Genomic DNA, 72,089 nt, shown 5'->3' on the forward strand with positions numbered 1-72,089 from the left:
GACAACATATCTGGGAAGCGACGAGATAATCGCGACGATGTGGGCAACGATCGGGAAGGAACCGACTCTGAGCAGAAACAGCGACAAATTGAACGCAAGAAACGGCGCGTTTTTCTACTCAACGACGACGATGACGACGACGACAACAACGAGGAAGAAAACGACAACGAGGAACAAAATGGCAACGAGAAACGAAAACGGCAACGAACGTGGCCGAAAGTCCTATCATCGCCCATCTGTTTCGTACAAACGAGCTGTTGTTGACAATAGCGACGACTATGGCGATAATGACGATACGATCGACGATCGCAATGACAAGAAAATTGAAAAACGTCGGCGCTCACCGCCGGTACGCATCCCCAACAAGCGTGGCGATCGAACGGAACGCGATCGGTCTCCTGTGAGAAACATACGCGGACGCGCTACTACTGAACGCATTGTTGAAAAGTCAGAACGTACTATGGAACGGCTCGAACGCGTTCGACCTGTTGGCAATAGCGTCGACAATGACGGCGGCGTCGGCGGCAGTAACGACGGCGCCGCTGCCGCCGATGATCAACGTGGTGGTGGTGGTGGTGGTGAGAAGTTGGACACTTTGTCAGGCGATGCCGCCGCAGATATCAGACGAATTTGGAATAATTTGGGCAATATGTGGAACTCGATGAGCATGAAACACAAGAGTAACGAGTGTACAATGGAGTTTTTCGACGGAAAAAATTTGGAGTCATTGAGCACATATCGCGCGATTGAGGCAATGGACAACACGTTGAATTTGACCTGTTGGTCTTTACTGTCTCGCCTCGATGCAGACTTATGCATTCGAGAGACTGGTGTGACCAATGAAAACTATGTGCGATATGTACGAGAGATAGTGCACTCGATCAAGGGAACCGTCTTGGAAGTGTACGATCACGCCAAACGGCATTCGCGCAAGTGTAACATCTCCATTTCCATGATGGAACAGCTACGCAAGCAATTCAACGATGTTAACGATGAAAACAACTGGGACGACGTAGCGAACGACGCCGATGGCAACAGTAGCGAAACAGCAACACACCGCAACAAAAGTGATGCTCTTGTCGACGACATGGATCTGATCATTGACGATAATATTGTCGCGGCAGATATCGTCGAAGAAGGTCAACGAATTGTCTTTCTCCTTTCCATCTGAGAATGATTCTCTAACTGAACAGCGCAAATGGCACAGACTGATCGGACGTTTGGACTCACATATGCAGATATTTTTACAATTTTTAGCCATGATGCGCAAGGGCTTCTTCGACGGTATTCGCGAATCTGGTAGATTCGCTACTGTGAATGGTATTTTTGACTAATCCCATAGAGATTATTTGCGCTCGCGTTTGACGTACAAGTACCAACAAAAAGATGCGAGCATGACCCATCGGGTTCATGTTGATTTCCGCCATGAAGCGAAAGTTTAAATTCGAGGCATTTGTCGATCGCAGCGGAATTCTCGATGAAATCGTACGTGATTTCGTACGTAACGATGTGTTCCCCGGGCAAGATCCCATGACCAAACTGCGCGTATTTCTCAATTTGTCTCTAACGCGTAAAACACAACGTCTCAACTTGCTTGGTACAGATCATCCGGCGGCGACGGCGGCGACGGCGGCAGCGGCGGCGGCGACGGCAGCGGCGGAGGCACCGGTATTAATCAGCGCCGCTATCACGGGTGGTGGTGGTGGTGGTGGTAGTATTGGTAAATTTGGCGCCTCTGCAACTTTCGCTGCGCCGTTTGGCACCTCATCTGTTCAATGCGATTCAGACGATTGCGCCGAACTCGCTCTGATCGAACTCTCACAACTCAAGCTTGATATCGAAAAATATATTATCGTTGTAAAAGGTTACATCGTACTTTTGATTAATTAATTTGTACATTTTGCAGGGAGAGGTGGTTGTACAATAAAAAGACATAATTTGGTTGATATAAATAAATACGTCGTGTTTCTTGTTAAAATATTAACGTTGATACATTACATTATGTGCGTCTTCGCGCCGCTGCGCGCTTCTGTACAATTGCGTTGACGACGAATAACTTTATCGCATTCCAAACACATCAGAAACACGGTGGCTTCTTCGTCATTGGCTCGAGTTTGTCTCCGCTCTACTCGTACTCTGCCCGTATGCTGGCAACCCAATGATCCTGCCCAACGTAGGAATGCAACGTACGAATCAAAAAGACGCTGCAACGCCTGTTGTTCCACCGCCCTCGATTTGGACCGAAATGCAGCGCGCATTTCTGGTCCAAACATTAAGTGATTTTCCAATGAGACGAAGCGCCGCAATAAGTCATCATTTTGTTTCACCGTTTCTTTTCCTCGAATATTGCTGTTCTTGCGCATATCGCAACAGCGTTCAAAATGCGATCGATGTGCCAACGGGCGAATCAAAGCGTGCGTCCACGTCCCGCCAGAGTCGCGCCAATAAACGTTGACCAGTTATTTTGCGCGCTGTGTCGAACATCCGTAATCGTAAAACCGTTGTTGTTGCGTCCACGCCACCGTCGTTACTCTCAGGTAAGATCGTGTGTTGTACTGTGTGTCTGTCGTGATGCACAGACGATGCGTCCGGAGTGCTCATGAGCGTTTCATCATTGGCTCGATACAGAGGTCGCAATAAATTATTGGTTGTCGCCTCAGCTAGAAAACGATCATACTCGAACGGTAAATTCGCCGAGGTTAAGGTAATAGATTTGTCGCGTCCGTAACCACGTCTTCGATTGTACGGTTTTCGTTCGCGTTGGAGGACGAAGCGTTCGGCAAACTCCCGATAGTCGATGACCAGTTGAGCTAAAGTCCAAGAAGAAAATGTTCGCGCGATTCCTCGCCATCCGACATTGATCGAATTGTGACATCTGAGTAAGAGAATGTCGATGGGTAAACGAAGAAGTGTGTTGCGCGATAGCGAGGAAGTGTAAGCAAAATACTCGCTTCCGCCGATACGAAGCCAATAAGCGTTACATTCGACGCATCCTATGAAGGAGGATAGATTCTTCAATATCGTTACGAAACGCATAATGTACAATTGTCCACGACTCGTTACCAGTGCAGCGATGGTGTGTAACACGATTCAGAGTAATTGCGAAGTACCGTGTTGCCACACACCGCCAGCTGGTAAATACAGTGGCTCGATTCGAATGTTTCGGTTAACGCGTATCGAATCGACCAACGACTCGAGCGAACGGTAACGAATGTGCACTGGAGCGTAACGACCGTACGCCTTCAATACGCTAAACTCGTCATTGAACGCATGGCGATCGTCACCACTATTCGGTTTACGATTGTGATCAACACACGAACGATCAAACGAGGGGATCGCGCTCGTTCTTTCAGGCACCATGTCGAATTTGGAGGTAAATTCTGAAAACGACAAGTTCGTAGCGAGTGGCAATTGTGTGGCGGCGTTCACTTCAACCAATAATTTTTCGACCTCGTGCGAATCTTCCATCGCATGTATCTTGCTCGTCTCCTTGGCATTCGGCACGTTGGTAGTAGTGGTGGTGGTGCCACCGTTTGTAGTCGCCGCTGACGCTACATCGGTATCGTGACGCTCGATCAATTCAAATATACGTCGCATTTCTCGTATGTATTGATCGTTGGCTCTAGCGAACATGTTCATGTCGAAACATCGAGAACGTTCGAGTTCTGATCTGTTCAAAGAGTCCGTGTCTCTCACGAGATCGTCCAACAGGTCAAACAGTTCGCGAGCCGCCCCGAAAGAGCTAATTGACGGTTGCGCCGATGTCTCGGTTGATAATCCGTATGTTGGGATAAAACTCTGCGCAAATACAAATGAATACAGCGCGTCGCGCGGTCTGTTTCGCAGAAATCGAAAGAGTGCGTCGCGCCACTCGTTCGGCACTCGATGCGAAAGACGTATCGATTGCGCGAACGCTTCACCGTCTATTATTATAGCGTTGTTGCTCATGTTGTTCGTGTGTTCTTAGCACATACGCTATTATTTGTGTTTCACAATTTTTTTACTATTTCTTCGCAATGTCGTCGCAAGGAGACAATGGTGATGCACCGGTAGGTATGACCGCGTTCGAATAGTTTTAGCTAGCGCTAATATCTCGTACTCTTCTCAACAGCGGCGTGAGCGCGATGCGCCGATAACCAGGGGAATTGGTGTGGACGGAGTATACATTTCTTCCGACGATGCCGTACAGTATCAGCCGATCATTTCGCGCGATGCGTATGTTTTGCTCAAGACGAAAACGCACCAAGCGAGTTTGTGCTTGGTCTGAATTCTCGTACGCGAGCTGTCCGCGGTATCGAATCGTTCAATCGAATCAACGATGTTGACATCATTACGATCCTCCGATGATTATTCGATCCTCATATCGCGCGTGCCTGTTGAACGTGCGTGAACATGGGTAGCCTATTTTAAAGGATCCACTCAAATATCTCAGAAAATATTAGGCAAATAAAAAATGTTTCAGACAAAAGTTGTATGACCTAAAAGAGGACATAAAGCAGCGATATCATTTTGTTTACAGATAGCGCTACTTTCGAGATATTCACTGATCATTATAATTTTCTTGAATAGAAATCTCAATTTTTTATTATGTTATCCTTTTCTACTACTTAATTTGAACAACTTTTGTTTGACATATTTTTGTATTTGACTAATATTTTTTTAGATATTTATGGATAACTTTTTCAACATTTAACTTATAATATCTTGTTGACTATTCGTCGAAAGAAAAAGTGATATTAGACTTTTTTATTTTATTTAGTCTCTAGAATATATTGCTACAATAGTGCCCTAATTTTTTGTTAATTTGACGATATAGCAATTTCCAAAGGTCGACAAGTTAATAAAAAATTATGGCACTATTGTAGCAATATATTCAAGGGACCAAATGGAATAAAAAAGTCTAATACCACTTTTTCTTCTATTTTCTTTTTAATATTTAAGGAAAACCCTTTCAACATTTAACTTGCGATATATCGCTAACTGTTTGTCGGAAGAAAAAGTGGTATTAGACTTTTTCACACTATTTAGTCTCTAGAATATATTGATAGAATAGTGCCTTAATTTTTTGTTAATTTGACGATATAGAAATTTCCAAAGGTCGACAAGTTAATAAAAAATTATGGCATTATTGTAGCAATATATTCTAGGGACCAAATGGAATAAAAAAGTCTAATACCACTTTTTCTTCCGACAAACAGTTAGCGATATATCGCAAGTTAAATGTTGAAAGCGTTTTCCGTAAATATTTAAGAAAATATTAGGCAAGGAAAAAATGTTTCGCATGAAAGTTGCTCAAATTAAGTGATAAAATAATATAATATAATAAAAAATTGAGATTTGTATTGAAGAAAAGTAATAATCAGTAAATATTTCAAAAGTGTCGCCATCTGTAAACAAAAACAATATCGCTGTCCTATGTGCTCCTTTAAGCCATGCGACTTTTGTCTGAAACATTTTCCGATTTAACGCAGCGTTTCTGATATATTTGAATGGATCGTTGAAAATGGGGCACCCCTGCTGACAGCAATCAAGAGTGCTCGTTTGTACGCGCACATTTGCCTGTTTACTGCGCAATCAGAAGAGTTTCTCGCATAAAAATTCGCGTGTATGCCTAATTAATGTGGACGCCTGGTGCGAAGAAACTCGATGAGAAACGGAGATTTTTTCGGACGTTTTTTCTTATAGTTACTTCGTCAATTTCGCTCTTCGGTATGCGTATTGTCAGCGGCGTAAATGTATCATCGTGTGTGAAAGCTCAAGCTGGCAACGTATCAATTGACAATTATCTCGATCTGCGACCGTTTTTTTTAAGACCGTATACAACGGCAAAAAGTACGAATTTGTATTTGATAATTTGACTTGAACATCAATATTGGCTCGCCGAGCCGGGGCGAGCAAAATGCATCGACAAGTAATAGCGAGTTGCGCAAGCGCGGGTGTGCACATTAACTGCTGCTGATGATCGTTATAAATAAATGTGTTCAATTTTATTCCTTTCATTTGTAATTTGTTAGTCAATCGCACTCCTTTCTTCCTGCAATCCGAATGCAATCCGATGACCGCTCACAACGACGATCTTTATCTGGACATCGAGTTGACCAGCTTGTGTCGTTTGGAGAATGTCTTGAGCGCCACTTGCGCCTTATTGAGCGAAGAGAATCAAAATAACCAAGTTACATTGATATTACGATTGACGAGACGACAGCAGCAGCAGCAGCAGCAGCGGCAGCGGCAGCAACGGTTATGCAGAAAAACATTAGGCACGCAATGGAAGGGACTCGCCGGCGGCGATAATGTTTTACTTTCGAGCATTAACATATCGGTGTCGTCGCAGGCGCGCAATGAGGAAACACACCATTGCAATGTGATTAATCGTTTGGAGCAACGTACGCTGAATGCGATCGCGCGTATTGCGAGCGATGAGCGCAGCGGTGACAGTGAGGGCGGATTGAGCGAACAGATTTCGAGATACATGCGTGAAAAGGCCCATTGGCGTGAGTCGCAGGACGTAGCGAAGCGAGAACGCCACTCTGTATTGAATAGACTTCGCATTCTGATTGACGATGACGCTACAAGTCTGAATGAGTTGAACTACGACGATCACCTGTATGTAGCGTTGTTTATGTTCTTTCAATGGTATGTGATGATGTCAGTGCTGCCGATAGAATTTGACCCGAAGACGGTAAATTTTTATCCGGACAATTGCAGCGTGTTGCGCGTACACTCGACCACTGTTCGTTCGCACGAGCAATGTTACGTTGCGTTGCGAACCGCGCAGCTCCTGTTTAGCCACCAAATTATCGCAAACGACGTCGATGTTCGTGTTTGCGATAATGCTGCGTTTTCAAGTGTCGAGCGCGTGGTAAACTTTGCCGTGACGGATGGTATTCGTGTGATAAACGATGATTCGTGATCGCCACGTAAACCAGTATTGCGAACTGGTGAAACGACTGAGCAGGAGTTATATCGTTGCGATTGTGCGATAGCGAGCAACGTCAGTAGGTGTACAATAGTATCAAAGAACAAGAAGACAGCAGCAACTCCAACGAAAGTTGCTCACACGTCTCGTCGCGACCACAAGGAACGCTATACCATATCTAGAGCGACATCGGAACAAACGAGGATATTGATAGCTTTAGAGCGCATATTGGCAAAACCTGGTCTAGCTAGTGACAACGATGACGATGATTTGAGCCGCCTCCGCCGCCAGCTCCGTTCGTCGTCGCAGCAGGAACCAGAAATGTTGGAAAGACGCGTATTGATCGACGGTGTGGCTGGATCGGGAAAAACATTCCTGCTAGGTGTCATGCTGAACAAGTTTAGACGCGTTCGTTATCTAGTGAAGAAGCGCAACTTTGTCGAAGCCACTCTCAAGCGTTTTTGCAATCACGAGAGCCTTGTGGCACAGACAATAGACTCGTATTTGATGAACGTTTTGAAACAAAAGAATTTGCTCGTTTGGTTGCGCATGCGCACCGATAATATGGACGAATTGCGAAAATGGGCGGACGCGTTAGCTCTGCGAAGAATTGGAAAACGGAAAAAATTGAGGAACATTGATGATTTTGTAATCGGTCGCTGCTCGGACATTTGCAACGCAACCAATAACCTAGGCGACGGCGACTTTTGCGACGACGAAGATGACGAATTGACCTTCGTGGACGAATATTCGATGATCGAGGGTTCTCTGGCAGAGCTTCTGAATCGAACACTACGTGGACGGCGTGTTATACTCGTGGGCGATTGCAATCAGCAGCCGGCCATAGGTGAACGAACCGATCAAGCGCTGCGAACCCTGCTAGGTTGCGAACACGTGTGCTTCATGTACGATAATGTGAGAGCCCGCGATGGGGCATTGCTCGATCGACTCGCCGCGTTCAATTCTCGAGACGAATCTACGTGCTATCGAGCGGTTCACGGTCTGCCACTTAACGGAGTCATAGATGCTCGCGGCTATATTATCGCTATACACTCTTTTGCCCAAGCGTCGTGCTTTATTGCCAGCACCACCACCACGACGCTGGCGCAAATGCCGCGAATTATCGTGACGTCAAACGAACGAGTGAACTATTTCAATTGGGTACTCGCCTATCTTGCTTGGTTAAACCTTCCGCCCAGTTTGCACTTCGATTGTTCGCTCGAAGGTGGCTTCGACACCGCGGTGTCGAAGCGCCACAAATCTGTGCTCTGTCTTCGCTACAAACGCGTAATTTTGTTTCACACTAACGGTCACGTTGAGAGAGTACCGCCGGCGCCGCAGGACACGAACGACGATCCGTACGCTGATGAGCATTTCGTGTTGGTGGGCGCGCGTTACCGAATAATTCACGCTCACCGAAGCTGGCCTGTGCAAGTAGGCACCAGAATAATCGTACGTCACATCGAGTCCTCGTCGTCAATCATTGCTCAGGTTGATGACAACGAACGTATGCTTGTGCGCATAACAAAAGCACATATCAAGCCGTACGAATACAATAGCCGCTGGAACGACATGGCTGCTCTATACGGAATATGCGGTGGTGCAACCAAAGACCTATCAGTGCGCCTTTATATGTTTCCTTTCGTCATGGATGCCGCGACTACGGTTTACCAGGTTCAAGGTTTAACTTTAGACGAGAGCACATACGCCCAATGTTATTAGGTGCGCAACTAAGTTCCCGCTGTTTTTCAAGAGATGGCTTCAGTAGTAAGTGCTGGTCGATTGTGACATAACCAAAACGTCATGAACCAAGCTTAGACATATGGTAAACAAACCGCTTTGACACATTAGTGATTTTGTTTTTGCGTCATATACTTTTGGTTGTGTGAAAATGTCTTATTTTGTGCCAAATAATCGTCATTTGCGGGAAGTGTTGCTTTTCTTCTTTCATTCGAAGAAAACGGCGGCTGAAGCGTATCGAGAACTCCAAAAAGTTTACGGAGATGTTGCTCTAAGTGAAACAACGTGCCGTGATTGGTTCCGTCGCTTCAAAGACGGTGATTTCGATGTTGACGACCGTTCGCGTGAAGGAAGGCCAAAAACCTTCGAAGACGCTGAATTGGAGGCATTGCTCGATGAGGATCCGTGCCAAACGCAAAAAGAGCTTACTTCAGCATTAGGAGTTACCCGCCAAGCCATTTCCAAGCGATTGCATGCGTTGGGAATGATTAAAAAACAAGGAACTTTGGTTCCTTATGATTTCAAGCCAAGAGACGTTGAGCGTCGTTTTTCGCCTGTGAACAACTGCTCCAGCGGCAAAAAAGGAAGGGTTTTCTTCATCGCATCGTTACGGGTGATGAAAAATGGATTCATTACAGCAACCCAAAGAGAACAAAATCATGGGGACTGCCCGGTCATGCTTCTACATCGTCGGCTCGGCCGAATATTCACGCTGCGAAGGTTTTGCTGTGTATTTGGTGGGACCAGGGCGGTGTTATTTATTATGAGCTGTTGAAACCGAACGAAACCATCACTGGGGAACGGTATCGAACTCAATTGATGCGATTGAGCCGAGCACTGCGCGAAAAGCGACCACAATACGAGCAGAGGCACGAAAAAGTGATTCTACAGCATGACAACGCTCGGCCTCACGTTGCCAAACCCGTTAAAACCTACTTAGAAACGCTCAAATGGGAAGTCCTACCCCACCCGCCATATTCCCCAGATATTGCGCCGTCCGATTATTACTTGTTCCGTTCGATGGCACATGGTCTGGCTAATCAGCAGTTCCGCTCATATGAAGACATCTCAAAATGGCTTGATTCGTGGATAGCCTCAAAAGACGAACACTTCTACCGTGACGATATTCGAGCTCTGCCAGAAAGATGGGAAAAAGTTGTCGCTAGCGATGGGCAATATTTTGAATGATTCATTTGTAACCATTTTTTTACAATATAGTTGCATTTTCATCAAAAAACAGCGAGAACTTAGTTGCGCACCTAATACATCGATCTGCATGGCATGGATGAAAAGGCACTATACGTGACGTTAACGCGATTCGAAGCCGAACGGCAGATCAAAGGTGTTATCAATTGCCAGTCTTTAAGATCCAATTGACTGATTTTAACGAAACGTCCAATGAAAATTTTTCTCTCTGAGCATTCTGAACCTCTCTGTGTTTCACAATTGTTTGCTATTTTTTCACAATTATCGCCAAATTTCCGATATTTTTGTTGCGTCTGTCGCATCACAGTCGCATCACGGAATGAACACTATGTCGTACGAGAGACCCGAAATAGCGGGTGAAGAAAAAGTAGTTATTTTCGCGACAAAACATTGGACAATGATATCGCCGCGTCGTCAGACGACGAAGAGCCGCGTAATAAACAACGCAAATAATAATGCTGAATAGCGGCAGATTGTATGTATGTATATGTATATGTATAAATATAACAAAGTGAAAAAAATAAAGGGCATCTTTTGTATCAAATAATGTCAACATTTATTGTTTTCCTGTAGCCACAAGAAGAAGAAGAAGAAGAAGAAGAAGAAGAAGAAGAACGCCTTTCGCTTATTGTTTAGTTTAGTGCACAGAGTCATCGCTCATAGGTAAGGAACGACACCATTCCCTGAGTAGATTGACGGGTGCGAGTTTAAACGATTTGTGATACATCATACCGATTCGGTCGATTATGACAAATGATCTTATGTAATACAACAGGCGGCTAAAAAATCGTAGAAGAATAGCGCTTTGGACACCGCATCGGTGGCGCACCGTGTCATTATGGTCCTCGACAAAATGCGCGGCGCAGGAAGTCACGCGTTCGAGGTCTCTGTTATCTTGGTCGTGAGTGAACACCTTTGCCGTCATGTTCGCCGTTAGAGTATCAGCGTCGTCATCGATTTGTCCGCCCTCGTCATTACCTTCCTCGAATACAGGCGAAGCACTGCGACCGTTGCGTGACGATCGATGGTGTTCCTCGTTGTTTTTATCGTCTGAAGTCAGTTTAACAGCATTCTCGTCGTCATCGTCGTCATCTTTGTTGTCGTCGTCGTCGTCGTGGTCGTCGTCGTCTATCAGCTCAGCGATTGCTAAAAGAGATTTGTCTCGTATAATTTCAGAGGTAGAATGGTGGACCTGCAGTTCATTGTTGTTCGAACCACGTAGCCAAGTGAGCGATAATACAAGTACACCGTGTCGTTCGGCCAGGCCGCGAGCGTATGACAAATATGACAATGATCGGTCGTTTGCACTGGTCAGCACTATTACTCGGCACAATATGTTTCGAAGATCCTGCAAATGAACGGATTGTGCAGTAGCCAATGATTCATCGCCACCGTATGCGTAAACAATGTCCCGGCTGGTAGCGTCATACACCCGTTGAACTTCGAGCCACACATCACCTATCGTCGTGACTGCACCATCGACGCGTTCCAATTTCATTCGCTTTGAGTCGCTGCTGATTGTTGCAACGGTGGGGACTACAGTGGCGATGTGTACATTGCTATCGCTCGTTCGTTTCGTCGTACCTCCATCACCGCCGCGAAGGTATCGAATCATTGTGCGCGGAAGGCTGAACGCTTAGAGTGATTGAATTTTGGCCGGAAAGAGACGCGGTTCCACGATTGCCCACCGAGCATACGCGTGCAGGAGCTTGCGTCGTATGAAGTTGGCCACTGATCGTTGGCCGCTCATCGAGTCGTATGATCCGTCGCTCGTCGCTACATCGTCATATATACTTCGTTTTGTCACAGTTGATAAATATGTCCGCATGACAGATGGATCGTATCGAGATACCGTTCGCAGAATGTGTAAACATCGGCGATCATCGTCGTGTATATCATTGTCAATGCACACGAGAGCGCGATCGTGCGCCGCCGCGCTCTTGGCATATGCACGCGCGACTTCGCTACTGATAACCGTAACGAATCACTTGTCTTTCGGCGGCGGCGAACGAGTACCGAGGACGATTGTCGTTGTTGCAGCAGCATCAACGATCAATCTGGTGATCGGTTTGCGCACATACGAGTCGAGAATCGAGCGTTTGTCTCGACTGAGATCAATCGCGCCGCGAAAGCATACGTTGCTCTTCAATGCAATGCACAAGTCCACTATATGCTGAAGCGTCGTCGAGTTACACCCACGTCGATACACACCAATAGTTCGCGTATGCAAGAGTTCGCATACATCCATGCGCATAATGTCATACAACAGAGCCATTTCTGAGTCGCTGAGCTCGGAAGCGTATATCCGCGAATATAGTCGTTGTAATATGCAACCGAGCGTCGACTTCCTGCTCGTGCATGATCGCTCGTGTCGTTCAGTAGTAGCAGTAGCAGTAGCGGCAGCGGGTTCCGTCTGCTGAATCATAATTTCAACGAGCAAACATTGTGCGAAATTGATCACTCGCTCGTAGTCTATAGTACGCTCCTCGGTCGTCGAATGATACTCATCGAAATGATTGCGCGTTAGCTGCTGCTGCTGTTCCCGTCGTCGAGGATTCGTTCGACGAAAAACATCGTCTATGGAAGTGTTTGCATTCGTTCGCATCTGAGAGTCGAGATATGCACTCGCACGCGATATGTCACTTTGCTCGATGCAGTCTTCTCCTCCGTCAACCGCCACTCGCGTCGTCGACGCCTCGCTATTCATCATGACGCGAGTACCTTCTTACTGCGCGCCTACTCTTTACCGCACATGTTCGTTCTGTTATCGTCCAATACGTTCTAATCGCAACGTTTCCGTTTATTCAATCGTCCACTGAAGCGTTCTACGATAACGCGGTCGTGCAAAAGTAACATCTCGTACACTTTGTCGATTTCGTCGTCTCGCATGAGACGCAGCAGTTGAATCAGATCATTGTGAAAAAACATCGATGTACTACAACCGATGACTCGCGACGGCAGCGGCAGCGGCGGTGGCGAAAAGTCGCTCGCATCGTAGCAGCACAATTCGCCTAATGCTATATCAATGTATTTTTCATATGTAAAGTTCTCCATGATTGCGACAGCTGCACTGTGGTAGGCTGCACTGTGACGGTGCTACAATTCGAAAAGCTTGCGCGCAAGTCGAATCACATGCGCGCGTAAAATACTCGTCTTCGCACCACCTATTCGCTGCGGATTTTCATCTTTGGCCGGTTCTTCAAGTAGAGCGCGACGAATATGCTTTGTTGGATTCAGAGCAGCCTCGATACCCAGTTCGCCGCTATTACTTGTGCTGTCGTACGAACGACTGGCAATTGTTTTCAATGACATATCATCGATCAACACTGCAGACCACGGAGTGTCCTGGCCGTCCAAAGATCGAACTTTCCACAGGGTGTCGCTGACGCGAGCATATCGCTCTGCTGTCGTAGTAGCAGAAGCGACGTCGCTCGCGTTGTTACCGATCGAAAAGAGGAGCAAGTTATCATTTGACAAAAGAGTGCCCGTGGTTGAACTGTTGTCGAGCAAACGGCATGCCTGATCGAATAGAACAATGTGAAACAAGCGTACGCATATGATCACGCAAAGAGCCACTAAAAACGTAAAAATAAATAGTCCCATTGCCCAGGAAAGAATCTCACGACTGAGGGAAATAATTTGAACCCACATGTTCGTTTCGAAACCATTTTTTTATTTACGACCAGAACAGGAACCATACAATTCACGCACTATAGAGCAAGACTGATCGAACGGTATCGTGAAGTCGTTTCATAGAGATTGACAGGAAAGCATGTCTCGAAACGAATGGCTTTTCGAATGACGAATTTATGCGCAAGTTTGGACAGTTGCGAAACCATTGGTTGCTCGAAAACTCGCTGGGCATCTCTATTATGTACAAGAAGCTCCACGGTTGCCGGGCAATCCACAAGCGCAGAATGTCGTCACTGATAGTATCAGCAGCAGCAGGTTCGCCGCAATTGTTATCTGTGAAAAGTGACACAGATGTAGCAGCAGCAGCAGCAGCAGCAGCAGCAGCATCGTCATTCGTAGTGATGATGCCAGTACGCCATGACGCACGCCACGAGAGCGACTGATCTCTCTTGCATCGATTGTTGCTCGAGCTGAGGAGCGAACCGTTCTCACGAAGAATTCGTTGGAGTTCGCTGATTGCCATGGTTAATACATCCTCGCTGTGGCTTCGACGCGACCATGGTGACGAGATTGTACGCGATGATCTGTCACCATCTCTGCAATCGTCTTTTTGTAATGACTTTAGGCACTTGTTCATTCCGTAAATTTCAGTTCTGCTATCGCCGCCGTTGCCGCCGCCGCCACTACCGTTTTTGCTGCCGCCACTTTCCTTTCGTCGTTTGGAACGACAAACAAGGATAAATTCATCATCAACAACGGCATCGTCAACATCGTCGGCGTCGTGGTAGCTCTTGTTTGTACAACGAGTGCTCGGTGCGAACAAATCATGCCGAATCTCCTCGGTGCTGGAGGACACGTTTAAGGAGGACGCGTTTAAACTCTCGTTCCAGTACAGCATAATAATGGTTCATAACTGAAGATGACTTGTCCAGGAGTCCATGTGTGAAATCATTACCAAAGCACATGCTGAACCTAATAACAATAGCCAACATTTGTCAAAGTACAGAGACAAATGCCAGCAGTGCAACACGCTATCGCTGCTCTCATGGTAGACTAGGAAACGACCCAGCCCGATGTTTTCCTTCTTTTCACAGCACGATGCATTGTGTAGCTTGGATAGAATGTAAATGTACACGTCGTTATCACGCGATATGATCAAACGGTCGCATTTCTCGAAACGAGATAGCCAATTGATCGCTTTGATCTCTCCTTCACCCTCGTTGTAATCGAATTCGATCGAACCATTCGTACTATCAACGCTGACGTTCTTCCATTCGGCATTCAGATCATCAGCCAATGCGTTCTCGTCGTTGCGAAACGCATTGCTGCTACTGTTGCTGCTGCTGCTGCTACTGCCGCTGCTGCGATTGCGTAGGCTACGCTTGGTCAACGAGTCGAATGCTCGCGACTCGTACGGAAATACGGGAGGCTGTTGCTTGAAATAGGTCGCATAGTGCCGCTCCTTGTTCGTAGAGCTAACGTACAGTCCAATCGACGGACATGCGATTCGCTTGCGCTGCTTGCCGATGCTTGAGCTTGCGGCGGCCAAAACGTACTCATTTGTCAAAATGTTACGAATATGGTGCATCACTTGTGAAATTTTGATGCTACGTTGCTCAATGACGCTGCCAGCATCGTTGTTGCCGCTCACCTCGTTCGCCTCGGTCACTGTTACATCCGTGGTCGCATCCGTGAGCATCGTATCCGCAGCCTCATCGTCACCGAGGTTGCTGTTTGCGCGCGAAACATGATCGCTACTATCGAGTCCGCCACCGCCATGATCAATTCGTTCAATTTACTCAAATTATTCGTGTTATTTCTTTCGTTCTCTTCTGGTTCAGGTTCTTCTCTCGAATTGCCTCCGACGTTCATCCGATTTACAGTCACGTATTGAGCGATTGCGGTGTTTACTCTTGTCAGCACCGAGCGCGATTCGACCAGTCGTTGCAATTGAGTCTACCGTTTGGTATGAAGCGCTCTGTTATCCAAAGTATAACAAAGCGCCAGCGGTGGATTTGATCTTAGATATCGAATTTCTCGACATGTTTCCAAACGTAGTCGGAACATTCGGACAAATTCCTCTTCATCGCGACTATGGCGCAAAGTATAAACGACTATCGGCGTAATGTCTAAACATGCGACGTAGTCATTAATTGTGTGCTTGAGTGGACTCGAAAAGCGATCACGAAACAAACCAAATCCGAATATCCCCATGACCAAAAACGATTGATCGAAGAGAGCGCACGGAGCAACATGTTTGTACTACTACTACTGCTGCTATAGACGTACATATGCGAATGCGAGAAAAATCATATCGCACATCTGAGTAAACGCAAAGTTTCTTTTTATTTTCCCAAATCTCTCTCGCGGCGGCAGCGTCCAAGTATTTGTTCAATCTTTTGAGAGCACTTGGCGCAAGGAAACGATCGTTTTCATCAATCCGGCGCGACGTGCAACAGCTCGATCCAATGCGTCGTAACGACGCACGCTATCTTCGATCGCGCTATTATACTCGCTGACCGCATCGATACCGCGCTGTACAGCCCGCTAAATAGTCAACATTACGTCATCATTGAACCAAACGACGGTAGAGTCGAGCGACACATTTCGATTCGAGATGCATCGCTCCTATGGCTCGACCGATCGGACCGCGTACTGTGTGTTAACAGCAGGCTCTAAAGCCCAATCTTGCAGCCAAAAACGAGCAAATATTATCAAGTCTTCGATATCGTAGTCCATCGCACCGATCGCTTATCGTCGATCGCCGGCAGGCGATCGCATTGGCGGGTTTCACCGACGACGACGAAGACTCTGCAGCGTTGGACAACTCGCGTCGTCATTCGGCGGCCGTTCGACGGCTTGCATCGTCGCTCTCGTGTGATGGCGGCAGCGTGTCATCGTTGAGTCTGCGTCGCTTGCCGCCACAGATCGCCGCAATTGAAGCTCCTTCCTTCGTCACAACTCGACGAAGCTTCAGCATACCACGCAGACGTCTGACTTCGAGTAATAATTGGTCGCAATCTCGTAACGTAGTCGAAAGACGAGCATTTAAGCTTTCGCGATCGGCCTTTACTAGATTTATCATTTTACGCATCATGTCTCCGGCAGCGCGCAATCTCTCGCCTGCTCTCATGTTCGGTTCAGTACGTACAGAGGGGGTCCATTTGCGCAACAACTTTACAAACGGTGGATGCCATAAAATAGTATCATCGCTGCTAACACCATCAACCGCTAAATTTGCGTTGGCAGCTTGAGCGCGTCTGCGTATCGCGCGAAACAGATCATCCACCGTGTCGATCGTCGAATCATCATTACTGCTGTACAAGCTTCGCAGGTAACTGTGCAAATGAACGTTTAACAGCCAATACTGCTGCTGTTTGTTACCGCTGCTACTGCTGCTGCTACCACTACCACCACCACCACTACCACCACTACCACCACCACCACTATCACCACCACCACCACCACTACACCACCACCACCACTGCCACTACCGCCGCCTCCGCCGCCGCCCGCCGCCGCCGCCGCCGCCGCCACCACAGTCGTCGTCTTGGTTGTTCATTTTGCGGCGACTTTGACAACGATATAAATCTCATGAAGCGTTATCAGCACGACACGCACAAACTGGTCGAATCTTTACTTCGAGGAATCGACGACTCACGCGAACGACTCGCGGCTCGTAAATTTCTCCGCAATCATGAAGACTCGTCGTTGTCGGCAGTAAACGCGACGGCGGCGGCGGCAGCTGCAACGACAACGACAATTGCAACGCTGTTCCGTTGTTCCGAATATAAACGCGAGGCGGCAGAGAAATTACGGTATGAGTCAATCGCACTTGGCGCGATACTCACGACAACTGCGATTGTTACAGCAGTGTTCAAACAGCCAGCTTGCGTATTTGACCTCGCAGCAGCACTAGCCTCATTAGCTAAACGACGACGCAAAACGCAGTCGTCAATGCAGCAGCAGCAGCAGCAGCAACAACAGCAGCAGCAGCAATCGCGATCGATCGAGCAACGAGATGTTCTTTACGCGATCGCGTGTACAGCAAGCAGCGCGAGTGCGACCACTGATGTCGTCGCTCTAGAATTAGCAGTTGGCGATACGTTAAAGCGTGCAAAAAACAACTTTTCGCGCAAAATTAACAATATTGTCTCACATTGGAGCCCAGAACATCGGTCGAAATGGTGTGTTCTGAGACAAAAGCGACAGTGTAGAAACACGAAACACCGCAACGACGATTGTCCACACTGCGAATCGATTGCTTCTTGGTTACATTTGTTTCTCATCGATCATCGCTTCATGCATGCTTACGCTCGAATGGCAATCGTCGGTAACGTTGTTGCAGCATCGTACGAATCCGCGATATTGTCACATCTTTCAGCCAACCAACGAACGATATTTGCGCGTCATATTCGTGTAGCTGTGCGTGAATGGAATCAAAATATGCAAGAGTATAATTTCTTTAGTAGCGATATGTCACGTTTACGGCAACATCAACAATGGCACACGATCGCGTCGTACGAAAGGGGACTACTGTACACAACGATATTCGTACCTCGCGGCGATCGTCGAGACTCGGCGGCGGCGGCAGCGGCGGCGGCGGTGGACTCTAACGGAGCAGTGACAAGGACACGACGGCGTTCGATTGCCGCCACGTTTTCTACCGCTGCAACTTCGAGCAACAATCGACAATTGTTGTACGACGAAATCAACGACAAGCTTGACCAAAAGTCGTTATCCTTCAATAATTTCGAATAACGTGTAGTGTGCACCGCGTAATGATCAAAATTATAACACGTTCGTCACATATGTGCTCGAAAAGTAGGTGGTTATCAAAGTTCCAGTGAGAGCGATCGATCCGGACCAAATCATTCGTTTACTCGAACTACTCATGCATTCCGAGCATTCTGCGTATTTGGTAAACACAAAGTACAAAAAACCAGCTAACACAAATTGCGCGAACGCAAAGATCCACACGAATACTAGTTTTATCGCAATGAACGTTTGCAACGACGGGGGTGAAGATTCCTCCTCCGTTGTCGCCGCTGATCGCCGAATTCGACGCGAAACATGACGATGATCATTGTGTTGTTCATTCGCCATGTCGGATGCTATGTCGATGAAAAACCGAGTCATGCGATCGTCCGCAGATTCATCGAGATCGTTCGATCCGACATCATCGGGTGATGTTGTCACCGTTGTGCGCACTTCACGTGCGCCTTGAAACAATTGATCCACTTTGAGCGCAATCGTTTCGTCAACGCTTCGAGAACCCATTCTGCTGCTGTTACCCAACTGTTGCGCTAACGCGCTTACCAGAGTGAAACTCTATAAATAGCTCCCGAAGGAAACGTGGTCAGTGTAGTCTGATCAGTAGTAGACACGCATGATTATGTCCGGTGTGCGAAAGAAGAAAAACAATGGCGGCGATAAACGCGGCGGCAGCGGCGGCGGCGGAGCGCCCACTCTCAGTGGTGCACTGGCTCGCGCGATAACGTCTTCGTCGTCGTCCGATACTTCGGCAGCGATGGCGTCAGGCAGAAAATCGTTACCATCGAAACGAAATGGTGCTAAATGGCGACACACCAATCCGCAATACCGTGATTACTTCACCTACGTGCGCACCATTGAACGAGGAACGCCCCCGTCCGCTGTCGTTTTTCCTTCTGTACGCGAAGAAAAAATCTATCTAGAGATCGAAGCCAACGAGTTTGGTGCATTCGATAAGAATGCGTTCGATGACACGTTCCTTCGCGCATTGCACACGTCCTTTCGCATCAACAGTCGCGTCTCCCTCAATCGTTTGAGCGCTCACGTGCGCCAACAATTGGCCGGTTCGGGTCTTCAGCGCAAGTGGTGCGAATCGTACAAGCATGATCATCGCTTGGGTCTGTTCGACGGACGGGTGCCACTGTTGTTGCGCGTGTGCATAAACGCAAAGGAGGACAATGGCAGGGGCGCAGCCATGACCGCCGTTGAAAAAATGACGACGACGACGACGACGACGACGACGAGCAGCTATAATCGCTTTCTGCAAGATCGTCACGCAAGACCCGCAGTTTTAGAATTAGGACCGATATTGTTTGCACGGGAGCGAATCGCAGTTTCGGCTCCTAGCGTGCCTCTATCGAGTCGCAAAGTAGAATCGCACGAAGGAGAATTCGACTTGGCTACGGACTCGTTGCGACCAGCGGCCCTTCGACACCTCGGCCAACGTTCAATGTACTATCGCCGCATATACATGGCGCATATGGTACTATTCGCTGCGTGTGATACACGTGAGTACGATTACAGAAAGACGTTGTCGGACGACTCAACAAACTGATCTGATTCATGGACCCCATCTGTTTTTTTTTATTTCAGTTTTGCGGGATAACGATCGAAAGTTGATGGTACTAGTTTCGCCCAAACTGCGCACTCTGCTACGCTTGCCAACGTCGCTAAGTGTGATGCTGCATTCCAATTCGAGCGTGGCGTTTCACTATTTGTAACACAGCGACACAGGATCTAACTCTCGTTACGTGCATCATGGAACGCTGGTCCGCTCATTGCGAGCTCGAAACAACGCTTGGATATTCGCTTGCGGTCAGCGTGGGTCAAGGTGCGTTATTTGACGAATTCTGGTCGCTCGATTGTAATCTCGAGTCTTTCGTACATCGCAAATCGCGAATCGGAGCATCAACATGGAGACTCGGTACGATATCCATAACATCGTATCAAGACCGTTGTCACACTGACTTCACGCCTCAAGCGCCTGACAGATTATCGGCTCTGCGATCGCTTACTCGTTGCAACGATCAGGATCGACTGATATCTCAGCTCAAAATTCCGTTGGCATACAGTAGGTACGCAAGATACGAACGGGCTCACGATCATGCGAAGCGTCAATTGACATACGAGGACAATGCGCGCTATCCGTTGATTCTTCGCGACACATTGAACGCGGAGCTGCAAATGCCATTACGTTACGAACGAGCGCTCACCGATCTCGAGGACGATACGAGCGACTCGAATCTCGGCCTGTGCTTCGAACACCGGCTCTCTTTCTTCGCACTAGCGTGTGCCCATTGCTCCGACGCGAAAACGATTCGTGACGATGACGACAACCTTCCGCGCGACGCTTGTAACCAATGTGTCTCCCCGTTATCGCCGCGTACCGTGCGTGTATCTCTGCGCGCTCGTCTCAACGAATATCACGAGGCATCGTACCATCTGGATCTGGAATGCAAATCATCTCTAACGAGCGCCATCGACACCCCCAGGGAGAGATTCGCTCGTCACAACGCCATCGTGGCGGTGCACAGAGCACTGGTGCTTCCATGGCTACGTAAACACTGGCCCGACGGACTGCTGTTCGACGGCCTGCGCTTCGTGTCGCTGAAAGAAGCGCTTGAAGAACTGTCGCTGACGCGCGCCGTCACGGGACCGAATTGTATAACGAGAACCAACATGATGCAGGAACTGGCGAGTCGCATCGTGCACCATGCCGAATCGTCGCTCGTTGCCAAACTCAAGTACGACGGCGAACGCGTTTTTGGTGTCTTGATAAACGGCGCTTTGCGACTCGATGGACGCGAGATTCGTCAATGGCCATTAACGTGCACAACGACGGAGCCACAGCTCCTTCGGAAGAAGAACGTCGCGATACACCCGTATTATCCGGACAATATGTGTACCAAATTGAAACTATGCGAAATGGAAAATACACATTGTGCCCGATGTTATACAGAGATTGCATGCATTGTAGATCACTAAGCGTTGCTCCGTACTCAAGGCAACGGTGCGCTCGTGCGTCAAGTCGAGTGTATCGAATATGCTGAAGGAGCCAAACAGCGCAAACCCGCTGACAGCGNACAACACTTTACGACGCTTATAACTCCATCCATTGAAACTCCGCACGAACTTTTGTACTCATCCAATAATATGCAACCGAGCGTCGACTTCCTGCTCGCGCTTGATCGCTCGTGTCGTTCAGTAGTAGCAGTAGCAGTAGCAGCAGCGGGTTCCATCTGCTGAATCATAATTTCGGCGAGCAAACATTGTGCGAAATTGATCACTCGCTCGTAGTCTATAGTACGCTCCTCGGTCGTCGAATGATACTCATCGAAACGATTGCGCATTAGCTGCTGCTGCTGTTCCCGTCGTCGAGGATTCGTTCGACGAAAAACATCGTCTATGGAGGTGTTCGTCCGGATCTAAGAGTCGAGATATGCACTCGCACGCGATATGTCACTTTGCTCGATGCAGTCTTCTCCTCCGTCACGCTGTTCATCGTGATGCGAGTGCCTTCTTACTGCGCGCCTACCCTTTACCGCACATGTTCGTTCTGTTATCGTCCAATATGTTGCTAATCGCAACGTTTCCGTTTATTCAATCGTCCACCGAAGCGTTCTACGATAACGCGGTCGTGTAAAAGTAACATCTCGTACACTTTGTCGATTTCGTCGTCTCGCATGAGACGCAGCAGTTGAATCAGATCATTGTGAAAAAACATCCATGTACTACAACCGACGACTCGCGACGGCAGCGCCAGCGGCGGTGGCGAAAAGTCGCTCGCATCGTAGCAGCACAATTCGCCTAATGCTATATCAACGTATTTTTCATATGTAAAGTTCTCCATGATTGCGACAGCTGCACTGTGGTAGGCTGCACTGTGACGGTGCTACCATTCGAAAAGCTTGCGCGCAAGTCAAATCACATGCGCGCGTAAAATACTCGTCTTCGCACCACCTATTCGCTGCGGATTCTCATCTTCAGCCGATTCTTCGAGCAGAGCGCGACGGATACGCTTTGTTGGATTCAGAGCAGCCTCGACACCCAGTTCGCCGCTATTACTTGTGCTGTCGTACAAACGACTGGCAATTGTTTTCAATGACATATCATCGATCAACACTGCAGATCACGGAGTGTCCTGGCCGTCCAAAGGTCGAACTTTCCACATGGTGTCGCTGACGCGAGCATATCGCTCTGCTGTCGTAGTAGCAGAAGCGACGTCGCTCGCGTTGTTACCAATCGAAAAGAGGAGCAAGTTATCATTTGACAAAAGAGTGCCCGTGGTTGAACTGTTGTCGAGTAAACGGCATGTCTGATCGAATAGAACAATGTGAAACAAGCGTACGAATATGACCACGCAAAGAGCTACTAGAGACGTAAACATAAATAGTCCCATTGCCCAGGAAAGAATCTCACGACTGGGGGAAATAATTTGAACCCACATGTTCGTTTCAAAACCGTTTTTTTTATTTACGACCAGAACAGGAACCATACAATTCACGCACCATAGAGCAAGACTGATCGAACGGTATCGTGAAGTCGTTTTATAGAGATTGACAAGAAATCATGTCTGGAAACGGATGGCCTTTCGAATGACGATTTATGTGCAAGTTTGGACAGTTGCGAAACCGTTGGTTGCTCGAAAACTCGCTGGGCATTTCTATTATGTAGAAGAAGCTCCACAGTTGCCGGGCGATTCACAAGCGCAGAATGTTGTCACTGACAGTATCAGCAGCAGCAGCAGCAGGTTCGCCGCAATTGTTACCAGTGAAAGTGACACAGATGAAGCAGCAGCAGCAGCAGCATCGTCATTCATAGTGACAACGCCGCTACGCCATGACGCACGCCACGAGAGCGGCTGATCTCTCTTGTATCGATCGTTGCTCGAGCTGAGGAGCGAACCGTTCTCACGAAGAATTCGTTGGAGTTCGCTGATTGCCATGGTTAATACATCCTCACTGTGGCTTCGACGCGACCACGGTGACGAGATCGTACGCGATGATCTGTCACCATCTCTACAATCGTCTTTCTGTAATGACTTTAGGCACTTGTTCATTTCGTAAATTTCGGTACTGCTGTCGCCGCCGTCGCCGCCGCCGCCACTACCGTTTTTGCCGCCGCCGCTTTCCTTTCGTCGTTCAGAACGATAAACAAGGATAAATTCATCGTCAACAACGGCATCGTCAACATCATCGGCGTCGTGGTAGCTCTTGTTTGTACGACGAGTGCTCGGTGCGAACAAATCATGTCGAATCTCCTCGGTGCTGGAGGACACGCGGTTAAACTCTCGTTCCAGTACAGCATAATAACTGAAGCATAATAACTGAATATGACTTGTCCAGGAGTCCATGTGTGAAATCGTTACCAAAGCACATGCTGAACCATAATAACAATAGCCAACATTTGTCAAAGTACAGAGACAAATGCTGCCAGCAGTGCAACACGCTATCGCTGCTCTCATGGTAGACTAGGAAACGACCCATCCCGATGTTTTCCTTCTTTTCACAGCACGATGCATTGTGTAGCTTGGATAGAATGTAAACGTACACGTCGTTATCACGCGACATGATCAAACGGTTGCAATTCTCGAAACGAGATAGCCAATTGATCGCTTTGATCTCTCCTTCACCCTCGTTGTAATCGAATTCGATCGAACCATTCGTACCATCAACGCCGACGTTCTTCCATTCGGCATTCAGATCATCAGCCAATGTGTTCTCGTCGTGCGAAACGCATTGCTGCTACTGTTGCTGCTGCTGCTGCTACTGCCGCTGCTGCGATTGTGTAGGCTACGCTTGGTGAACGAGTCGAATGCTCGCGAGTCGTACGGAAATAAGGGAGGCTGCTGCTCGAAATAGGTCGCACAGTGCCGCTCCTTGTTCGTAGAGCAAACGTAGAGTCCAATCGACGGACGTGCAATTCGCTTGCGCTACTTGCCGATGCTTGAGCTTGCGGCGGCCAAAACGTACTCATTTGTCAAAATGTTACCAATATAGTGCATCACTTGTGAAATTTTGATGCTACGTTGCTCAATGACGCTGCCAGCATCGTTGTTGCCGCTCACCTCGTTCGCCTCGGTCGCTGTTACATCCGTGGTCGTATCTGTAGGCATGCATCCTCATCGTCACCGAAGTTGCTACTTGCGCGCGAAACATGATCGCTATTATCGAGTCCGCCACCGCCGCTGATCAATTCGTTCAATTTACTCAAATTATTCATGTTATTTCTTTCGTTCTCTTCTGGTTCAGGTTCTTCTCTCGAATTGTCTCCGACGTTCATCCGATTTACAGTCACATATTGAGCGATTGCGGTGTTTACTCTTATCAGCACCGAGCGCGATTCGACCAGTCGTTGCAATTAATTCTGCCGTTTGGTACGAGGCGCTCTGTTATCCAAAGTATAACAAAGCGCCAGCGGTGGATTTGTTCCTAGATATCGAATTTCTCGACATGTTTCCAAACGTAGTCGGAACATTCGGACAAATTCCTCTTCATCGCGACTATGGCGCAGAGTATAAACGACTCGTCGTAATGTCGAAACATGCGACGTAGTCATTAATTGTGTGCTTGAGTGGACTCGAAAAGCGGTTACGCAACGAACCAAATCCGAATATCCCCGTGACCAAAAACGATTGATCGAAGAGAGCGCGCGAAGCAACATGTTCGTACTATTACTGCTGCTATAGTCATACATATGCGAATGCGAGAAAAATCATATCGCACATCTGAATAAACGCGAAGTTTCTTTTTATTTTCCCAAATCTCTCTCGCGGCAGCAGCGTCCAAGTATTTGTTCAATCTTTTGAGAGCATTTGGCGCAAGAAAACGATCGTTTTCATCAATCCGGCGCGACGTGCAACAGCTCGATCCAATGCGTCGTAACGACGCACGCTATCTTCGATCGCGCTATTATACTCGCTGACCGCATTGATACCGCGCTGTACAGCCCGCCAAATAGTTAACATTACGTCATCATTGAACCAAACGACGGTAGAGTCGAGCGACACATTTCGATTCGAGATGCATCGCTCCACTATGGCTCGACCGATCGGACCGCGTACTGTGTTAACAGCAGGCTCTAAAGCCCGATCTTGCAGCCAAAAACGAGCAAATATTATCAAGTCTTCGATATCGTAGTCCATCGCACCGATCGCTTATCGTCGATCGCCGGCCGGCGATCGCATTGACGACGACGACTACGACTCTGCAGCGTTGGACAGCTCGCGTCGTCATTCGGCGGCCGTTCGACGGCTTGCACCGACGCTCTCGTGTAATGGCGGCAGCGTGTCATCGTTGAGTCTGCGTCGCTTGCCGCCACAGATCGCCGCAACTGAAGCTCCTTCGTTCGTTACAACTCGACGAAGCTTCAGCATACTACGCAGACGTCTGACTTTGAGCAGTAATTGGTCGCAATCTCGTAACGTAGTCGAAAGACGAGCATTTACGCTTTCGCGATCGGCCTTTACTAGATTTATCATTTTACGCATCATGTCTCCAGCGCAATCTCTCGCCTGCTCTCATGTTCGGTTCAGTACGTACAGAGGGGGTCCATTTGCGCAACAACCTTACAAACAGTGGATGCCATAAAATAGTATCATCGCTGCTAACACCATCAACCACTAAATTTGCGTTGGCAGCTCGAGCGCGCCTGCGTATCGCGCGAAACAGATCATCCACCGTGTCGATCGTCGAATCACCATTACTGCTGTACAAGCTTCGCAGGTAGCTGTGCAAATGAACGTTTAACAGCCAATTCTGCTGCTGTTTGTTACCGCTGCTACTGCTGCTGCTACCACTACCACCACCACCACTATCACCACCACCACCACCACCACCACCACTGCCACTACCGCCGCCTCCGCCGCCACCGCCGCCGCCGCTGCCACCACAGTCGTCGTCTTGGTGGTTCATTTTGCGACGACTTTGATAACGATATAAATCTCATGAAGCGTTATCAGCACGACACGCACAAACTGGTCGAATATTTACTTCGAGGAATCGACGACTCACGCGAACGACTCGCGGCTCGTAAATTTCTCCGCAATCGTAAAGACTCGTCATTGTCGGCAGTAAACGCGACGGCGGCGGCGGCGGCTGCAACGACAACGACAATTGCAACGCTGTTCCGTTGTTCCGAATATAAAGGCGAGGCGGCAGAGAAATTACGGTACGAGTCAATCGCACTTGGCGCGATACTCACGACAACTGCGATTGTTACAGCAGTGTTCAAACAGCCAGCTTGCGTATTTGACCCCGCAGCAGCATTAGCCACATTAGCTAAACGACGACGCAAAACGCAGTCGTCAATGCAGCAGCAGCAGCAACAGCAGCAGCAGCAATCGCGATCGACCGAGCAACGAGATGTTCTTTACGCGATCGCGTTACAGCAAGCAGCGCGAGTGCGACCACCGATGTCGTCGCTCTAGAATTAGCAGTTGGCGATACGTTAAAGCGTGCAAAAAACAACTTTTCGCGCAAAATTAACAATATTGCCTCACATTGGAGCCCAGAACATCGGTCGAAATGGTGTGTTCTGAGACAAAAGCGACAGTGTAGAAACACGAAACACCGCAACGACGATTGTCCACACTGCGAATCGATTGCTTCTTGGTTACATTTGTTTCTCATCGATCATCGCTTCATGCATGCTTACGCTCGAATGGCAATCGTCGGTACCGTTGTTGCAGCATCGTACGAGTCCGCGATATTGTCACATCTTTCAGCCAACCAACGAACGATATTTGCGCGTCATATTCGTGTAGCTGTGCGTGAATGGAATCAAAATATGCAAGAGTATAATTTTCTTAGTAGCGATATGTCACGTTTACGGCAACATCAACAATGGCATACGATTGCGTCGTACGAAAGGGGACTATTATACACAACGATATTCGTACCTCGCGGCGATCGTCGAGACTCGGCGGCGGCGGCAGCGGCGGCGGCGGTGAACTCTAACGGAACAGTGGCAAGGACACGACGGCGTTCGATTACTGCCACGTTTTCTACCGCTGCAACTTCGAGCAACAATCGACAATTGTACAACGAAATCAACGACAAGTTTGACAAAAAGTCGTTATCCTTCAATAATTTCGAATAACGTGTAGTGTGCACCGCGTAATGATCAAAATTATAACACGTTTGTCACATATGTGCTCGAAAAGTAGGTGGTTATCAAAGTTCCAGTAAGAGCGATCGATTCGGACCAAATCATTCGTTTACTCGAACTACTCATGCATTCCGAGCATCTGCGTATTTGGTAAACACAAAGTACAAAAAACCAGCTAACACGAATTGCGCGAACGCAAAGATCCACACGAATACTAGTTTTATCGCAGCGAACGTTTGCAACGACGAGGTGAAGATTCCTCCTCCGTTGTGGCCGCCGATCGCCGAATTCGACGCGAAACATGATGATCATTATGTTGTTCATTCGCCATGTCGGATGCTATGTCGATGAAAAACCGAGTCATGCGATCGTTCGCAGATTCATCGAGATCGTTCGATCCGACATCATCGGGTGGTGTTGTCACCGTTGTGCGCACTTCACATGCGCCTTGAAACAATTAATCCACTTTGAGCGCAATCGTTTCGTCAACGCTTCGAGAACCCATTCTGCTGCTGTTACCCAGCTGTTGCCGCTAACGCGCTTACCAGAGCGAAACTCTATAAATCCTCCCGAAGGAAACGTGGTCAGTGTAGTCTGATCAGTAGTAGACACGCATGATTATGTCCGGTGTGCGAAAGAAGAAAAACAATGGCGGCGATAAACGCGGCGACAGCGGCGGCGGCGGAGCGCCCACTCTCAGTGGTGCACTGGCTCGCGCGATAACGTCTTCGTCGTCGTCCGATACTTCGGCAGCGATGGCGTCAGGCAGAAAATCGTTACCATCGAAACGACATGGTGCTAAATGGCGATACACCAATCCGCAATACCGTGATTACTTCACCTACGTGCGTACCATTGAACGAGGAACGCCCCCGTCCGCTGTCGTTTTTCCTTCTGTGCGCGAAGAAAAATCTATCTAGAGATCGAAGCCAACGAGTTTGGTGCATTCGATAAAAATGCGTTCGATGACACGTTCCTTTGCGCATTGCACACGTCCTTTCGCATCAACAGTCGCGTCTCCCTCAATCGTTTGAGTGCTCACGCGCACCAACAATTGGCCGGCTCGGGTCTTCAGCGCAAATGGTGCGAATCGTACAAGCATGATCATCGCTTGGGTCTGTTCGACGGACGGGTGCCACTGTTGTTGCGCATGTGCATAAATGCAAAGGAGGACAATGTCAGGGGCGCAGCCATCACCGCCGTTGAAAAAATGACGACGACGACGACGACGACAACGAGCAGCTATAATTGCTTTCTGTAAGATCGTTACGCAAGACCCGCAGTTTTAGAATTAGGACCGATATTGTTTGCGCGGGAGCGAATCGCAGTTTCGGTTCCTAGCGTGCCTCTATCGAGTCGTAAAGTAGAATCGCACGAAGAAGAATTCGACTTGGCTACGGACTCGTTGCGACCAGCGGCCCTTCGACACCTTGGCCAACGTTCGATGTACTATCGCCGCAAATACATGGCGCATATGGTACTATTCGCTGCGTGTGATACACGTGAGTACGATTATAAAAAGACGTTGTCGGACGACTCAACAAACTGATCTGATTAATGGACCCCATCTGTTTTTTTTTATTTCAGTTTTGCGGGATAACGATCGAAAGTTGATGGTACTAGTTTCGCCCAAACTGCGCACTCTGCTACGCTTGCCAACGTCGCTAAGTGTGATGCTGCGTTCCAATTCGAGCATGACGTTTCACTATTTGTAACACAGCGACACAGGATCTAACTCTCGTTACGTGCATCATGGAACGCTTGTCCGCTCATTGCGAGCTCGAAACAACGCTTGGATATTCGCTTCCGGTCAGCGTGGGTCAAGGTGCGTTATTTGACGAATTCTGGTCGCTCGATTGTAATCTCGAGTCTTTCATACATCGCAAGTCGCGAATCGGAGCATCAACATGGAGACTCGGTACGATATCCATAATATCGTATCGAGACCGTCGTCAAACTGACTTCACGCCTCAAGCGCCTGACAGATTATCGGCTCTGCGATCACTTACTCGTTGCAACGATCAGGATTGACTGATCTCTCAGCTCAAAATTCCGTTGGCATATAGTAGATACGTAAGATACGAACGGGCTCACGATCGTGCGAAGCATCAATTGACATACGAGGACAATGCGCGCTATCCGTTGATTCTTCACGACACATTGAACGCGGAGCTGCGAATGCCATTACGCTACGAACGAGCGCTCACCGATCTCGAAGACGATATGAGCGACTCGAATCTCGGCCTGTGCTTCGAACACCGGCTCTCTTTCTTCGCACTAGCGTGTGTCCATTGCTCCGACGCGAAAACGATTCGTAACGACGACGACAACCTTCCGCACGACGCTTGTAACCAATATGTCTCCCCGTTATCGCCACATACCGTGCGTGTATCTCTGCGCACTCGTCTCAACGAATATCACGAAGCATCGTACCATCTGGATCTGGAATGCGAATCATCTCTAACGAGCGCCATCGACACCCCCAGGGAGAGATTCGCTCGTCACAACGCCATCGTGGCGGTGCACAGAGCACTGGTGCTTCCATGGCTACGTAAACACTGGCTCGACGGACTGCTGTTCGACGGCCTGCGCTCCGTGCTGCTGAAAGAAGCGCTTGAAGAACTGTCGCTGACGCGCGCCGTCATGGGACCGAATTGTATAACGAGAACCAACATGATGCAGGAACTGGCAAGTTGCATCGTGCACCATGCCGAATCGTCGCTTGTTGCCAAACTCATGTACGACGGCGAACGCGTTTTTGATGTCTTGATAAACGGCGCTTTGCGACTCGATGGACGCGAGATTCGTCAATGGCCATTAACGTGCACAACGACGGTAGGAGCCACAGCTCCTTCGGAGGAAAAACGTCGCGATACATCCGTATTATCCGGACAATATGTGTACCAAATTGAAACTATGCGAAACGGAGATACACATTGTGCCGATGTTATCACAGAGATTGCATGCATTGTAGATCACGAAGCGTTGTTCCATACTCAAGACAACAGTGCGCTCGTGCGTCAAGTCGGGTGTACTGAATATGCTGAAGGAGCCGAACAGCGCAACCCGCTGACAGCGTATGCGGTAACACCCGAAAATCGCGAAACCGTCAACGAATGGACATTTATTACGGAAGCACTCGTTCAGTGTGGATCGTTGGAGAATCTCGACGCTTTTGTCTCATGTGCAAATATTCTTCGCGAGACCTATGTATCGAACGACACGACAGATGGACTGCAAGCTGCAATCGTGTCGCTGCGTTACGATTCGTCAAATAACAACAATCGTCGTCGCATGAACATGATTCTGCGTCGCGGTACACTGAACCTGTGCAAATGGTGTCAATTGAGCGCGGCCGCAACAACGAACAACAAACAGCCGGTGAACGGTGATGAGTCGCTTCGAAATCAAATGACTCGCCTCTCTGACCTCCGTCGAGCTGTCGCGAGGTCCGTGTTCGACACGTGCCTCGAGAATAGAATGACTTTGTCGCGTCGTGACTATCTCAGTCGAGTTATCATTCCGGTCGATTTGATATACTCTAATGCCATATTGCATGATACGTACGAAATGTGGCAAATGCGCGGTTACACGTCCGCTATCACTGATAACGACGTCGCCGCTATCTTGTTGATCAGTCGACTTTTCAACTACCCCACGAGATTGCACGGCTGCTGAACGAATATGGATTCTCCGCGCGCAAATATTTCGACCGATGGCATTCTGGTAAAGGTGCAAGCACATCACGGTCATCTTTTGTCATGGTGTTTCACATGCGCCAACACGTACGAAAAGATAAAATTGCGGCAGAGCGTCGAGCTAATCGTATCGTGGGACTTGAACGAATTGCGCTCTCGCGAAATCATATTGGCCGTGCGACTACACGCCGCATCAAACGCTGTCGTGACGGACGATCCGAGCATCACAACTTTGCAATACATGGTTCAATCTCGTCGACTGATCACCGCGTGGCAACAACAAAGCTCGTTGCTCATTGTGGAAAATGTCTCGGAGATGATGATTCTCGATACTACTGTCACTGCGAGTGGTGCCATTGATCGATTGGCCGAATTCGAATACGTTGCGCTCGGAACGGTGCGCTTCGTTCGATAGCGTAACGATAAAGACGAAGCCGACTCAACCAACAAAGTCATATCGGTCTTGGCGAATATAAAATTTCCAATATGTGCCGAACGCAAACGCTTGTCCAGGCGCCAAAAGCGACCACCGCTATCTCATGTAAGAAAAAAAGAACAAATAAACTTGCAATAATATGACATCCTTGACTAAGTTTCTCCGTTAGTCCCTATCCCCTGTACGTGTAGTACGGAATCAAAGATTTTGTAGATTCGCACAAAACAACGCGACGCGCAGTTTTTTATTGACTAAACCCTCTGAAACTACGGCGGTCGTATCATCGACTGACATCATAGCTCTCGTTGCTACTGTCGTTGCGCGCCGTTGCTCTCTTTCATTCTCATGCGTACGACAAACCAAACGAAACGCAGTGCGCTTTTGTGTTCGTCCAAGCGAGAATTTTGCACAATTATCACCAAGATGTACAAGGTCGCATCCGGTACTATAGCCGTTGCGCAGCTAGCCGAGTGTGACTTCAGAACTACTCCGTATTATAGGTTAGGTTCCGACATATACTTTTCGCATTGCTCGCGTTCGCATGCGCTTCGTTCGATCGAGTCGAGTCGACCGTACGAAACGCGAGATCGCGCAAAAAACCACCTATTCTATATATGTTACGGAAAATACCGGAGTACAGAACTGTAGCCCCTGGTCCTATTGTACCTCTGACTGCTCTGTACTACGGTACGTACAATAGTACCGGCGAGCGCCCGGCACGGCTAGGTACGTACTGGAAAATTGTACAACTTGCACAGTAGAGGGGGAAGCTTTGCTTGTCTATTGGTCGAAAATCAAAGTGGTAGGGGGAAATTCCTCAAATCAGGTACAATGTACCTCCCCCCACCATAGTGCCAATCGGAAATTTTAACGGAACGCTGCGCGACGTCTTACTGTTGCGACTTGGATCGCAATATTGGCGACTTTTGATGCATTTCACGCATGTAGCAAGGAAAATGAACAATGCGAGAGATGCCCGGCAGCCTTGTCGAAACTTGCTGTTCGTTTTTTCCAAGAGAGGAGAGAAAACAAACGATCCGAAAGATGCCCGTCAGCTTTGCTAAGTCGAGGTGTCCGTTTTCCTTCCATGAGGGGGGAGAAAACGAGCGATGCGAGCGATGCCCAGCAGCTTTGCCGAATCGAGTTGTTCGCTTTCTTCCAAGAGGGGGGAGAAAACGCACGATGCGGGAGATGCCCAGCAGCTTTGCCAAATCGAGGTTTCCGAATTTTTCCCAAGATTCGGGAGAAAACGAACGATGCGAGAAATATCAGGCAGCTTTGCAGAATCGAGCTGTTCTTTTCTAGAGGAGGGAAAAAACGAGCGATGCAAGAGATGTCTAACAGCTTTGCCCAATCGAGTTATTTGTTTTTTTCGAAGAGGGGGGATTAAACGAAAGATGCCAGAGATGCCCGGCAGCTTTGCCGAATCGAGCTATTTATTTTTTTTTCTTATTTCGTTGAGGGGGGGATGAAACTAACGATGCGAGAGATACTCGGCTGCCTTGCTGAATCAAGATGGTCGTTTTTTCCTAGAGGGCGAGAAAACGAACGATGCGAGAGCTGCCCGTCGGCTGTTCCAAAAGCCGCTGTACATTTTCTTTCAGCGAAATTCGCTGAGGGGGAAGAAAATGAACTATGCGAGAGATGCCCGTCTGCCTTGTCGGATCAAGGTTTTCGTATTTTTCCAAGAGGGGGGGACAAAACGAACGATGCGAGAGATGCCCGTCAGTCTTGCCATATCGAGATTTTCATTTTTTTCCGAAGAGGAGGGATGAAGCGAACGTTGCGAGATATGCCCGTCCGCCTTGCTGAGTCAAGGTGTTCGTTTCTTTTTCCTAGAGGAGGGGGGGAGGAAACGAACAATGCGATAGTTGCCCGCCAGCTTTGCTGAGTCGATGTGTTCGTTTTTTTTCCTAGAGGGGGGAGAAAACGAACGAAGCGAAAGATGCCCGTCTGCCTTGCCGAATCGAATTTTTCCAAGATTCGGGAAAAAAACGTACGTTGCCAGAGATGCCAGAGCAGCCTTGCTGAGTCGAGGTTTTCATACTTTTTCAAGAGGGGGGATAAAACGATCGACGCTAGATGTGCCCGGCAGCTTTGCCGAATCGAGCTATTCGTTTTTTTCTTGAAGAGGGTGGATGAAACGAACGATGCGAAAGATGCTCGGCAGCTTTACTGAATCGAGATATTCGTTTTTTTCGAAGAGGGGGGATGAAATGAACGATGTGACAGACGCTCGGCAACTTTGCCGAATCGAGCCATTCGTTTTTTTTCGAAGAGGGGGGATGAAGCGAACGATGCAAAAGACGCCCGGCAGCTTTGCCGAATCGAGCCATTCGTATTTCTCGAAGAGGGAGGATGAAACGAACGATGCGAAAAATGCCCGGCAACTTTGCCGAATCGAGATATTCGTTTTTTTCGAAGAGGGCGGATGAAACGGACGATGCGAAAGATGCCCGTCCGCCTTGCTGACTCGAGGTATTCGTCTTTCTTCCTAGAGGGGGGAGAAAACGAACGATGCGAGTGTTGCCCGTCGGTTGTTCCGAAAGTCGCTGTACGTTTCCTTTCAGCGAGATTCGCTGAGGAGGGAGAAACCAAGCGATGAGAAAGATGCCCGTCTGCCTTGCCGAATCGATCTATTCGTTTTTTTCGAAGAGGGGGGATGAAACGGACGATGCGAAAGATGCCCGGCAGCTTTGCCTCATCGAGCTATTCGTTTTTTTTCGAAGAGGGGGGATGAAACGAACGAAGCGAAAGGTGCCCGGCAGCTTTGCCTCATCGAGCTATTCGTTTTTTCGAAGAGGGGGGATGAAACGGACGATGCGAGTATTGCCCGTCGGCTGTCCCGAAAGTCTCTGTACATTTTCATTGAGCGAGATTCGCTGAGGGGGGGAGAAAACGAACGTAGCGGAAGATGCCCGTCTGCCTTGCCGAATCGAGGTTTTCGAATTTTTTCCAAGATTCAGGAGAAAACGAACGATGCCAGAAATACCCGTCATACTTGCCGGATCGATATATTCGTTTTTTTCCGAGAGGGCGGAGAAAACAAACGAAGCGAAAGATACATGTCAGCCTCGCCGAATCGAGCTATTCGTTTTTTAACGAAGAGGGGGGATAAAACGGACGATGCGAAAGATGCCCGGCAACTTTGCCGAATCGAGATATTCGTTTTTTTCGAAGAGGGGGGATGAAACGAGCGATGCGAAAGATGCCCGGCAGCTTTCCCGAATCAAGCCATCCGTTTTTCTCGGAGAGGGGGATGAAACGAACGATGCGAAAGATGCCCAGCAGCTTTGCCTCAACGAGCTATTCGTTTTTTTCGAAGAGGGGAGATGAAACGGACGATGCGAATGTTGCCCGTCGGCTGTCCCGAAAGTCTCTGTACATTTTCTTTGAGCGAGATATGCTGAAGGGGCGGAGAAAACGAACGTTGCGGAAGATACCCGTCTGCCTTGCCGAATCGAGGTTTTCGAATTTTTTCCAAGATTCGGGAAAAAATTAACAATGCCAGAGATGCCCGTCATACTTACCGAATCGTGTATTCGTTTCCTTTCAAGAGGGTGGTGAAAACGAACGAAGCGAAAGATGTATGTCAGCCTCGCCGAATCGAGCTATTCGTTTTTTATCGAAGATGGGGGATGAAACGGACGATGCGAAAGATGCCCGGCAACTTTGCCGAATCGAGCTCTTCGTTTTTTTCATAATATTTCGTTGAAAGGACAAGAAAACGCACGATACGAGAGATGCCCAGCAGCTTTGCCAAATCGCTCTTTTTCATGATATTTCGTTGAGGGAACGAGAAAACGAACGATGCGAAAGTTGCCCGGCAGCTTTGTTGAATCGAGCTCTTCGTTCTTTTCATAATATTTTGTTGAGGGAACGAGAAAACGAACGATGCGAGAGATGCCCGGCAGCTTTGCCGAATCGAGCTCTTCGTATTTTTTCATGATATTTCGTTGAGGGAGCGAGAAAACGAACGATGCGAGAGATGCCCAGCAGCTTTGCCGAATCGAGCTCTTCCTTTTTTCCATGATATTTCATTGAGGGGGCGCGGGAGAAACGAAAGATGCGAGAGTTACCCGCCAGTTTTACCGAATGGAGCTCTTCGGTTTTTCCTAAAGAGGGGAAGAGAACGAACAATGCGAGAGTTGCCCGCCAGTTTTACCGAATCGAACTGTTTGTTTTTTCCATGAGGCTTCGCAGAAGGGGGGAGAAAACGAACGATGCGAGAGTTGCCCGCTAACTTTGCTGAGTCGAGATGTACGTTTTTTTCCTAGAGGGGGAAGAAAACGAGAGATGCGAGAGAGCCTGGTCAGTTTTACCGAAGCGAGGTGTTCGTTCCTTCCAAGAGACTTCGCTGAAAGGTGGGAGGGGGGAGAACTAACGATACATGCGATGTCCGTCGGCCATTCCGAATGTCGCTGTACATTTTCTCTGGGCGAAATTCGCTGAGTGGGGGAGAAAACGAGCGATGCGAAAGATGCTCGGCGGCTTTACCAAATCGAGGTATTCGTTTTCTTCCACGAGACTTCGCTGAAGGTGAGAGAATACGAAAGATGCGTATGTTGCCCGCCAGCATTGCCGAAACAAGCTCTACGTTTTTTTTCAAGCGATATCGCTGAAGGAGGAAAAACGCACGGTGCGAGAAATGCCCGGCAGCTTTGCCGATCCGAAGTTTTCGTTTTTTTTTCATGATATTTCGTTGAAGGAGCGAGAAAACGTACGATGCGGGAGATGCCCAGCAGCTTTGCCGAATCGTTTTTTTCATGATATATAGTTGAGGGGACGAGAAAATGAACGATGCGAGAGTTGCCCGGCAACTTTGCCGAATCGTTTTCTTTCATGATATTTCGTTGAGGGAACGAGAAAACGAACGATGCGAGAGTTGCCCGGCAGCTTTGCCGAATCGAGCTCTTCGTTTTTTTTCATGATATTTCGTTGAAAGGACGAGAAAACGCACGATGCGAGTGATGTCCAGCAGCTTTGCCGAATCGCTATTTTTCTTGATATTTCGTTGAAGGAACGAGAAAGCGAACGATGCGAGAGTTGCCCGGCAGCTTTGCCGAATCGAGGTTTTCGTTCTTTTTCATGATATTTCGTTGAAAGGGCGAAAAAATGCACGATGTGAGAGATGCCCAACAGCTTTGCCGAATCGAGCTCTTCGTTTTTTGCATGATATTTCATTGAGGGGGGAGGGAGAAACGAAAGAAGCGGGAGTTACCCGCTTCTTTCGTTTTACCGAATCGAGCTCTTCGTTTTTTCCTAAAGGGGGGGAGAAGACGAACGATGCGAGAGTTGCCCGCTAGCTTTGCTGAGTCGAGGTGTACGTTTTTTTCCTAGAGGGGGGAGAAAACGAACGATGCGAGAGCGCCCGGCCAGTTTTACCGAAGCGAGGTGTTCGTTCCTTCCAAGAGACTTCGCTGAAAGGTGGGGGGGGGAGAACTAACGATACATGCGATGTCCGTCGGCCATTCCGAATGTCGCTGTACATTTTCTCTGGGCGAAATTCGCTGAGTGGGGGAGAAAACGAGCGATGCGAAAGATGCTCGGCGGCTTTACCAAATCGAGGTATTCGTTTTCTTCCACGAGACTTCGCTGAAGGTGAGAGAATACGAAAGATGCGTATGTTGCCCGCCAGCATTGCCGAAACAAGCTCTTCGTTTTCTTCCAGGTGATATCGCTGAGGAGGGGGGAAGAAAACGAACGGTGCGTGAAATGACTGGCATCTTTGCCGAATCGAGCTGTTCGTTTTCTTCCAGGTCGAGGTGATCGTTTTTTTCGATGAGGCTTCGCTGAAGTGGGGGGGAGAAAACATACGATGCGAGAGACGCACGTCAGCCTTGCTGACTCGAAATATTCGTTTTTTTCCAGGAAATTTCGCTGTGGGTGGAAAAAAAATGAACGATGCGAGAGATCCCCGTCAACTTTGTCGAATCTAGCTCTGCCTGTTTTTTTTCCATGATAGTTCACGGAAGGAGGAGAAAACGAATGATATGAAAGATGTCCGTCAGCTTTGCTGAGTTGAGCTGTTCATATTTTCGGAGTCATTTCAATTAGGTCGAAGGGGAAGGGGAGTTATCATGGATACGAGAGGTACGGATCAGCCGATCCTGACGGCACTGTACATGTTTTTCTCACCGTTATTGCAATGAGGTGGGTGAAAACGCAGGATTTGGAAAGACACGTTTTATTTTTATTGTGGTGTAAGGTGAGAACGAATGTTTCAAAGAACGTAGGTTAGCCGTGGCGATTGAAGGTTGCCGTCCCCTTTTTTACTTTGACCGAATGCGCTTCGTGAGATCGACAACGAAAGTCAAATTTATTGCATGCCTTCCTGCGTGTCAGACACGACATTCGTTGTCTGAGATGACCAGTTTCTGGGATGAAAAAGAAGGGGAGGAACTCGTGAAATGCCAGTCAGCCGTGCCGAACTGAAACGTGCATGATCTTCGTCGATATTCTGAGGAGTGGGGAGAATACGGAGATTTTGACGAAAGAGCGTTTTACCACGCCGGCTCGTGCCGTGCACGATCCTCGTCGTTATTCTCAGGAGGGGGGGGGGCGTGAAAACGAAGGACTTGGTCAAGGCGGGTCAGCCGTGGCGAACCACGTTGTACATTTCTTTCAGCGTTATTTCGATGAAGGACGAAAAACTGACGATTCGAGAAATATGAATCAGCCGTGCCGAACGGCGCGGTACCTTTCTCAGTGTAATTTCGATGAAGTGAGGGGGGGAGGAAACAAACATTTCGACAGATGCCTGTCGGTCGTTTCGCACGTCGCTGTACATTTTTCTTTCAGAGAGATTTCGATAAGGGGGGAAACATCGATTCCTCGGAGAATATTGAATGTAGAGGTTGTAACGGTCGCGCCTCCGGGCTCGGTTTTTCGGGTTGATCCGGCCCTGTGGGTCGGATCGTTGTTTGCGATCCGACCACAGGAGATATTTTTGGGTGAAGGTGTGTGTGTACGTGTCAATAAAAGCAAGCGAATATGTCTAACACAATAGGTCTTTATTTAGTCGCACGCTACGATCGCGTGTTGCGACGTGACAATCCAATGTTTGGGTATTTTGGTTGCTTGTGCGAGTTATTTTCGCGGTTGCCGCGGCCTATGCGCGTTCGCCGTCGCGGCGCGGGATGCGCTCGTTGCCGGATTAATAAACGTCACGCCCGTCGCTGATTCATACAATAGGTGAAATACGGGGTCACCAATTAGCTAGCGTGCGGTACGCACTGAGAAAATCGCGACGCGCGGTGTCGGGTGTCTTCGCCGAGAATTAAAGCTCGGGCGATTCGACACGCGACTCGACGACGGGCCGCAAAAACCCGGGCAAAAACGCGTCGCGCTTGTTCTTATCCTCGGCTGCTGTGTTGGCTGTCGTGGTGGTCGAGGGGTGCGGGCGGTCCGCATGGCTGGTATGCGAAATCTTATGGGGTCGGCCCTTGCCTTCCCAGGGTCCTATTTTATGAAATAGAGAAACAAAAGAAATTACGAGATCGCTCCGGAGAACTCACCGGAGGGACGGCAAACTCGCCGTACGATCCCTATATTACAAAAAGATGACACAATAACGGGAGATCGTTCCGGAAAACTCACCGGAGTAACGGCAAACTCGCCGCGCGATCTCCCTATCGCAAAAGACGGCACAATAACGTGCGATCGTTCCGGAAAACTCACCGGAGTGGCGGCAAACTCGCCGCGCGATCGCACTATCGCAACGAGACGGCACAATAACATGCGATCGTTCCGGAAAATTCACCGGAGTGGCGGCAAACTCGCCGCACGATCTCACTATCGCAAAGAGACGGCACAATAAGGTACGATCGTTCCGGAAAACTCACCGGAGTGACGGCAAACTCGCCGCGCGATCGCACTATCGCAAAGAGACGGCACAATAACGCACGATCGTTCCGGAAAACTCACCGGAGTGACGGCAAACTCGCCGCGCGATCGCACTGTCGCAAAGAGACGGCACAATAACGTGAGATCGTTCCGGAAAACTCACCGGAGTGGCGGCAAACTCGCCGTCCGATCTCTAGATCAGAGAACAGGTAAGTGTAATCAACGCCGTGGACGGCCTGGTAAATAACTTACGGATTCTGTAGGAGCTTCTCGGTGGATCCTCTCTCTCGGAAAGAACTATCCTCTGAGGCGGAACTCTGGAGACTTTTCTCCGTCAAGATCTGCCAGAATTATATATCCGAGATTTCTGAACTTCGGTTTCCTTCGGCGCTTAATCGGCGATAATTCCGATTTTAATCGGCGCTTGTCGAAGATGTCTTCGGCGGTGCCGCGAGCTCGGCTCGGCGGTCGACCGTTCCCGAGCGTCGCTGCCTGGTGGTCGGGCAACTTCGGCTGAGCGCGACGTTAGGCGCAGTGACAGCGCGGGTCGGGGGGTGTGTGCTCAGCTGACTGCCGCGTGCTGTTAGGCGGCAGTCAGCGTAAAGGCGTAAAGATTTTTATGTCGTTACAAGGTCTGAAGTTTTCGCCAAATATTTTTTTGATGTTCGCAAACAGAAATTTTTGCAGTAGTTTTTAGTAGATTAAATTTTTGTACAAATAAATGTTTGTACAAAAAACGGCCGAAATTTGATTTTTTTGCTCCATTTTCCTAGTTTTTTCTATATGTCCATCTTAAACGTACTATCAATATTATTTTATTCAAAAGATTTGTAATCAGCGATTTGAAAAACTCATATATCATCAATAAAAATCGGAAATTTTATCAATTTATTATGTATATTATGGTTATCATATTGAATCCGCTATTTTAAATTTTGCAAATCTGACTTCAGATTCGTAATCAGCGACCCGGAAAACGTAGGCTACCAAATATTTTAATAATTTTCTCAAGGGAAGTTAATTCAGCAATGAAAGGGTTAAACATTGCTTTTCCATATCCCTGCCAGTGATGCCAGAAACGCAATCCGATAGCACAGCACAGCATGCGAGAGGTAGCGCACACAAATGAGCGACTCCATGTCCATGAGCACTCGGAGCTTCGGCCGAGCGGAAGACAAGAGCAGACGACGTCTGTTGTCTCTGTCTTCGCCGAGCGACACATATAGATAATAAAGGCGTGCAATTTGCTGTTTTGCTCCCGACTCGTTCCCGACTGCTCACGCTTGCGACTCCCGACGAGGCTGTCGTTGCTCCACGATGAGTGGAAAGGATGGAAGAGACAGGAGCTCATCGGGAATGAATTTGATCTGTTTCGGTCGAGACTGCCGAGTTTCTAGATTCCCGACTACTCTCGACTATTCCCGAAACCAACGAAATGTAGCTAAAAAATTTTCTCCTAATTGGACTTAAGGAGGGAATTTTTTTTTAAGAACTGTGAATTTTTTTAGAGTTCTGATTGCCAGCCGAAGAGTCTTATCGGTTTTCCTTATGACTTGAATCGATTCGAGCAAAAGTGAAAGAGTTCTAGCTCATCAAAGTATCGCAGATGCCGAATTTTCTAAGTCCAATTAAGAGAAATTTTTTCGAAAAACGGTTAATTTCTTTAGAGTTCTGGTTGCATCTCCGAAAAGTTCTATTCCTCCGATAAGTTCGATTATTGTTAAGAATCGTTGAGTCGCGATCGAAGATAAAAAAGTTGCAGTCGTTTGAAGTTTCGAAGTGCTAAATTTTCCAATTCCCTCAAAGGTGAACAAATTTTTTTCATAATCTCGGCATTTCGTTAAGAGTTCTGATAGCCCACTCCCGCCCCCCAAGAGTTCTATCGATTTTCCTCAAGCATCAAAGTGCTAAAGTTTAAGGTAAAAAAGTTATGGCCTTTTAAGTTTAACTTATATTATTTCAAGATTAGAAGGAAATAAGGGTTCGGAAAAGAAATACATACGTTTTATATTATTTTATATTATAAAAATTTCTTTTTCGTTTTACTACTCTTCTTCGATCTTCTCTTTTACATTTGGATAATTATCAAAAAGTTCATTTAGATTAAATATATCATGTATATCTGTATTATGTAATTGAAATAAATATTCGTCGGCTCCCTCACACCATAAATCATTTAAATCTTTTTCGTTTCTTTGCCTTTCACCTAGTCGATAATATTTGGCTCTGCATTTAATTATATCGACGTATCCCGGCAGTTTTATGCTTGTTTTAAACTGCACATCTCCTTGGCACATGCACTGAAAAAATTAATATTATTAATATCATTAATAATTATTATACACAAAGTTATTATATACAAGAATACTACTTACTACAATTGCCGGCACAATGGCTTGGTGCTGGGCAGCTAGTTTCCCCAGCTCTTTATATTTAATTCCGTGCCTCTGCGCCCGGACTTTTTGTCTTTCAGTTATAGAAAAATGGCTGACTGGCTGTCTAACGGTTGACTCTCTGCGGTACATTGTTTCAGAGTTATTGCTGAATCGACGTGGTCGTTTATTTCCAAGAGATTTCGCTGGGGGGGGAGCGAACGATACGAGAGTTGCCCGTCGGCTGTTCCGAAAGTCGCTGTACATTTTCTTTCAGGGTGATTCGTTAAGGAGGGGAGGGAGACGAACGATTCGAAAGATGACCGTCAGCCGTCCCGAACGGCGCAGTACATATTTTTCAGAGTGGCTGATTGCATTACGGGCCCTTGTAATGAGATATCCGCAGGCCGGAACCTCGTTTCACGCGTACGTTCGAGTTCAAGATTGCACTTTTTGTCGAGGCATTCCGTCTTTCTACCTACTTTGACCGAATGCGTTGCTGGAGGCCAACAATAAGAACCAAATTTTTTGCCTGCCTGCGTACCAAACATGCTGTTCACCGTCTCTGGCGTTCAGTTGAAAATAGGGGTTGAAAGTGCGAACAAATGGCCAAATGATAATATACAGAACCATGGAATATATAATGTGTCTTTATTTTTGTGATTTCATTATATTGAAAATTTACATTTTCCGCTTTCGAGTTACATTGTACGTATATTTCCGCCTGTGAATCGAGCACAACGAGGCAGTTTTTGTACATTTTGCAAACATTTTTACATTTCATACATTTATATATTTTTCGCTCATAGATACGTATATTTCCGTCTGTGAATCGAGCACAACGAGGCAGTTTTTGTACATTTTGCAAATATTTTTACATTTTATACATTTTTCGCTCATAGATATATATATATATTTGTATGTGTGTGTGTGTGTGTGTGCGTGTGTGTGTTTGGCGAAACGGCGCCACATCGCGTCAGTCAGAATGATAGCCGGCAGGCGCATGACGTACGATAATTACGCCAACGTGACGACCGGTAGAGGGATGGAGACGCAGCGGCGACCGAGAAACGCAGCCGTGCTCTGATTGATCTGAGTTGGCGAGCTGACCACCATTTTCTGCGGTCGCCATTATAGTCTCGATACCGGTCATTAATAACCTAATCTTGCTACCATCGCTGACCGCTCTCTCTCTCTCTCTCTCTCTCTCTCTCTCTCTCCCTCTCTCTCCCTCTCCCTCTCCCTCTCCCTCTCCCTCTCCCTCTCCCTCTCCCTCTCCCTCTCTCTCTCTCTCTCTCTCTCTCTCTCTCTCTCTCTCTCTCTCTCTCTCTCTCTCTCTCTCTCTCGATGACGGACAGTTGACTGTTCGGTGAATCATTCTAGCGATTGCTGGTTGCACTTGGTTATTGTAGAAGCTACATCGCCAACACCGTCTATAGTTGCATGATGATAATCATCGTCACACTTATGATAATCGGCATAACAGGATCGTTCTTGACAGAAACGTCTCATGTTCATACCGTTCGGATACCACAATGTATACGCGTACACTACTAAACCGGTGTTCACAAATAGTACACACGAAGTCGGGTTGTTTTGGCGGCAATTGAACTCCGGTCGCAAAATGCAATATTCCGATATCGATTCGTCGGGATGACCAAGTCGAGCGTTATCGACACTGTCGAATTTACGTTCGCAAATAGGCAACATGGAGCGCCCTGTCTCCTCCGCCTCGGCCTCACTGATTTCGCCATCTCCTCCTACTATTCCTACCTGGTCTATTCCGTGCAAATCAGGACACGTGTACGTATATTGCCGATTGCGACATTCGACGTGAAGACGTTTCGGGTTCATTATGTGGAACTTGTTATGCGGTATCCTGATGCTGAAATATGGAAAATCGTACCACGCTACGGCCGAGTTGAAACACAGATCGGTAAAGACACCAGCCATTATAATGCGATTCAATTTCGTGCACAAGTTCTCATGCGCCTCGCGCAAAAACTCGCCGTTGTATGTCCACACGACGCCATGCGCATCCAAAGCATCGTTGCGTGCGGCCACTAGGTTCCGCGCGAATCTCATATACGCGGGTGACCATTCGGCGTTTCGAAAGAACGTTTGCCTCTGATCCACCGGACGTTTCGCGCTTACGTTCGTCGTTACGACGACTCTCCGATCGTCCTAAGTTAGATGATCTACATCGTCGAAGACTTCATTGTGCTCCATCACGCTGCGTCGTAAGTCGTCCGGGTCCACGAGAAAGCCGATCTCTTGCGCGAAGGCGCTCCCATCGTTCCACGATTGCGACATGTATTGCACCAGCACACGGTCGTTCACGAGACCTTGCACGGATACATGGAGTGTCATGCATGCGTTGGGCAAAGTACCGCCGTTGTTGGCCAAGTAATCGCGGTCTCGACGCACGCCGATGTACACGTATTGGAACTCGCGTTTCTGCCGAAGCATCAAGTTCTCTTCGTCCATGGCGTCGCCGCAATAATACGCACAGTCGCCGCCGTTTAGCCCACCGAGGTCGTTGTCACAAATCGAGTGTTACTTAAGCGGACAAGGGCCGCATGGATTCGGCAACCACACGGTAATATGCTTATCGTCCTTTCGCTGATACTGCACAAAATCGCGAAATTTTTTGTCTACTTTGCTTGAATTGAGGGCCAAATCGTCGTCATGGCGCTTTTCGCCGTACAGCAGCGATGGCCATTCGACAAAGGTCGCCTCACGGCAATACGGACCGATGCGATGCTCGTCGTATTTGTCGATCCAGCCGTCGTCGCACTCGCACGAGCCGCTCACGAACGTATCGGTCAGCGACGCTCGCGAACGTTCGTCCAGTCTACCGTGCAACCGTGCTACCGTGTTGCAACCGACATCTCGTGAACACGATGAAAGCAGTCCACTCACGTTGATCGTCAGATGCGGATACTTGCACCTACACGCAATATTGTACGAACTGTCCATGGAGTTATCGGGTGCATGTCGTCGCAACAATATCCAGTCTGCGTTGACAGCACTCGCGTCGTGCACGCCCTAGAGAGCTCTTTTCGTCGCCGGCAGTGTCCTGGTCACCGGCCAAGTTGTTCTGATCCCGCAAACTCCGAGCGAGACTATCACGCATACAGTAGCCCAAATGCGTCGCCGTGTTCGCCGGCAACACTATATCCCTGCCGCTCGACTCATCACGCACCGTCACTGACTCCGACACGTGCGCACATACTCGCATAGAAATGCGCGTCTCGATACATTCAAAGCACGCAATGTAGCCGTCGTCTACATTGCATTCCACCGATTGCGAAAAGTCATCGCAGTCTCGAGTGTCGATAGAGCGGCTGGGCAGCGTGATGCCCCTTCGGCTGAACCGCGGCACTCGCTTCTCGGCGAACGTGTCGCACTCGCGCCGCCATTCATCATCATTCGTGTTATTATTCGTTAGCATCGCTAACGTCATTGTCGCTGTTTGCCCGCCATTCTCATAGTCTCGTTGCCGCCGCCGTCGCTCGAATCGGCGCGGGTTAGCTGTCAACGTGCATATACGCCAAACCAAAATCGCTAGCGCTATTATGCACAATGTGCCGAAAATCGCCACAACCGCGATCGTCACGGCCACGCATCGCAGTTTTCCGTCGTGCGTGCCGGACGCAAGCGTTCGAGCTCGTTTTACCCCCATGCAACTGCTGTTCTTACAGTCGGGATGGATGGCGACTGCATTACGCCGGCACTGGAGTATACAGGGTGACTCACGTAAAGTAGTACAAGTCCATAACTTTAAAAATATTTATCAACTCAAAAAATTGTTCGTAAGGAAGTTTCATGTTTTCAAGAGGCCTATCTAACTACATAAACGTAAAAAAGCTCCCGCTTCTCCTTTAAAGGGAAACGGGGGTAACTTCATAATTTTAAATAGAACCCCCTATAAAACGTTGTATATTTGGATTCTACGGAAAAAAACAAGTAAATCTTATCTGAAATATTTGTTTGGAAAATGCTTCTATCAAAAGTTATGCTATCAAAAGTTATAAGCATTTAAACCTTTAGCGATCTCATTCATGATCGAACTCCATTGACATAAAGTTGCATTCACGATACAACAAAAAGAAAAAAGACCTTAGGGTAACATAAACGCAATTAACATAAATGAACGCATTTATCGGGAAGCGGGTCTGTGATCTGTATTTACGTTTCCCCGATAAATGTGTTTATTTATGTTTATTTCGGTTAACATCAATATATACTCTAAGGACTTTTTTATTTTTGTTGTATCGCGAACGGAACATTGTGTCAATGGAATTCAATCATGAATGAAATCGCTAAAGGTTTAAATGCTTATAACTTTTGATAGAAGCATTTTCCAAACCATTTTTCAGATAAAATTTACTTGTTTTTTTTTCGTAGAATCCAAATATGCAACGTTTTATAGAAGGTTCTATTTGAAATTATGAAGTTACTCCCGTTTCCCCTTAAAGGGGAAGCGGAAACGTTTTTACGTTTTAGTTAGATAGGCCTCTCGAAAACATGAAACTTCCTTACGAACAATTTTTTGATTTGATAAATATTTTTAAAGTTGTGGGCTTGTACTACTTTACTACGTGGGCCACCTTTTTTTTATAACGGTGGGAAAATCCATCATGGATACCCCCGCCTCTTGGGGGAGGCGGGGGTTATGTGAGACTCCTACTCTCCAAAAACCCATCGGGGTGTCTACCGATCGGGCCGAAGCGGGGGAGTGAGGGGAACTGCGCCTGCATTCCCTCTCCCGACACCCCACATGAGCCACCCTGTACTTGATAGCGATCGTTTCATCGCCTGCTGTTTGACACGCCAAAAAATATTAGGATCTTCCACTTACAATAGCCATGCCCCCTTTCATCTAGCATTTTTGATCTTTCGGCTCGACGAGCGCACTTCCAGCCAGCTCTCGCTATCGCAGAAGGAGTCAGTCGTTTGCAAGCAGTCATCATGGAATATTTGGGTGAATACATATCGATTTACGATAAAAGTTTGAATTATTATGTGCCTAATAACTTCGATTGGGCATATAGCAACGAAGAGTTCGCGACAGTTGTGAGTGAGCTACAGTGAATTGTGAACCGTAACCGATAAACGTGTGTGTGTATGCGCGCGTGAGTGTTATATAATAATTTTGTTCCATATGTTTTCAGTGCCTTTGCGATCAGAGTAGGAGAAAAATGACATTGTCGGAGGAGGTGCCTGGCTATTTTAAAATCGATGACCGGCAAGCTATTTGGGCACAGAGGAAGGGTATAAAACTACAGCCCCGTCGGCATGGGAAACGATACCTACGGGAATGTGCTGTTGTTCCGGCAGTCGTAGTAAGTACATTTATTTTTATTTACATTGGAGCACGCGTGCGCTTAATTGTAATCCTGCAGTAATTGACAATATTTTCGCAATCGACGCTAAATCGTAGTTAATTTCGTTAAATCTGTAGCTGCTATTGCTCGAGCTACAATTACGATTGACAATCAACAACAACTGCGGAATACAATTAAGTGCGCATGACATATTACAAGTAATTTTTAATATTTTTTTGTTTGTTACAGTGCATATGCAACGGTACAGTCAAATTTAACACATTTATACGGCACATTTATGCCGGGATACGTCAGTATCGGCAAAAATCTTCTTTTTCCACCAATTAATTTTAACAACATTTGTCTAAAATATTTTTTATTTGCTTAATATTTTTTGAAATATTTAAAGAAAACTTGGTAACTTGTTCAACATTTAACTTACGATATCTCGCTAACTATTCGACGAAAGAAAAAATAGGATTAGACTTTTTTCACTTTATTTACTATCAAAAATATATTACTATAATAGTGTCCTAACTTTCTGTTAACTTATCAACCTTTGAAAATTTCAAAATTATTAAATTAACAAAATTTAAGACAAATGTGTAGGGGGCACACTTAACACTTTTTTCTTTTTGGGTCAAGTAGGCGTGCGAGGTATCGCATTATCGATGTCACATTTCGCCTCTGCTGCGAACCTGCTAACTTCAATAAATAGACCACTGACAGAAAACATCAAACGAACACCGAGAGCGATCATTTCGTCGCCCGCTGTTTGACACGCCATAAATATTAGGATCTTCCACTTACAATAGCCATGCCTCCTCTCATCTAGCATTTTCTGGTCTTTTGGCTCGAGGACCACACTTCCAGCCAGCTCTCGCTGTCGCAGAAGGAGTCAGTCGTTCACAGGCAGTAACCATAGACGGACTTCCGGATGGATGTATATACGGCGAGATTTACGATGAAAGTTTGGAGTGTTATGTGCCTGATCGCTTCGATCGGGCATATAGCAACGAAGAGTTCGCGACTATTGTGAGCTACAGTGAATTGTGAACCGTAACCGATAAACGTGTGTGTGTGCGCGCGCGTGAGTGTTATATAATAATTTTGTTACATATGTTTTTAGTGCCTTTGCGAACAAAGAAAAGTTATATTGCCGAAGAAGGTACCTGGCTATTTTAAGATCGATGACCGGCAAGCTATCCGGGCACAGAGGAAGGGTACAAAAGTACAGCCCCATCGGCATGGGAAACGATACTTACGGGAATGTGCTGTTGTCCCGGCAGTCGTAGTAAGTACATTTGTTTTTATGCATGTTGGATGACATATTACAAATAATATTTAATATCATTTTTTTATCTGTTACAGTGCATGTGCAACGGTGCAATAAAATTTAACACATTCATACGGCTGCCGGGATATGTCAGTTTCAGTAAACGATATCGTAAACGAATGGAACAAAAATTGGATTACATGATCCTATGAGAGTGTTTTGTGGTGGGAAGATTATGAACACGAACCGCCTGCGGATATATTTGACTTGAATAATTTATTTACTGAATATAGAAACACAAAGGACTGTGAGGGACTGTACATGGACAAACTTTAAATAAGGAGGAGGATGGGTCACCGGCCCGCCGGAGGCCGCCTCCTCGGCCACCTCGGGCCCGACTTCGGACGCGCGGTGGGAGGGTGGATGTCCCCTCCCTCCGAGTAATTACCAGAAGGCCAACCCGGTCGGGGAACCGACTAGGGGACCGCGTCCTGGATTCCTTTAATGGGACAGGACGCGGTACTCGATGGCGTGGGGCTCCCGGAGAACCCTGAGGCCGGGGTGTCGGGGAAGTAATACGGGAGTAGTTCCCCTGGCTCCCACCACCACGGTTCGAATGGTAGATATCCCGCAGGGGTTTTAGTCAGTAAGAGTCTGACATAACCGCTCACCCTCCCCAAAGAGTCGGAGGTATCCATGATGGATTTCCCTTGCGTTACCAAAAAAAAATACTTTAAATAAATAAAAAAATTAAAAAATTTAATATTAAATAAAGTATGTACTAAATTTCTTTCTCCCCCTCCCCATCCTCCCTGTTGTTCATGTACGATCTATTTGTATTCCGTAATTTTTGAATATTTCTTCGAGATCATCAATCAAATCAACGATATTTCCGTTACCTCTGTGAACAATTTGTAATATTTGTTATATTTTCTTTAGTGTATGTGATATGAAGATGATGTCACGTTCAACACTTATACCGGGTGTTTCAGACCACCGGGTCACCCGATTTTTTCGTTAACGCGACATTTTAGAGAAAAATATCTCAGAGAAGAGTTGTAGGGCTTCAAAGGATCTATTTACTGACGCTATGAATTTGACCTTTGGGATAACCTTGGAAAGTCCAATTAAGATCAACAAAAAAATCTCAAATGGATACCCCAATTTTTTATTACACCACCTTTTTCCACCGAATAATTTGAACAACTTTCGTCTAAAATATTTTTTCATTTGCCTAATATTTTTCTAGATATTGAAGGAAAACTTGATAACTTTTCCAATATTTAACTTACGATATCTCGGTAATTATTTGTCAGAAGAAAAGGTGTTACTAGACCTTTTTGCTCTATTTAGTCTCAAGAACATATTGTTCCAATAAAGCCCTGAATTTGGTTAATTTGATGATTTTGAGATTTTCAGAAATCAGTAAGTTAACAAAAGTCAGGGCGCTATAGGAACAATATATTCTTGAGAATAAATAGAACAAAAAAGTCTAATACCACTTTTTCTTCTGACCAATAATTAGCGAGATATCGTAAATTAAATATTGAAAAAGTTATCAAGTTTTCCTTCAACATCTAGAAAAATATTAGGCAAATGAAAAAATATTTTAGGCAAAAGTTGATCAAATTAGTCGGTGGAAAAAGACGGTGTAATAAAGAAATCGCGGTTTCCATTTGAGATTTTTATGTTGATCTTGACTGGACTTTTCAAGGTTATTCCAAAAGTTAAATTCATAGTGTCAGTAAATAGATCCTTTGAAGCCCTACAACTTTTGTCTGAGATATTTTCTATAAAATGTCGCGTTAACGAAAAAATCGGGTGATCCGGATGGTCTGAAACATCCGGTATACGACTGCCGGGCTACGTGTTTTAAAGAGCGGTTGGACGTACGTTATCGTCGCTTTTTCGACAAGTATTATCTTCATAACTTGTGGCGGAAGGATATCTATTATTTTCCCTTTGACATATTTAATCTAAATAATTTGTTTTGTGTAGAGAACGAGTATAAGAAAAAACAATCGCTTTCTATGAACCTATTTGTACTATTTTGGAGCGCATTGAACGAAAGAAAGAAAACAGACGGATCAATTATATTCTTGACATTTATTATTTTCGTTATGACGCGGCCTGAATGATTTTAGGAGAGAGAGAGAGAGAGAGTGGGGAGCGATTACGATAATGATGTGGAACGTCGTCGTTCGAATTTCGCGCATGAACGATAATGCCGCGGTAAATGCGGGAGTAGCACATATGCTTCTTTATGTTCCGCAATTTTTTTGCTTTGTCTTCGCAATCATTGTTAGATCTCCGATAATTTTTGTCACGTTTGTCGCTCTCACATGTCCAATGTGCAGGTCGTCTGTGTGTGTGTGTGTGTCCCGCTCTAGCTGAAAATACAAATTTTATATTGAGAAAATAGGGGAGGTTTGTCGAAATATCTTTCGCCTCTTCCCTCCGCCCCCACCCCCTCATTACTTCTCTGCTATTGTGCGATCCGATCGCCGGAAATTGATCTTACATGGACGCACAGAAACGGACGCTACCATGCGCGGACGCGAGCTCGCACAAACGCGAATTTGCGCGCAAACAAACATAAACATGCTCAACTGAAGACACATGCTAGTACATTCGTGTTCCGCAGTTTGTAAGTTTTTTTCCTTGTTCAATTATCGTCGAACCAACGATATTTTCGTAGTGTGTCTATCGTTCGTAAGACGGTCTCACGACGACGGCGCACATGAGCAGCCCCTGCGTCTCGAGCAGATTCTTGCGCTTGGGCCATTTGAAGCAACGAGTTCGCAAGGCAGGCTTGCGTTCATCGGCACATCGTTGCTCGGCGATTTGCTGCTTGATGACCGCGCTGTTGCGAACGATCGAATCTTCGAGGGCGAACGACTCATGGGGCAACTGAGCGAAATCCTCCCCGTCGCAGAATCGTTTCAGAAGACGCTGAGGAGTGACGGGGCCGCGTCGTCGCCGGTCCTCGTTCTCGCTGCCGCTACTGGAATCGTCGTCATATACGCCGTTGTCATATAGATCTTTGGATTTTCGCGCACTATAATGATCGATCGCCCATTTGCGGTCGTCCCGACAAACTGCGCGCCGATCGGAGGCGTTTCGCAGAGTCTCGTTGAGTAAAACGAACCTCGCAGTGACCAACGCTCTTTCACAGCACTCCAATAGTACATGACGCACAAATGACATCAGAGTTTTGCGCAACTGATCATCTACGTCGCGCAGAGGGCTGGTAGTACGATCTTTCGGCGGAATCGCACTGTACCAACGGTACAACTCGTTAGGCCTCGCTATTTCGCATCTGAAACGCTTGCCGTCATTTTCCCACAATAATGACGGTCACCATACGCGGCCGACAGCATCGTTCATTACGCACTCTCGCCATTTGACCCATCGATACGCCAGTTTGGCGAATCGTTCGTACGGAGCATTATTTTCTTGAATCGTAACTTCTAGCCGTTCGGCAAACTCTTGCTCGGCCGCATACTCGCGAAACGCTCGATCAAATGCGTCCGTGTGCACGGCTTGCAGAGCGTCACAGCTGGAAATGACGCTGTGTAATTCCTCCACACTATCGGAAGCGAGCAGAAGCGTGCCGCTGCTCTCACAGCGAGACGCCACACCAGTCAGGTAGTCTTTGCGCGACATGATAAATTCTAGATTACATAATGTGGCTGCGCGACGGCCACCTTCCTGCTGATTCAATCTTTCCAGCGAACGCAGCATCCGACAGATCGCACCGTCAGACTGCACAAACTTTTCTATCAAGCAGCAGAACGTCGCGGCGAGCTTCCAGCTCGGAGATCACCTTGTTTCGTTCTATTTCAGCTCGATTGGCCATATCTCGAAGCCGCTCTTCTATCCGCTCGATGCCGATCTGAGCCAAGTTGGCCAGGGACTCACGCAGACCGGCTGTCTCCGACTGCGCGTTCTCCTGGCGTGATTGAGCGGCGGTATACGTCGTGCTCTCGAGTCGCAGAGCTTGGTGCAACGCGTTTCTCTAGTTGAAAATTGAACGCTCGATGACCACGCAACACCTTCTTCAAGCGTTTCAAATCACCGTCGCAACGCAAGCGAAACGACGCGCGATACGAATCTGCACATTCGCGCACGACCGCGAAAACTGTACATGCGTCCGCATCGTATTCACACACTACGGTGCTGAGCATGGGTGCAATTGGACGCTTTCGTATGCATTCGTGACAGAAATGGGCGGCGACGTCCTGATCGTAATCGTCGTGCAATTCGCGCGTTCTCACATCGCGAATCAGAGTGTCAACGAGAGTGCCAGTGGATCCGGCGAGTCTCGGTTGCCGTTGTTCCGAGAACGACTCGTACAATTCGGGCGCGCGAAGAGGTAAAACGAGACGCTGCACGTCGTTCAAATTGCGCGGTGCTCAGCGAAGCGATCGCCTACGCGAATTCTTGCAAATTCGCAATCGATTCGATGTTTTCCGCCGTATTCGTCGCATTGCTGATCGAACCACTTTTCCATGCGAATGCTGTCGACCAGGCGTTCGACGGCGGCGGTCATGACGTTTTCGTTCTCCGCGACCAACAGAACAAAATTATCGTACGACGTTGAGCGTATTGTATCGCTCACGTTGTTATTTTCGTGACCACCATGCAAACATTTTCTTCCCGTTAACGACGAAGGCATCGTGATTGAGAGAGAGAGAGAGAGAAAGAGAGAGAGAGAGAGAGAGAGAGAGAGAGTGAAGCAAGGACAACTTATCTCTCTTTCCCATTCTCTCTCCGATGTAAGATTGGCGTTATTTCGTGTTGCTTTCTCGGTAATCTTATTTATGTATCGATTGCATTGCACATATCAACAGATTATTTATTTCGTGACATACAGGGTATCCTATTTTAAAGAATCCACTCTAATATTTCAAAAACACTGCGTTAAATCGAATAATGTATCTGACAAAAGTTCTTTCAAGTTTCAAGGGAAGGGAAGGGGGAAGGAGGGGAGCGGGCGGGGAGAGGAGCATAAGACAGCGATAGCATTTTATTTACAGATAGTGCCATTCTTGAGATATTCACTGATCATCAATTTTCTCAAACGGGAATTTCAATTTTTTATTATATCATCTTTTTCTACTAATTAATTTGAACAACTTTTGTACGAGACATTCTTTTATTTGCCTAATATTTTTTGAGATATTTAAGGAAAACTTGATAACTTTTTCAATATTTAACCTACGACATCTCGCTATTTATCGAAAGAAAAATTGGCACTAGACTTTTTTGCTCTATTTAGTCTCAAGAATATATTGCTACAAAAAGCGTCTTGACTTTTGTTAACTTACTGATTTTTGGAAATATTAAAATCATCAAATTAACAAAAATCAGGGCGCTATTGTAACAATATATACGGTTAGCTACGGGAGATGCGACGCGATCGGCGATACCGATAGTTGTCAGTAAGCGTGTATGGAATATAGCTCCTGGTTACCTGTACCGAGCTTGCGCTGACAACCAACGACAAATCCGTAACGCAACGTTGACATTGAAGCTCACTTGTACGTTGTTAGGCAACCACATCGGACATGTAGGGTTATATAACAAAACGGCATACAAGCGACAAAGGGGCATACAGATTGCATTAGTAAACGCAATTTAAATTAAATAACGCAGTTTAAATTTTCACTTAATTTCATTATGACGCAAGTATATGTGGAGAATATGTTTATTTATTACCGGGTAAAAAAGTATCGTGAGTTAAAGAGAAGACGAAACGTGGATGAACAGGGAAGCACATTAAGGAAGAAGCATACACGGATAAATAGTGCTGATAACAGTCATAATCATGATCGTGAGTTCTATAATAATTTAAGCAATGACACTGCGAATAATAACAGAGACAGATGAGGTTATATTTCGGGATGTGAATAGTGAAAATAACCATGAGATAGAAATAGATGAAATTACGTTTGCAAATACTAGTAGCAGTAAATTAGCTTTGACCGAAAACATACCCAAGAAAGGAATTAAAGAAAAAATCTTACAGTGGACATTGCAAAATATAGATACACTGAGATTACGCGTAGTAACGGATTTGTTAGGGATATTAAGGGAAGAGGGACACGTGTCGTTACCAAAGACAGTGCAAGCTTTATTAAATACGATGCATCATAGACCTTTACAAATAATGACAAGTACTCGGGAAACAGACAGTTCGTACGCATATTTAGGGATAAAGAACGGGTTAGAAAAAATAATTTCACCAAATGTGTATGATGAAAATAACATTTCAGTATTAGTTCACATAGACGGAATGCAAATTTTTAATATTGTTTTAATACCTAATAGTTCAATAATTCAGGTGTGACCAATTTTAAAAATTTTTCATGCGAATTATGTAAGCAAGCCTTTTGTTGTTGCTATTTATTGCGGAGATTCCAAACCCGAAAGCAGCACAATTTATCTAAATGATTTTGTAACAGAAGCGAAAAATTTAATAAATAACGGTGTAGAAATTCGTGGGAAAAGATATTCATTTGAAGTAAAAGCTATAATTGCAGATGCTCCTGCGAGAGCATTTGTAAAGTGTTGCAAGCCACCAAACTCATATTATGCATGCGAAAGATGTATTACGAAGGGTGTGTCTGTTGGTAAGAAGCGTTTATAGAAAAGAGTCTACCCAGAGATGGACTGTTTGAAACGAACTAACGAATCTTTTTTGAAGCAACATTAGCCAGAGCACCATAAAAAAATATTAAATCAGCATTGCTGCAATTAACAAAATTTGACATTGTTAATTCTGTAATTATAGATAGTATGCATCTTTTGTATCAGGGTGTGATGAAATTTTTACTTGAAAAGTGGTTTTTGAAGAAAAATGTTGCGAGTCTTAGAAAACGTCAGAAACAAAATTTAAAAGATATATTGAATTCAATCAGTCGAGATATATCACACGAGTTTCAGCGTAAAAAATTTGATATTGATACAATAGCCAGATGGAAAGCAACACAATTTAGATTTTTCCTGCTATATTGTAGTGCGATAGTTTTGCAGGATGTACTTTCGACAAATTATTATAAACATTTCTTGCTATTGTTTGTAGCTTGCCGTATTTTAAACAAACGACACATAACGTTATCACTTAATGAATACGCGAGAAGCTTATTAAGAAAATTTTTTACTTATTATCGTCTCTCTATGGAGAAGAGTCTCAAGTTATAAATATGCGTTATTTAATACACATAGCAGACGATGTACAACATTTCAAAGTACCACTGAGTGATCTGTCCGCGTTTTGGGGTGAAAATTACATTGGTATTTTTTAAAAATTTGTTAAATCACCAAATAAGCCTTTAACACAAATCGTAAATAGACTGTCCGAATTAGAATAGCAAGAAACATTTGGATTACAAAAAAAACGGAATTAAAAAAATGTATGTTTCATATTTCCGACATATATATTTACAAAGAAGAAGAATATATTATTGTGTCTAGCATTAACGTCAATGAATTTTTATTAAAATGTGTTCATCCTGACAACGTAGTACAATTAAGAAATAACAAGATTGTAAAAATAGACGTAATATTATTAAAAATATATATATATAATGAGGATGAGTACAATCTTGAGAATTTTTTTATATTGGGGTATGAACTGTCAGATTCCCGCGAAATGTTTAATTATCCTATTTCTTCAACACAGATTAGAATTTTTGCTGGAAATTGTAGAATCGAAAGGAATATTTAATATGACAGTTGTACAATATAAGTGTGTTTTATTACATATAAACGATAAAAAGTACATAATTTCTTTATTACATAATTAATAGTGTTCGTTCAAAAAAAGTAAGTGAAATATACAGAATATCTGACATGAATTGTCCACAAATGCTTGTCGTTGATTAGGTGAAATAAAATAAAAAGTTCTTCTGATAAATAATGCAATTGAATTCTGTTGGCCCTAAGTAATATGTATCTGTCAGTGCATACAGTCGTTATTGTGGCATAACAGTTTGTAGTTGTTTTTTACATGTTCGCTTTTGACTTTGTCATTTGAAATTAACCGTTGGATGGAAACGTTATTGAATTCTATTGAATAATTTCACCAAGAAGTCACGGCATATCTCGAGAAGTAAGTTTAATAATTTATGTTTATATACCTTTAAGAGTAGAATATTGTTTGGTATTAGGAAGAGTGGTTGCAAAGGTAGCCGCGATTCTGCGTGTTTAAAAAAGGAGAAGGACGACGCTCTCGTTGCGGGGCAACAATAACTCTTCCGATAAACAACTCGCTTTTTTCACTTTTATTTCGATCTTCCACGAAATAATAAGTTGTCTATATCGTTTGCTCCGTGCATATTTAATGAAAATATTGTGAAAAAGTGATAATTGTGAATTGTGAAAAGTGATAATTTGTGAGTATGAGTAATCGGTTCTGTTGTTGTTTTTTAATTATCACGTTTAAATTCAGTGATTCCTACGCAGCGATTTTGTGTTGTGATAATTGCGTCGAGATATACGTTTCGTGCACTGGACATTGCGTTTCATGCGCCGGGCTTTGCATATTGTGTGACAGGATTTGCGCCTTGGACGTCGGGAACACTTGCACTCATTGTGCCGGATCCTTGACGTTTTGGGTGTAGAATCCTTACATATTTTATGCCAGGTGAACCGTACGGCTCAGATTATTGCAGATCACCACCTCCTTAAAAAACTCTTTCCTTTCTACAGCGGAAATCGCCACCCCCCTAGCAGTAACGTCCTAAAAACCTGAAGCGGCTGTCCGCCGTCTCCTCTCCCCAAACGCCGGGATCTGCAACAACTACTATCGCCTACTCCGAAGACACTCACCAATCTTTGACGTAAATACAATTCATACAAATATATTTATAAATATATAATATAAATATATTTCTAAATATATAATGTACGTGTATATTTCATTTATTTTTAAATAGCACATGCAAATGAGAACGTGTACGCGATCGTATTATTCCTACCCAGAAAACCTAATAATAATTTGATAGATTTAATACCTTCTTCGTGAATTTCCACGAAAGCGAATAACGTCAAATGCCAATACCCTGCTCCAGAGGATTATACAAAATTGCCAGAGTGGGTGGCGCAATTAAAAGAAGCAGAAGACTGGGAATATTTTAAAGTGGAGATAATTTCCTACGCACGTAAGTAAACATGTTTTATTTTCTAAATGTATGATATCGTAAAGAAAAGTAATCCATGTGATAATATATTGGGTGAGTGCAAAAGTTCGTGCGGAGTTTCAATAGATGGAATTATAAGCGTCGTAAAGTGTTGTCATTAATACTTCCATCTACATATTATATAACGTTGGAAAGGTGACGTCTTCAGCTGTTATTAAAAAAAAATCATTTGTTTTCATACAAACTGCTTCGAGAAATATCACTTTAAAAATGAGTATCGATAAGGTGCATTTACGGCATGTTATGCTTTACGAGTTTCGGAAGGGAATAAACGTTGCCGTAGCCGTAAAAAACATTCAGGATGTTTATCAGGATGAAACACCAGCTAAACGAACTGTGGAAAAATGGTTTGCTAAATTTCGACGCGGAGAATTTAACCTTGAAGACGAGCCACGCTCTAGTCGACCTTCTGACATTGATGACGATGTTTTGCGTACTTTAGTGCTCAATAATCCGCGAATTTCAACAGAAGAAGTTGCTACAGCACTAAACGTTGACCGATCAACCGCTTTTCGGCGTTTAAAAAAGATGGGATTCGATTTGAAGCTCGATATATGGGTGCCCCATTTGCTGACCGAGAAGAACAAAATCAAGCGAATTTCTGCAGCCGTTTCTTTACTCGGGCGGCTCAATAACGAGTCGTTTTTGGATCGACTAGTACAAAACTAATACAACTAATACAAAAAATTGATTGCAGATAATCTGAAACAAGATAAGAGGAGATTAAAACGAGCGTTCGTCTCAACAGAAATACGAAGCACGGATGGAAGTGAGCCTCAAGACGGAAATATTATGCCCAGATTATTAAGCGAAAGTGATTTGCAGGATGAACTCAATAACATTTTACAGTTAAACGTTGAATCCACCTTTGAGGAAAATAGTTTGGAGACTTTAAACTCGAACGTCAGTGAACAACAGCTGTGTAGTAAGTTACCGGAAAGCTTGTATAACTGTTACGTTGTTTTTCAATATCTTTATCTTTTATTTCAGCTGTACAAGATCCCATTATATATTAATATTTATACAACTTAATTGTAGATTTTTTTAATAATTGGCAATTCCTCAAATAATCTAAAGTTATGCTTGAAATAATGTATAAAATAAAATCATTTTTCAGATTTCCAAGTGCGCGTGGAATAAAAACTAAATGATATTGTAGTATCCATAAAATCTTTAAAGAGAAGCGTACTTTATGATATAGACAACAAGATTAACGCTTTAAAAAATACCATTATAATTAATCATGTCAGAAATATGGAGAACACTGATATCCAAAAAATAAAAGATAGCTTGGAAACAAGTCTTCCTATAAATCATATACAAGACTTTTTACGTTTTGAGGAGGCACTTGCAGAATCTGAAGAGAAAAGAACAGCTTTGGTGAATATGCATATATGTATTTATTCTGAATTGTTATATATCTGCTATATATACAAACATACATTATAATTTTGCTATTTACCTAAAATTATAATTGTACAAGCTCGAGCTGAAATAAAGGACAAAGATATTGAAAACCAACGTAACTATTATACAAGCTTTCCGATAACTTACTAAACAGCTATTGTTCACTGACGTTCGAGTTTGAAATCTTTAACTATTTTCCTTAAAAATGGATTCAACGTTTAACTGTAAAACGTTATTGAGTTTATCCTGCAAATCACTTTCGCTTAATAATCTAGACATAATATTTTCGTCTTGAGGCTCACTTCCATCCGTGCTTCATATTTCTGTTGAGGCGAAAACGTCAATCGTGAGATTGACTCAACCTTTGATACATTCTATGCTCTTAAAGTGAATGAGTAAATGTCCACTGCAAAGTAGTCAGTAGTTACTGCTTTTCAGTGAAAATGTTCACTGATTCACTTCAAGAGCCTAGAGTGTTTCGAAAGGTATAATCAATCGTGAAAGAGTAGTGCAAGTACAATTATACGGCACAAATTTACTTTACAGATGAATTTATACAGACTATTGATATGTGGAGAGACGTGTGTTAAGACTAATAATAAAAAACTTATGAATTCAACCGTATCAAAAGAAGTGCAAACTGAATATACAGCTTTTGGAAGAATAGTCAATGGAATCGGAAAACGAAATTTCAGTAAAACAGACACGTTTACGTGTATAAAAGGTTGGCGTATTGTTTATACATATACATATTTTAGTATTAATAATTTTACCGTAAATTTTTTTCATTAACATATACATATTTTTATGTACTGCAGATGTTTTGTTAGAAAAAATGGTAAGAACGGAGAAATAAAAAAGTTTTCAAATATTATCAGCCGTTGGTTATCGGGAGCTGGTGACCGTGACAGAGGACGGGAAAAACGGCGAAGAAAGCAAGAATTTTTTTTTACATATTCTCTTAAAGTAAATCAATATATTTTCACTTAAAAGCAGTGAATAGTTACTGATTATGATTATAAATATAGGACTGCATCTCATTATAGTGCTATACTTGTAAATTTACCATCTTACTTTATATTCGCAGGAACATCTAAATGTTTCTCGGCAGACAGGGACAAGGACAACACACAACTTTCAAGCTTATATAGTTCACTGAGAGAAAAATATATATCTTAATATATATATATATATGTATTGATATATTTTTGTTCGTGTAATATATTATAATAAAGTATGTACATTGGTCCATTACAGTTTCATTACAGTTTATGGGCATAATAAGGTGGCGTACGGTATTGCACCGGTACGGCAACTTTAGTAACCAGTACTGGCGCAGTACTTGCTAGTACTAAGTCAGAGCTGGCACGAATCAGAGACCGAGATTAACATTCAGATAATTATCGTAGCTAAACCAGTACTGGGCCAATATTAGTTGTCAGCACAGGCTCAGTACTTGCTGTCAGAGCTGGCATAAGTCCTGGACCAATACTGGCAGCCAGTGCTGAACCAATAGTCGATTGCCAGCACCGGGTTAGTACTGGTTGCCAATACTGGGTCAGTGCTGGCACGAGCTATGGACCGAGGTTATCATCCAGATAGTAATCGTAGTTGAACCAGCACCGGTTGCCAGTAATGGACCAGTATTGGCAGCCAATGCTGGGCCAGTGCTGATTGCCAGCGCTGGGCTAGTACTGGTTGCTAGTATTGGATCAGTACTGGCACGAGCTATGGACCGAGGTTATCATCCAGATAGTAACCGTAGTTGAACAAGTGCTGGCCCAGTACTGGCTGCAGTATTACGCCAGTACCGCAACTCTGGCAATTAATATTGGCCCAGTACTGGGCCGATTGTAAAACCCTACATGGGTGGGCGTAAAAACGTCTCTTATAATTGACTTATCGCGGCTTTGGAGCGTTGTCAAAAGAAACGTTGTTTAGGTGTCGATGGCACTGCGTGCATCAGCGGATTATTTCGTGATCTGAGAAAAGGGTCTCCCCCGCCCCAAATAGGGACGGCACGGCATAACATCGGAGTACACGGTCTTATAAAAGACGCATTCTTCGCATTCAGTCAATCATTTTGCAACGTTTACATCGTATGTAACATTATCAAGCTGTGTGCATCATGAACCACCGTGAAAGTGCCAGTGCTACCATCGCTCTGCCCGAGGTGGACAATTTAGAGCCCGACGAAAAATTATGGAAAAGTTATCATTGCTCCGTGGAACAACGGATTATGGAGGACCGCTTGGACGTGAGAATTTCATACGCCGCAAAATTCGACCAGATTGCACCGTTATTAATAGTGCAAGAAATTATCTGCTGGCTGACTGCATTCATCAGCTCATCAGGGGGATATTATCGAATAATGAAAGAGTCTCCGTTTCAATTATTGCACTACGTTCGTAAGTCGTATTAAGGCCGGACACTATGACACACATGATCGGTGTGTCTGTGCCGAGCAATTTACACATACTAGTGACGAAGTGCCACGGATATATATTAAAATGTGTTTCTCTCCTCGATAATGCGTTACCACCAAGCATGCATCACCGACACGACGGTGAGTGCAACTCATTGAGATCCTACAACGATAATATTTGTGACCACGGATCATACGTGACGAGTTATTGCCCTCAACATAGGCCCTGTGATTCGTGCGCGCTTGAATTGGACTCGTGCGATTTGAACTATAATTTCGCCACCGAAAGTATCGAAACGGTAAATTCTCGAAGGACAACACAACAGCGGGTGCTAGAAATGCGCTGGCTCCATCGTTATAACGTCCAAGAAGTTGCTGCTATCAAGAATGATGTCCCCGTCGAGACTACAGTAACGGAAAAGCCGAGCGTCGAGAACGACATAAGTACAATTCAATTTATTATATTCTTTACATTATTATATTCTTTATATTATATTCTTTATATTCTTTATATTATATTCTTATTATTATATTATTTTCTTATTATTATATTCTTTATATTATTCTTTTACATATTACAGAACGAGAAAAATAAGAGGGTCGTCGGTTGCTCGCAAAGATCCATTTGCAATCCTCCGTGCGGCGCAAGGATTCTACTAAACTGGATCTTATTTTTTTGCCATGTAGCCATCATTTATGAACGTATAACCAAGGTGTGCCGCTGCGGACGCCCCGCCGCCGCCGCTGCCGCCACGGCAACCGCCTACGTTCCGTCACCATCGACATACCACCGCCGCCGCGGCCGCCGCGGACGCCCCGCCGCCGTCGCTGCCGCTGCTGCTACCGATGCTGCTACTGACGCTACTGCTCTTGTTGCTACTGATACTGCTGCTGTTACATGCAAGTTCGGCGAGTGAATAAAAAAAAGAAATATATCTTTAGTTATATAACCTATATACAATCTTGTTCATTAAATGTTCCGTTCTTATTTCTCTAAACCTCTTACAACTAAAATAAACTAAATTAAGCAACGCAGCGTAACATATACATTTAATATATGTATATGATAATATGTATGTATATATAATATGTGTATTAAAAAAAACAACGATTGTAGCGAACGAATAAAAAAAATACATCTTTGCTTATATCACATATGTGCAGTCTTGCTCATAAAATGTTCCATTCTTATTTCCCTGAAATCTTACAACTAAAATAAATTAGACTAAACAACGCAGCGTAAAGTATACATTTACCATAAAGAACAAAACGACTAGCGAATGAGTAAAGAAAAAATACATCTCTGATTATATCACATATGTGTAGTTTTCACTAAATGTTATGTTTTTATTTTCCTGAATTCTCGTTTTTTGAACTCTGATAACAGCTTGGGCAAGCCATTTTTGAAGGATATTCTCTAATGTCATTGTCTGTCACTTCAAACGACATACGAACAGCTTCTGCAATATTTACAAGTAAGTAATATTCAATTTACATTTCAAATATTAATCGCTCCTCCATCTCACGAATCTGCGGCGCGCGCATCACCGCTGGGAATCCATCGCCACTGCGAACATATCGTCGCGGTGTGCGGAAGCGCGTCGTCCGCGCTGTCGGAGTCGACGAATCTCGCGATGCGAAGAAACTTCGCGACTGGACCGCTGTCGAAGGAACAGAGGTCTTTGAAATCGCGCGTCACCAGTACCTCGATCGTTTGACGAAGTTTCATTTTCTCGTAGTGCGAATCGAGCGCGCGTTGCCACGGTCGCGTCTGCGCCGCGGTCACTCGCGCGGTTACGGTTCGCAGCAATCCGTCCACGCCGAGAAAGTTCGAACTGTCGCGATACGCGCGCAACAATTCCGGGAATTCGGCCGGCAATGCGTACGTTCGGGAGACGCGCAGATCGCCGTCGCTCGCGTCGATCGAGGTCTCGTTCATGCATCGCACGAGATGCGACGTGTACTCCGAGGTCAACGGGATCAGAGCGTCGCGTCGTCGATGCGCCCACCACGTCGACGAGGTCAGCGCGACGACCACTGTCCGCGCGCGCGATATTTCGTTAGCGAAAAGATCGCGCGTCAATCGCGACACCGAGACGCGATAGCGCGCCGAGGACCAGTCGACTAGATCGTGAAACGACGCCGTCGCGAAACCGGTCGCGTCGTCGTTCACCGCCACATACGATATGGGAAATTTGCGACATGCTCAAAGGATCGCGTCGAACACCGTGTCGCTCGACTGCAGGAATGCGCACAGGTTCGGCCAGAATTCGATCGACGAGGCCGTCGGTGACGAGGACAGGACGTACGCCGTCTCGACGTAACTCTGTTCGAGCGAATAACCGTACTCCGACACCTCTATCTGACGGGACAACGCTCCGCCGCCATTCATCGCGACGAGGCTTCGATGCGACAGTAGAAAGACCGCGTCGGTGATAACGTGGCGACGATCGCTCGGCGCCGAGACATCGCGAGATCGCGCCGAGCGAACGTCGCGTCGTTCGCTCTCCAGTTGGTACACATAAAGACCGCACAAAACGTCGCGAATGGACGTGGCTAGATCGGTGACTCGCTCCGAATCGACCCAAAACTCGCCCATCGAGTACCATCCGCGCGATCTCCGTCGTATTTCAGTCTCGCCTCGATGACGCCGTCGTCGATCTTCCTCGCGGCGGCGACCATGTCCAACAGGTGCTCGAACAGTCGTCGATGAGTGCGATAGCTCCGACCGCTGATCATGCGCATCGGTGTTTGATGCGCGTTCAGAAACGTTCGCTCGGGTGTACACGGCGCGCTTTCGCGCATCAATCCGGTCGGCCACTAAGTGCTCAGCATGGGTAACGCGACGAGATGAAACACCGTGGTCAGACAGTCGTGTCTCGATAGACGCGCTCGCGCATCTTCCGTATCGATTCCACGCGCGGTCGCCTCTTCGCACTTCAATTCGTACCAATAAACGATCTCGTGAAATTCGTTCAAGGCTGCTCGCAGAGAGACGCGAACGACGCGTGAGTCGGTGCCGGCTGTGGTGCACGACCCGCCGACAAAGTCGTCGCGCGCGACGACGCGGCAACGCTCGCACACGTAGGCTCGTAGTGACACTCGATGCTCGAACGTGACGCCCAGTAGCGGGATTCCGTAACTGTTTAACGATAAATATCTCTATCGTTAATTAATTACCGACATACATCGCTTGCATGACCGACGATTATAGTTATGGGTGATTTTATAACATGATCTTAACGATTATAATCGTTGCAAACATCGTTATAAGCGGATCGAAATAATTTGCTAACTATACAACGTTGCTAGATTTTAAACGTATAAACTAGTAACTTTCGATGAGTTTTGATGGTTTTATGAACATAACAAAACGTTGGACCCGCTTCTTGTGGAAAGTCTATATGCAAAAGTTAGTCTAAGATGATCTGTGAGATGATAAGTTTGTTATTAGTATTTTTTGTTATTAGTATCTTTTGTGACAATAGAATGTGTTCGCTGATGGTCGCAGTTGAGGACCTTTTTTCTTGCCTCTTTGATATTATTTTATTATCGGATTTTCATCGCTGTGGCTGTATTGCTGAACACCAACTGCAAGGAGCTACAAGGATCTTGTGTAAAAAAAAAAATAAGTGGACAAAATAGGAATTTTATCAAGTGGAAAATGTCACAAACTATGTATGTATTATAATATTTGTATTGCGTATGTATTATAAACTTTGGTACCGTATTCTACTCTTCTTAAGGATTATAAAAAGCCATATAAACATAGGTCCTGAAACTCTTCCTTTCTGAGACGTTAACTCTTTTTTGTTTATGATACAATATTGTAGTAATGATAAAACTTTTTTAAATAAATTGCTGGAAATAATTTCCTTCTGCAGTAATACACACTTCACATCGTATATAACAATGTTGCAAAAACTATCGGAGACGTTCATAAACTTTTACAATGCAGCAAAAAAGCAAGGACTGCAAGAGTATCACAATCACAATTAACACTTATGATAAATTATTTTTACTTAAACAAGGGTCTCGCAGAAGGAAAATTTAATAGTTTGCATGGAAAAGAAGAAATGCAAAAGAAGTGGATTGAACTAACAGAAGAATTAAATTCATGCCAAGGAGCAGTAAAAACCGTTGAGCAGTGGCAAGTGGTATAAATAAATTATATATCATATACATAAACTTAATATTTTCACATAATTTTACGAGAGCAGTGTAATATAAAGTTCATTGTTAGGTTTGGAGAGACTTAAAAAGTCGTACTTCAATTAAAGTACGAGACTTACGTAAAATAAAAGCATTAACAGGGAATAAAGATATAATGCAATCGGAACTGACAGAACTTGAAAAACGTATAATTGGATTAATAGGGCCCGAGTATGTGGAAGGAAATAAATTTTGTGCAGAGAATATCCCTGAAGAGGAGGTAATTTTTACTTATCTATATATATATATATATAATTGTGATTCGATATAATAGTGAATTTATGTATAATAATTGTGTTTTATGTGTAACAACATACTTTATCCAATGGATGCAATAATCGATATTTACACATTTTGGTTACTTTTTTACATATTTTATCTTCAGATTTACACCTAGTGAAATACAAGTTGATCGCAGTTCTGCAATAATATTAATATTTAATTATACTTATTATTTATAATTTATAAAGATGCAAATTTCCAAAGCCATATAAACCCACTAAACACATAGTAAACGTTACATATATGCAACATACGTTTAATGTCCGATTCATTTTAAACTTTCTGTTATCTGGGAATTTATTTAGGTTATTGAGTCCCTCTAATAAAGTAATTATTTGACTATTTTAGAATGGCTCTCGCATATCTGGGTTTAGACGCGATAATGATAGAATATTGTATCTAACACCGTGATCGAAAAGCACAACGACAATTTTCACGAGCCACCGAAAATCCTTTTAATTTATCAGATAATCAATTTAAGGAGCTTTATCGCCTAGCACCAAATTTGATGTACGTACAATTTCATTGATATTTTAAAATCTCATTTGCAGCGGACAAGAATCAGTGGGCTGTATAAATATTCATGATAGAATACTCAGAAACGTTTCTCAGCCGGACATTAAATGTAATTGTGATGTATCTAATACATAACGTTTACTGTTTGTTTAGTGGGAATAGCAAGTGTATTTATGGTACAAATTATTATACAATTATGAGATATATTTATTAATTATTTTTCTCAGTGAAGCATACAAATATGTACGGTCAATTGTATTCAAATATATTTTTGCAACTAAGCAAAATTGTTTTGCAATTATATGTTAATATTGTTTCTCTCCTCCTTTCTCAGACATATACACAAATATAAAATAAATTAAACTTATAATTCTCATAATTACACATACGAAATATTTTATTTTCTTTGTCACATTTAATATTACAATGCTTAATTGTAGGGTAAATATAAAAGTTATTTACACACGTAATGTAATTATAATTATAATGTATAGCTATCTGCCAAATCGTTCTGCTATTAGACGATCTTGAATGCGACGTGCAATAGCAAGAGGTCCATGTATGTTATATCTAGATAAATTTCATTGGTATCATTTTCATTTATATATTCTTCATGAGCAAATTCAGCGAGTAAATCATCGTCATAATAATTATCATGAATATTCCGCATATTATGAAGGACTGCACAAGCGTTGACAATTCTGCCAGCGAAGCCAGGTTCATATAGTAAAACCCTGTACCTAGAAAGACATCTCCAAGTTGATTTCATTACACCGAAGAGGCGTTCAATGCAATTTCTTGCACTACATAGTGCTTCGTTGTACGCAAAACGTGGAGTCCCTTCGAGTTCTCGTGGCAAAGGAGTTAATAGCCACAGTTCTAATGGATAACCTGAATCACCTGAATAGACGGAATATATCGTATGTATTTCAGTTCCATTTACAATTTTTTAATATAATTTATATTTAATCAAAGAAGGTAGAACATAGGATGACATTCAAGTATCATGACAATAAAACGATATGAAAATAATTAGAAAATTATTGAAATTTTGTTATAAAAAGTTAATTTATTATTAGTTGTTTGTCATTTTGATCTTATAATTTTCTATTCTAACTGGGCTGAAATAAACAATACATACTGGAATAAAAAATATATCACCTTAACAGCATAATATCTTCTAAGAACGTTCTGAGAAAGTTCCTAGAATGTATGTATATTCATAAAATGTTCTCAGAATATCCTCTTGATTTCTGTTCTATCAGAGTTATGTAATTTATCAATCAGCAACAAAAATTTTCTACAGCAATATAACATTTTTGGTGCAACGATTAAGATACCACTTACCAAGAAGATATGTTCGTCGTTCACCATGGTTATATGCGCGTTCCATGATTCGTCGCGCAGCAGAAGCATTCCATATATTAGGAGCGCAAAAAAGTTCTGAGCCTTTTTTTGCAAAATTCAAAATTTATTTAAAAACAAACAAAACTATATTAATCAACGAAATATTCCCCGTTTGCATCGATGACCTTTTGCCATCTTTTGGGCAGCTTGCGAATTCCCTGATGGTAGAAGCTCACCGGCTTCGAGGCGATAAAGTCATCAATGCATTTTCGTATCTCTTCAAGTGTCACAAAATGTGTATCAGCCAAGAAATGCTGCAGAGACCGAAATAGGTAGTAATCGGAAAGCGCCATGTCTGGGCTATACGCCGCGTGCGGGAGAAGTTCCCAGCCTAACGCAAAGATATGGTCCTGAGTCATATGCATGAGAATATATGCATCATGTCTTGCTCCAGGGAATCTTGCATTGACGTTCAATATTCTTAAATTTGGGTTACATATCTAAACAGTGAAGCATTGAAAATGTGTAACTAGTTATTAATATTTAAATAAGTTTATGAACCAATAAGTAAAAATTAATTTAAATATTTACCATTTGCACATTTAGAGAATGATATCCATGGTGATTAATATAAGCTTCTTCATGTTCTTTAGGTGCAGCAATTGCTATTTTGTTTATACAACAATTAAAATATGTAAATATGGTGAGCTGGGACTGGTTCTTATGAAGTCTGCTGTTTCATCTGCCTAATATTTTTTGAGATATTTAAGAAAAACTTTTTTCAACATTTAACCAACGATATTTCGCTAACTATTTGTCGGAAGAAAAAGTGATATTAGACTTTTTTACTCTATTTGGTCTCTAAAATATATTGCTACGATAATGCCATAATTTTTATTGAAATATGAACCTTTGAAAAGGGCAATGGGGAAAAAGGGTCGATTTTATCTCATCGTGGGAAACACGGACAAAACATATCATTTCCAGAGAATTTTGACCTGTTGAACATAATGCAGTCGTTAGTTTTCGTCTAAAATCCGGGGAACCTGTTCTAATCCGAGCATCTATCATCCGATAATCGAATGGCCTGGGAAACCTTTGCGCAGCCTTTGAAGCTATTGCAAACTCGTGTATTAGCTAAATTAGCTGAAGACAGCTTAGATTTTCGATTTGATAAAATTATTTTCGATTTAATAGTAGAAGATATTCTCTTTTTATGCAAAATGTGCTATATGTGTAACATATAATATATCAGGTGTAGTAAAAAGAAATCCATTATTTCTGCATGAAATTGAAGGCTTTAATTACCATAGTTAGAATGATCCGATTTAGGTCAAATATGCGCCGTTTTGTTCGATAACTTGTTGCCATTTTGAAGGTAATTTCATTATGCCTCTCTTGAAGCGAATTTTTCACTAGCAAAATTGTTCGCCATGGACAGGAACAGATGGTAATCACTTGGTGCCAGATCCGGACTATAAGGTGGATGCATAAGAACCTCCCAACCAAGCTCCCGGAGCTTCTGGCGAGTCACTATCGATGTGTGTGGCCTGGCGTTGTCCTGATGGAACACAATTCCTCTCCTATTAGCCAAAGCTGGCCGCTACTGGGCGATTGCTTCCTTCAGACGATCCAATTGTTGACAGTACAGCTCCGAGTTAAGTTGCTTCCCGTAGGGGAGCAGCTCATAGTAGATAATTCCCTGCCAATCCCACCAAACACACAGAAAAACCTTCCTGGCCGTCAATCCTGGCTTGGCCACCGTTTCCGCCGGCTCACCGCGATTCGACCACGACCGTTTTCGCTTGACGTTGTCGTAAGTGATCCACTTTTCATCACCAGTGACCAACCGCTTCAGAAATGGGTCGATTTTATTGCGATTCAGCAGCGATTCGCAGATGGAAATTCGGTCCATGAGGTTTTTTTTCGTTAACTCGTGTGGCACCCATACATCGAGCTTCTTTTTGTATCCAGCCTTATTCAAATGGTTCCAAACGGTTTTTTGTGCAATCTTTAGCTCTTGGGCAATCGAAACAGTGCTTACATGACGGTCGGACTCGACAATGTCCATGATTTTATCGATATTTTCGACAATTGGCCTTCCAGTGCGTGGTGCATCTTTGACATCGAAATTACCGGAACGGAATCGACGAAACCAAAATTGCGCGTGATTGGCTGTTACAATATCAGGACCATAAATACTATTCACATTTTCAGCCGCCTGGTTTGCGTTTTCGTCTTTATCGAAGAAAAACTGTAAAATATAGCGTATTTTCTCTTTGCTAGTGTCCATCTTTGACGCGCGCTCAAACAAAACTGAGTCAACTAATCACAAAACTGTCAGAAAAGTTTTTTTAGTACGAAATCTCATCTTCCTAATGCCATCTAGTGGAACCCGATCGGACTTATACAACGCGAGATACAGATAACTAAAGCCATCTATTGGAAAAATAATGGATTTCTTTTTACTACACCTAATATGTGGTGTCACAGAACACCCGTACCACCCGATCTTTTTGTAAATGCGACATTATAGGGGCAAATGTTTCGGACAAAAGTTGTACAATTTCAAAGCGGACATAAAACAGCAGTAATTTTATGTTTACAGATGGCGCCACTTTCGAGATATTCACTGATCATTGCTTTTCTTAAGCGGAAATCCCAATTTTTTATTGAATCATCTTTTTCTACGAACTAATTTTAACAACTTTTGTCTGAAACATTTTTTCATTTGCCTAATATTTTCTGAGATATTTAAGAAAAGCTTGATAACTTCTTCAGCTTCACGTTCCCGTATAAATGGCCGCCCTACGCTCCCGTATAAATGGCTGCTACATCAGCACCCGTATAAATGGCTGCCCTACGCTGTCATTCGAGTCTCCCTTCCACGTTCTTTTCGTAAACGTGACATTTTAGGCGAAAATGTTTCAGACAAAAGTTATATAATTTCAAAGGAGACATAAGACAGTGATAGTGTTTTGTTTACAGATAGCGCGACTTTCGAGATATTAACTAATAATTATTTTTTTAATGGAAATCCTAATTTTTTTATTGTATTATCCTTTTTCTACGAACTAATTTTAACAACTTTTGTCTGAAACATTTTTCTATTTGTCTAATATTTTTTTTAATATTTAAGGAAAACGCTTTCAACATTTAACTTATGATATATTGCTAACTATTTGTCGGAAGGAAAAGTGGTATTAGACTTTTTTATTCTGTTTAGTCTCTAGAATATATTGCTACAATAGTGCCCTAATTTTTTGTTAATTTGATGATTTAGAAATTTCCAAAGGTCGATAAGTTAATAAAAAATTAGGGTACTATTGTAGCAATATATTCTAGAGACTAAATAGAGTGAAAAAATCTAATATCATTTTTTCTTCCGACAAATAGATAGCGATATATCATAAGTTAAATGTTGAAAGTTTTTCTTAAATATCCAAAAAATATTAGGCAAATAAAAAAATGTTTCGAACAAAAGTTGTATAGTTTCAAAGGGGACATAAGATAGCGATAGTATTTTGTTTACAGATGGCGCCACTTTCGAGATATTCACTGATCCTTGCTTTTCTTAAGCAGAAACCCCAATTTTTTATTGAACCATCTTTTTCTACGAACTAATTTTAACAACTTTTGTCTGAAACATTTTTTTATTTACCTAATATTTTTTTAGATATTTTAGATATTTTTTAGATACTATTTTTTTAGATATTTAAGGAAAACGCTTTCAACATTTAACTTATGATATATCGCTAACTATTTGTCGGAAGGAAAAGTGGTATTAGACTTTTTTATTTTATTTAGTTCCTAGAATATATTGTTACAATAGTGTCCTAATTTGTTGTTAATTTGATGATTTAGAAATTTCCAAAGGTCGATAAGTTAATAAAAAATTAGGACACTATTGCAGCAATATATTCTAGAGACTAAATGGAATAACGAAGTTTAATATCACTTTTTCTTCCGACAAGTAATTAACGATATATCATAAGTTAAATGTTGAAAGAGTTATCCTTAAATATCTCAAAAATGTTAGGTAAATAAAAAAATACTTCTAATGAAAGTTGTTCAAATTAATTGGTAGAAAAAGACGATATAATAAAAAATTGGGATTTACACTTAAGAAAATTAATAATCAATAAATATCTCGAAAGTGACGCCACCTATAAACAAAATGCTATCGCTATCTTATGTTCCCTCTTTAAACCAAACAACTTTTGTCTTAAATAGTTTTTTGATTTAACGTAGTGTTTCTGATTATTTATCAGCGCTCATTAATTGTTTTATCGTTCGTCACGTCCAGTGAGATACGCCGTGACAAACCAAGTTACAGATGAACCATGCATTCTAGCTAC

The sequence above is a fragment of the Harpegnathos saltator genome, unplaced genomic scaffold (assembly GCF_003227715.2).
Source record: "Harpegnathos saltator strain DR-91 unplaced genomic scaffold, Hsal_v8.6 scaffold142, whole genome shotgun sequence".
NCBI classification, from domain to species: Eukaryota; Metazoa; Arthropoda; class Insecta; order Hymenoptera; family Formicidae; genus Harpegnathos; species Harpegnathos saltator.